The sequence below is a fragment of the Mustela putorius genome, unplaced genomic scaffold (assembly GCF_011764305.1).
Source record: "Mustela putorius furo isolate JIRA1106 unplaced genomic scaffold, ASM1176430v1.1 tig00003838_pilon_pilon_pilon, whole genome shotgun sequence".
NCBI lineage: Eukaryota > Metazoa > Chordata > Mammalia > Carnivora > Mustelidae > Mustela > Mustela putorius.
The window spans coordinates 1354617-1426705 of NW_025421991.1; the positions used below are offsets into that span (position 1 = coordinate 1354617).

A 72089-nucleotide genomic window follows, 5' to 3' on the forward strand; every position below is an offset into this window, starting at 1 on the left:
CCCATAACCAGTAAAGACATAGAAGCACTCATCAAAAATCTCCCAACAAACAAGATCCCAAGGCCAGATGACTTCGCAGGGGAATTCTACCAATTATTTAAGGAAGAATTAATTCCTACTCACCTGAAACCATTCCAAAAAATAGAAATGGAAGGAAAACTTCCAAACTCATTTTATGAGGCCAGCATAACCTTGATCTCAAGACCAGAGGAGGATCCCATCAAAAAAGAGAATTACAGACCAATATCCCTGATGAACACAGATGCGAACATTCTCTCTAAAATACTAGCCAATAGGATTCAACAGTACATTAAGGATGATTCACCATGACCAAGTGGGATTTATTCCAGGGCTGCAAGGTTGGTTCAACATCCGCAAATCAATCAATATGATACAATACATTAGTAAAAGAAAGAACAAGAACCATATGATCCTCTCAATAGATGCTGAAAAAGCATTTGCCAAAGTACAGCATCCTTTCCTGATCAAAACTCTTCAAAGTGTAGGGATAGAGGGTACAAACCTCAATATCATCAAACCATCTGTGAAAAACCCACCATAAATATCATTATCAATGGAGAAAAACGGAGAACTTTTCTGCTAAGGTCAGGAACATGGCACGGATGTCCGTTATCACCACTGCTATTTAGCTTCAGCGATAGACAACAAAAAGAAATTAAAGTCATCCAAATCGGCAAAGAAGAATTCAAACTCTCACTCTTTGCAGATGATATGATACTTTATGTGAAAAACCCAAAAGACACCACTCCAAATCTGCTAGAATTCATACAGGAATTCAGTTAAGTGTCAGGATATAAGGTCAATGCACAGAAATCAGTTGTATTTCTTTATACCAACAACAAGACAGAAGAAAGAGAAATTAAGGAGCCAATCCTATTTACAATTGGACCCCAAACCATAAGATACATAGGAATAAACCTAACCAAAGAGGCAAAGAATCTATACTCAGAAAACTATAAAGTACTCATGAAAGAAATTGAAGAAGACACAAAGAAATAGAATAATGTTCCATGCTCCTGGATTGGAAGAACAAATATTGTGAAAATGTCTATGCTACTGAAGCAATCTACACATTTAATGCAATCCCTAACAAAATCCCATCCATTTTTTTTTTCAATGAAATGGAGCAAATCTTCTTAAAATTTATATGGAACCAGAGAAGACCTTGACTAGTCAAAGGAATATTGAAAAAGAAAGCCAAAGTGGGTGGTATCACAATTCTAAACTTCAAGGTCTATTATAAAGCTGTCATCATCAAGACAGTATGGTCCTGGCAAAATCAAACAAACAAACAAACAAACAAAAACAAAAAACCAGACACTTAGATCAATGGAACAGAAAAGTAGCCCAGAAATAGACCCCCCAACTCTATGGTCAACTAATCTTTGACAAAGCAAGAACAAATGTCCAGTGGAAAAAAGACAGTCTCTTCAACAGATGGTGTTGGGAAAATTGGACAGTCACATGCATAAAAATGAAATTGGACCATTTCCTTACACCACACACAAAAACAGACTTAAAATGGATGAACAACCTCATTGTGAGAAAGGAATCCTTCAAAATCCTTGAAAATACAGGCAGCAACCTCCTCGACCTCAGCCACAGCATATTCTTCCTAGGAACATTGCCAAAGCCATGGGAAGCAAGGGCAAAAATGAACTATTGAGACTTCATCAAGATCAAAAACATTTGCACAGCAAAGGAAACAGTTAAAAAAACAAAAGTATATTACAGAATGGGAGAAGATATATGGAAATGACATATCAGATAAAGGCCTAGTATCCAAAATCTATAAAGAACTTATCAAACTCAACACCCAAAGAACAAATAATCCAATCAAGAAATGGGCAGAGGACATGAACAGACATTTCTGCAAAGAAGCCATCCAGTTGGCCAACAGACACAAGAAAAAGTGTTCCGCATCACTTGGCATCAAAGAAATACAAATCAAAACCACAATGAGACACCACCTCACACCAGTCAGTATGACTAAAATTAACAAGGCAGGAAATGACAGACACTGGCAAGGATGTGGAGAAAGGAGAACCCTCCTACACTGTTGGTGGGAATTCAAGCCGGTGCAACCACTCTGGAAAACAGCATGGATGTTCCTCAAAAAGTTGAAAATAGAGCTACCCTATGATGCTGCAATTGCACTACTGGGTATTTACGCTAAATATACAAATGTAGTGATCCGAAGGGGCATGTGCACCTGAATGTTTATAGAAGCAATGTCCACAATAGCCAAACTATGGAAAGAACCAGGATATCCATCAACAGATGAATGGATAAATAAGAAGTGATATATGTATACAATGGAATACTATGCAACCATCAAAAGAAATGAAATCTTGCCATTTGCGATGACGTGGATGCAACTGCCGGATACTGTTATGCTTAGCGAAATAAGCCAATAAGAGAAAGACAATTATCATATGATCCACTGAGATGAGGAAGTTGAGAGGCAATGTTTGGGTTTGTGGGGTAGGAAAAGAATAAATGAAACAAGATGAGATCAGGAGGGAGACAAACCATAATAGACTCTTAATCTCACAAAACAAACTGAGGGTTTGCAGAGGGAGGGGGTAGGGAGAGGGTGGTGCAGTTATGCATATTGGGGAAGGTATGTGCTATGAAGTGTGAACCTGGCAATTCACAGACCTGTACCCTTGGGGCTAATAATACATTATATGTTAAACAAACAAAAAAGAAAAACTATAAAAAATAAAATAACTTTAAAAATTTAAAAAAGAAGAAAAAGAACGATATCTTAGTTGTCAAATTCATTTTACATTTAAAAAGAAAAATGGTTAATCACAAAATCCCCTAACTCAGTGAATTTTTTATTTTCAAATATTGTGGCCAGAACAACCTGGGGTCCCTGTTAATTGTGCAAGTTCCTGGTTCTACCACAGACCTAATTTAAAATCTCTTGAGATAGAACCTGGAATCCACATTTTTGATAAATTTCCCAGATGATTCCTGTTCATACAACTATCTGGAAACCAGTATTCTAATTGATTATAGAGCTTAGAGAAAGCACTTTAAATTTCTAAGAAAGGATCAGGAATGAAAGTATAATAGACAAGAAAAGGAAGTAGTGAATAGATCACAAATGTTCACTCTCATAATCATTAGATCTGTATCTTCAAAATCTTGAACACATACTATACACACACATACGCAGAGAATATTGTTTTATTAGGGTTCTTAATAAATGCTACTAAATATTTTTTTAAATCAGAATACGAAATGAAGTATGTAATAAAATGCCTTTATATAATTTGAAAATATGTACACATCACACATACTTATACAAGGATAGATATATCCTTTGATAAGTAGTCTTTCCTTATTTTATTGATGATTAGAGCTCAGTTTTCAGCCTCTTTGTTGCTCAGTGGGTCCATATAATAGGATCGGACCAAAAGTTTGTTAATGGAATGGTATGTGAAAGTTGAAGGAGGTCTTTTTCAGGATTGGAAATGTTAGTCTATTTCCTGGTGGCAAAAATACTGATATGTTGCCTGGAATGCTAACATGATGGTGGGGCTCAAATAGGCAAATTTTAAACTTTTGAAAGTGGCTTAATAATAAGATAGAAGAAGAATTATAATAATCATTGAGTATTGTACTAGCCTGAAACCATCTATATTAGGTGAAGAAAAAAATGTCTTCAGGGTTATGTTAGTTTTTCATGTTAATCACATATAAACCAACTTTGTCTCTATATTTAGAGAGAGGGGGTAAGGAGAGTTTAAAATCCAAGAAGTAAAATATCAAAGGTTTAAGGCTTAAAGATTTAAGTAAATAGCAAACTTTAGTTCTTTGCAAAAATCAACAAAGCTGACAAACATTTAGCTAGACTAACCAAAAGAAGAGGAAAGAAGATTCAAATTGCTAAACTCAACAATAAGAAAAAGGACATCACCATCAACTCACACAGGGGAAATAGTGTAGAGGAAACAATGAACAAATGTATGACTACAAATTAGATAATCTATATGAAATGGTATTCTTTTCATAAGATTTTATTTATTTATTTGAGAGAGAGAGAGTGAGAGAGAGCACAGTAGGGTGAAGACCAGAGGGTGAGAGAGGAGCAGACACCTGCTGAGCAGGAAGCCTAATGCAGGACAGAATACTGGGACTTCAGAATCATGACCTGAGCTGAAGGTAGCTGCCTAACCAACTGAGCCACCCAGGTGCCCTGATGAAATGGTATTTTTAAAAAGATTCAAACTACCAGAAATGACTCAAGTAGAATTAAAAACCTCAATAGAACTATAAAACAAATTAATAAACTTAATTGTTAATTAAAAGAGTAGCCCAGAACCCAGCTTCACTGGTGAATTCCACCAAATGTATAAAGAATAATGAACAGAATTCCTTTACAAACACTTCCAAAAAATAAAAGTGGAGGGAATATTTCCCAATTCATTCTATGAGAACAGTATAATCCTAATACCAAAGCCAGGCAAAGACATCAGTTATTTATATATATATATATATATTTTTTTTTTTTTTTTTTTCTTGAGGAATGTTCACACTGTTCTCCAAAGAGGCTGCACCAACTTGCATTCCCACCAACAGTGGAAGAGGGTTCCCCTTTCTCCACATCCTCTCCAACACATGTTGTTTCCTGTTTTGTTAATTTTGGCCATTCTAACTGGTGTAAGGTGATATCTCAATGTGGTTTTAATTTGAATCTCCCTGAGGGCTAATGATAATGAACATTTTTTCATGTGTCTGATAGCCATTTGTATGTCTTGATTGGAGAAGTGTCTGTTCATATCTTCTGCCCATTTTTTGATATGTTTTCCTGTTTCATGTGTGTTGAGTTTGAGAAGGTGTCGTGAAAAGAAGGGCCATCTGTACCCCAATGTTTATAGCAGCAATGGCCATGGTCGCCAAACTATGGAAAGAACCAAGATGCCCTTCAACGGACGAATGGATAAGGAAGATGTGGTCCATATACACTATGGAGTATTATGCCTCCATCAGAAAGGATGAATACCCAACTTTTGTAGCAACATGGACGGGACTGGAAGAGATTATGCTGAGTGAAATAAGTCAAGCAGAGAGAGTCAATTATCATATGGTTTCACTTATTTGTGGAGCATAACAAATATCATGGAGGACAAGGGGTGTTAGAGAGGAGAAGGGAGTTGGGGGAAATTGGAAGGGGAGGTGAATCATGAGAGACTATGGACTCTGAAAAACAATCTGAAGGGTTTGAAGTGGTGGGTGTGTGGCAGGTTGTTGTACCAGGTGGTGGGTATTATAGAGGGCACGCATTGCATGGAGCACTGGGTGTGGTGAAAAAAATAACGAATACTGTTTTTCTGAAAATAAATAAATTAATTTAATTTAAAAAAGAAAAAAGTATATATATATATATATATATATATAAAATAAAGAACACTACAGATAATATCTTGCACAGAAACACTGAAATGCTCAAGAAAATAGTAGTGAACCAAATCCAGCAACACTAAAAAAAAAAAAAAAAAAAAAATACGACCAATTAGGATTTACCTATAAAGAACTCCTCAAACTTAACATACACAAAATAGATAATCACGTCAAAAAATGGGCAGAAGACATGATCAGACACTTCTCCAAAGAAGACATATAAATGACTAACAAGCACATGAAAAAATGTTCATTATCATTAGCCATCAGGGAGATTCAAATCAAAACCACATTGAGGGTGTCAGAGCTGCTGCCTCCAAGTCGGGATCCAGTCTCCCAGCACTGCTGCCAGCGCCCTCCCTCCCCACGTGCACTCCCAACTCCTTTTGGTTCTAAGTCCAAAATGGCAACTCTCAAAGATCAGCTGATTCAGAATCTTCTTAAGGAAGAACATGTCCCCCAAAATAAGATTATAGGGGTTGGGTTGGGGTTGGTGCTATTGGCATGACTTGTGCCATCAGTATCTTAATGACTTGGCAGATGAATTTGCTCTTGTTGATGTCACAGAAGACAAACTGAAGGGAGAGATGATGGATCTCCAGCACAGAAGCCTTTTCCTTAGAACACCAAAAATTGTCTCTGGCAAAGACTATAATGTGACTGCAAACTCCAAGCTGGTTATTATCACAGCTGGGGCACATCAGCAAGAGGGAGAAAGCTGTCTTAATTTGGTCCAGCATAACAGGAACATCTTTAAGTTCATCATTCTTAATGTCATCAAATACAGTCCAAATTGCAAGTTGCTTGTTGTTTCCAATCAAGTGGATATCTTGACCTATGTGGCTTGGAAGATAAGTGGCTTTCCCAAAAACCTTGTTAATTGGAAGTCGTTGCAATCTGCATTCAGCCCGGTTCCGTTACCTAATGGGGGAAAGGCTGGGCGTTCACCCGTTAAGCTGTCATGGGTGGCTCCTCGGGGAGCATGGAGACTCCAGTGTGCCTATATGGAGTGGAGTAAACATTGCTGGTGTCTCTCTGAAGAATCTGCACCTGGACTTAGGCACTGATGCAGATAAGGAACAGTGGAAAGAGGTTCATAAACAGGTGGTTGAGAGTGCCTATGAGGTGATCAAACTGAAAGGCTACACTTCCTGGGCCATTGGACTGTCTGTGGCAGATTTGGCAGAAAGTATAATGAAGAATCTTAGACGGGTGCATCCAATTTCCACCATGATTAATGGTCTGTATGGAATAAAAGATGATGTCTTCCCTAATGTTCCTTGCATCTTGGGACAGAATGAAATTTCAGATGTTGTGAAGGTGACTATAACTCCTGAGGAAGGAGTCCATTTGAAGAAGAGCGCAGATACACTCTGGGGGATCCCAAAGGACCTGCAGTTTATTTATTTATTTATTTATTTATTTTTAAAGATTTTATTTATTTATTTGATAGAGAGAAATCACAAGTAGACGGAGAGGCAGACAGAGAGAGAGAGGGGAAGCAGGCTCCCCACTGAGCAGAGAGCCCGATGCGGGACTCGACCCCAGGACCCTGAGATCATGACCCGAGCCGAAGGCAGTGGCTTAACCCACTGAGCCACCCAGGTGCCCCAGGACCTGCAGTTTAAAAGTTTTCTAATGTACCACTTCACTGTCTAGACTACGACAGGGTTGTAGTTGGAGGTTTTGTACATTGTCCTTATTATCTGAATTGTTATTTAAATAATATCAAAATAGCCTAAGGAAAAAACATCGGTTTCTTAAATTTCTAAATACGAATGGTTCAGTAAACCCTGCAGCTATACCCTAATGCCGGATGATACCTGCCTTTGTAGTCCTAAATGGGTTCATCTAAGAGGCACCACTGCCAATACTGCATATGCAGCAGGTGCTCTTCAAACCAGGTGCGTATTTCATGTGTGTTCTATGACTTCTGGTTCCTTCACCCAACACGCCTAGTCCATCTTTTCCAGTCAGTCACATCCTGGGCTCCAATGTATCAATTCATTATTGCATGTATCGTGCGTAACTGTTCCAAAGGATCTTACTTCGTGTACCATGTATGTCTGAATATAGTGTACATTGCCATATAATGTAAAAAGACCATACAACCAAGTGTTGTACCAACTAAAATACCAAATAAAATTGGAACAGTGACTTTTTTTTGAAAAAAAAAAAAAAAAACATTGAGGTACCACCTTATACCAGTTAGTATGGCCAAAATCATCAAAACAGTAAACAACAAGTGTTGGAGAGGATGTGGAGAAAGGGGGACCATCTAATTCTGTTAGTGGGAATGCAAGTTGTTGCAGCCACTTTGGAAAACAGTGTGGAGATTCCTTAGGAAATTAAAAACAGAGCTTCCCTATGACCCTACAATTGCACTGCTAGGTATTTACCCCAAGGATACAGATGTAGTGAAAAAAAGGGCCATCTGTACCACAGTGTTCATAGCAGCAATGGCCACAGTTGCCAAACTGTGGAAAGAACCAAGATGTCCTTCAACGGAAGAATGGTTAAAGAAGATATGGTCCATATACGCAATGGAGTATTATGCCTCCATCAGAAAGGATGAATATCCAACTTTTGTATCAACATGGACGGGAATAGAGGAGATTATATTGACTGAAATAAGTCAAGCAGAGGGAATCAATTGTCATATGGTTTCACTTTCTTGTGGAGAATAAGGAATAGCACAGAGTACTTTGGGAGATGGAGAGAAGTGAGTTGGGGGAAATTGGAGGTGGATACAAATCACGAGAGACTGTGGACTCTGATACACAAACTGAGGGTTTTGGAGGGGAGGAGGTTGGGGCGTTGGGTGAGGTGTTGTTGTTGGATATTAAGGAAGGCACGTATTGCATGGAGCACTGAGTGTGGAGCATAAAAAATAAATTTTGGATCACTGAAAAAATAAAATTAAATTAAATTTTAAAAAAGACATAGGATGTCAGAATGGATAAAAATAAAAGACCCATCTGTTTTCTGCCTATGGGAGACTCATTTTAGACCTAAAGACATTTTCAGCTTTGAAGTCAGGGGATATGTAAATATTTATTATGTAATTGGACATCAAAATAAGCCATAATAGCATTACGTATATAAGACAAACTAGATATTAAACCAAAGATTCTAAGAAGAGATGAAGAAGAGCACTATATCATAATAAAGGGGACTATCCAACAATAATACTTAACTATTTTAAATATTTATGCCCCCAATTTGGGAGAACCAAAATATATAAAACAATATAATACTAAACATAAAGTAATTCATTGATAATAATACAGTAATAGTAGTGGACTTTAATAATCCAGTAACGTCAGTGGACAGATCTTCTTAGCAGAAAATCAATAAGGAAACAAAGGATTTGAATGATGCACTGGACCCAATGGGCTTAAGAGATACGTTAGAACATTTTATCCTAAAGAGGAAAACACACATTCCTTTCACAAGTGCCCGGGGTATTCTCCAGAATAGATCAAATACTATATCACAAATCAGTTCTCAGCAAGTACAAAAGAGTGAGATCATACTATGTATATTTTCTGACCACATTGCTATGAAACTTGAGGTCAACAAGAAAAAATATGGAAAAACACAAATACATGGATGTTAGAGAACATGTTATTAAACAATGAATGGGGAACCAGGAAATTAAAGAATAAATTAAAAAATACATGAAAACATTGAAAATGAAAATATGGGGTTCAAAACCTCTGCAAAGAAGCCAGAGAGGTCCGAAGGGCAAAATATATTGCAATATAGCCCTACCTCAAGAAGCAAGAAATCCTCAAATAAACAACCTAAAGGAGCTAGAAAAAGAACAACAAAGCCTAAAGACAGTAGAAGGGAAATAATAAAGATTAGAATAGAAATAAATGATATAGAAATTAAAGAAAAAAGAGAACTAATCAATGAAACCAGGAGCTGCTTCATTGAAAAACTAAATAAAATTTACAGACTCCTAGACAGACTTATCAAAAATAAAGGAGAAAGGACCCAAATAAATAAAATCACAAATGAGAAAGGAGAAACAGCAATCCCTGCAGAATACAATGATAAGATAATATTATGAGAAATTATATCCCAACAAATTGGACAATCTGGAAGAAATGGATAAAATCCTTGGAGCATATAAAATACCAACACTAAAATGGGAAGGCATTGAAAACTTGAATAGACTGAAAAAAAGCAAAGAAATTGAATTAGTAATCAAAAATCTCCCAACAAACAAAAGTCCAGCTCCAGATTACTTCACAGGGGAATTCTACCAAACATTTTTTTTTCTTTTCTGCCAAACATTTAAATAAAAGTTAATGCCTATTCTTCTCAAATTATCCCAAAAAAATATATATGTAAGGAAACTTCCAAATTCATTCTATGAAGTCATCACCACCTGATATCAAAACCAGGTAAAGACTCCACTATAAAAGATAATTACAGACCATTATCCCTGATGAACATGGATGCAAAAATTCTTGACAAAATATTAGAAAATCAAATCCAACAGTACATTAAAAGAATCCTTCATCATGATCAAGTAGGACTTACTCCTGGACTGCAAAGTTGGTTCAATATTGACAAATCAAACATTATTCACCACATTAATAAAAGAATAAGAAACAGATGATCCTTTCAATAGATAAAAAAACAGTTAACAAAATTCAATGTATATTAATGATAAATACTCTCAACAAAATAGGATTAGAGGGAACATAACTCAACATAATAAAGACCATATAGGAAAAACCCACAGCTAATATCATTCTCCATGGTGAAAAACTGATAACTTTTCCTTGAGGTTGGTAACAAGACAGGGATGTTCACTCTTGCCAATGTTATTTAGCAAAGTATTGGAAGTCCTAACCTCAGCAATTAGATAACAAAAAGAAACAAAAGACATTCAAATTGGCAAGGAAGAAGAAACATTTTCACTATTTGCAGGCTACATGATACTCCGTTTAGAAAACACAATAGAATCCATCAAAAAATTGTCAGAACTGATACAAAAATTCAGTAATAGTCACAGGATACAAAATCAAGTACAGAATTCTATTGTATTTCTATACACCAATAATGAACAAATAGAAAGTGAAATCAAGGAATCAATCCCAGTTACAACCTGTATCAAAAACAGTAAAAGACTCAGGAATAAACCTAACTAAAGAGGTAAAAGATCTATACTCTGAAAACTATAGAACACTTATGAAAGAAATTGAAAAGGACACAAATAAATGGAAAAACGTCTCATGCCCACGGATTGAAAGAAGAAACAGTGTTAAAATGTCTAAACTACCCAAAGTTACATTTAATACATTTAATACAAACTCTATCAAAAATACCACCAACATTTTTCACAGAGCTAGAACAAACAACCCTAAAGTTTGTATGGAACCAAAAAAGAACCTGAAGAGCCAAAGAAATCTTAAAAAAAAAAAAAAAAAAAAAAAAAAAGATGTATGCATCAGAATTCCAGACTTCAAGCTATTTTACAAAGCGGTAGTCATCAAGCAGTGTGGTCTTAGCACAAAAATAGACCCATAAATCAATAAACAAAATAGAAAACCAGGAAATGAACCCACAACTACATGGTGAATTAATTTTAGACAAAGCAGGAAAGAATATTCAGTGGAAAAAAGACAGTCTTTTCAAGAAATGACATTGGGAAAACTGGACAAAACAATGCTAAAGAAATCCTTGGACCACATTTTTTTTTTTTTACAGCATACAGAAAAATAAATTCAAAATGAATGAAAGACCTCAATGTGAGACAGGAAGCAATCAAAATCTTAGAGGAAAACATAGACAGTAACTTCTTTGACATCAGCCTTTGCTAATTCTTTCTAGATATGCCTCATAAGGCAAGGGAAACAAAAGCAAAAATAAATTTTGGGATTTCATCAAAATAAGAAGCTTCTACAGAGTGAAGGAAGCAATCAACAAAGCTAAATTCAACCTAGAGAATGGGAGAAGATGTTTGCAAATGACCTATCTGATAAAGGGTGAGTATTCAAAATACAGAAAGAATTTATAAAACTCAATGCCCCCCCAAACCTAAATCAAACAGTTAATAAATAAGCACAAGATATGAATAGACATTTTTCTAAAGACACAGATGTTTCAGTCCTGGTAGGTGATAGGTTTCCAGGAAAGCATCTGTTTCTTCCAGGTTGATTAATTGATTGAAATATAGTTATTGACAATGATTTATCATAATTGTTTCTATTTCCTTGGTGTTGATCATGATCTCTCCCCTTTCATTCATATTTTATTAATTTGGGTCCTTTCTCTTTTCTTCTGGATAAGTTTGGTCAGTGGTTTATCAATATCATTTTTTTTTTCAAAGAACCTGCTTCTCGTTTCATTGATCTGCTCTAGTAAATTTCTGGTTTCTATTTCATTGATCATTGCTCTAATATTAATTATTTCTCTTCTTGTGCATGACTTGGGCTCTGATGTTTTTTTCTCCAGTTTTTTGAGGTATAAAGTTAGCTGGTGAATTTGGGACTTTCAATTTTTTTGAAGGAGGCTTGGATGGTTATGTTTTTCCACATTAGGACTGCCTTTGCAGTATTCCATTGGTTTTGGACCAATGTGTTTTTATTCTCATTGGTTTTTATGAATTATTTAAGTTCTTTAATGTCCTTATTGACCCAAACATTCTTCAGGAGGATGGTCTTTAGCTTCCAAGTGTTTTAATCTCTTCCAAAATTTTCCTGTGACTGAGTTTCAGTTTCAAAGCATTTTGATCTAAAAATATGCAGGGGAAAATTTCAATCTTTCGGTATCAGTTGAATTGTGACCAAGCATATGGTCTGTTTTAGAGAAAGTTCCATGTACACTTGGGAAGAATGAGTATTCTGTTGTTTTAAGGTGGAATGTTCTGTGTATATCAGTGAGGTCCATCTGGTCAAGTGTGTCATTCAAAGCTCTTGTTTCTTTGTTGATTTTCTGCTTAGATGATCTGTCTGTTGCTGAGAGTGGAGTGTTGAAGTCTCCTACTATTAATGTATTGTTATCAATATGCCTCTTTATTTTGGTTAACAGTTTGTTTATGTAGTTGGCTGCTCCCATGTAGGGGCATACATATTTACAATTCTTAGATCTTCTTGTTGGATAGACCCTTTTAGAATGATATAGAGTCCTTATGTAACTCTAACTGCAGTATTTAGCTTATAATCTAATTTGTCTGATATGAGAACTGTTACCTCAATGTTCTTTTGAGGTCTGTTGACATGAAAGATGGTTTTCCATCCCTTCACATTCAGTCTGAATGTATCTGTAAGTTGAAAATGAGTATCCTGTAGACAACATATGGATAGGTCCTGTCTTTTTATCTAATCTGCAACCCTATGCCTTTTCATGGAAGCATTTAGGCCATATATATTGAGAGTGATTATTGAAAGATATGATTTTGTTGTTATCATGTTGCCTGTGAAGTCCTTGTTTCTATACATTATCTCTGTAAATTTCTGTTCTGTATCACTCTTGGGGTCTTTCTTCTTTGACAAAACCTTCCTTAATCTTTCTTGCAGGGCTGACTTAGTAGTCACTTATTCTTCAGCTTCTGGTAGTCGTGGATGCTCTTTATTTCTCCAACCATTCTGAATGACAGCCTTGCCAGATAAAGTAGTCTTGGCTGCATGTTCTTCTCATTTAGTACCCTGAATATGGCTTTTCAACCCTTTCTGGCTTTTCGGGTATCTGTGGACAGCTTTGACATTATTCTGATGCTCCTTCCTCTGTATGTAAGTAATCTCTTCCCCCAACTGACCTTAAGATAGTTTCCATTGTTCTAAGATTTGTTCTAATATTACATGCTAGGACATTGGTCTGTTTTCCTTGAACTTGAGAGGAGTTCTTTCTGCCTCTAGGACAAGAATCCTAAAATTTGTATGGAACCAAAAAATACACCAAATCACAAAAAAAAAAAAATGCTGAAAAAGAAAAACAAATCTGAGAGCATCACATTGCCTGATTTCAAGCTATATTACAAAGCTGTGATCACCAAGACAGCATGGTACTGGCACAAAAACAGAAACATAGACCAATGGAACAGAGTAGAGAGCCCAGATCTGGATCCTTGAAGGTACAGTCATATAATCTTGGACAAATCGGGAAAAGAATATCCAATGGGAAAAAGACAGTGTTCAATAAATGGTGTTGGGAAAATTGGACAGCGATATACAGAAGAATGAAGCTCCACCACTCTCTTTCACCATACACAAAGATAACCTCAAAATGGATGAAAGACCTCATGTGAGAGAGGAATCCACAAAATCCTGGAGGAGAACATAGGCAGTAACCTCTTCAACACTGGCCACAGCAACTTCTTTCAAGACAGTCTCCAAAGGCAAGAGAAAAAAAAAATCACACACACACAAAAAAAAGCAGTGTGTTCTTAGCACAAAAATAGACCCATAAATCAATAAACAAAATAGAAAACCCAGAAATGAACCCACAACTCCATGGTGAATTAATTTTAGACAAAGCAGGAAATAATATTCAGTGGAAAAAAAACAGCCTTTTCAAGAAATGACATTGGGAAAACTTTTCACAAAGGAAGGGAAAAATGAAGGGGGGGGGGGAGTTAGAGGGGGAGATGAACCATGAATGACTATAGACTCCAGGAAACAAACTGAGGGTTTTAGAAGGGAGGGCAGTGGTGGGTATTAAGGAGGGCACATATTTCATGGAGCACTGGGTGTTATATGCGAACGATGAATCGTGGAACACTACATCAAAAAGTAATGATGTACTGCATGGTGACAAACAGGACATAATAAAATAAATAAATATATCATCATCAGGTGTTAAAAAAAAAGAAAACATACAGATGGCTAACAGACATATGAAAAGATACTCAGCATCACTCCTCATCAGGGAAATACAAATTAAAAATACACTGATCTATCACCTCACACCTGTCAGAATGGCTAAAATTAACAACCCAGGAAACAACAGATATTTGCAAGAATGTGGAGAAAAGGGAACGGTCCTACACTGTTGGTGGCAATGCAAACTATGTAGCCACTCTGGAAAACAGTATGAAGATTCCTCAAAATTTAAGAATAGAATTAACTTATGTTTTTGCCTTTGCACTAGTAGGTATTTACCCAAAGGATACAAATAGTGATTTGAAGACATACATGCACCCAATGTTTCTAGCAGCATCATTGAAAATAGCCAAATTATGGAAAGAGCCCTAGCATCCCTCAACTGATGATTGGATAAAGAAGGGATAGCATATATATATATATATATATATATATATATATATCCACAATGGAATATTCTTCAGTTGTAAAAAGAATTAAATCTTCCCATTGCAATGACGTGGACGGAACTAGAGAATATTATGTAAGAGAAAGGCAAAGACCATATGATTTTACTCATATGTGGAATTGAAGAAACAAAACAAGTGAACATAGGGGGAATAAGAGTGGCAAACCAAGAATCAGAACCTTAACTATAGAGAACAAACATGGTTATTGGAGGGGTGGTGGGTGGGGTGGGTTAAATAGGTGATGGGTATTAAGAAGTGCACTTGTGATGAGCACCACGTGTTGTATGTAAGTGATGAATCACTAAATTCTACACCCTAAACTAACATTATGCTGTATGTTAAATAACTGGAATTTAAATGAAAAAATTTTGAAGAGACCTATTTGCACACCTAAGTCATAAGGCTATTTCAACTTTAGAACAAATACAACCTTTCAACTGCCCTAACAAAGCTTAAAACATGCTTCAAAGTAAAACATGCTTAGCACACTAAGCTAATTAATTACCTAGTGAACAAAATTCAGTATGCTCAAAATTAAGAATGGAATAGCTGATAAATATCTAGAAGAGAAGATATTTATTTTAATAACCAGAGAGCTGTTCAATTTCCAATCAATGTCCTTAAACTTTATCAGTATTGAAGAAATTGTTTAATCAGGCTCAGTTTGGCCATGGAATCTTTATAATTTTAATAATTCCCCAGTGAAAATAAAATATGGTAGTCTTACTATACAGAGAACCTACGGTTATTTTTGGTTAATGACTCCTAAAACAATGGCAACTCAAAATGTAGACATGCATGCTCCTCCACTAAGAATTAATGAAACCAGAAGTTGGTGCTCAAAAAATATTTCCAAGGACATTTTGAAAATTTCAGGGCACTTTGAACCATGATAATATTCTAGATAATTTCTATCATGGCATTGCACAAAATGTGTCAAAACAATTTGTAATTCTGATGGGTTGAGACAGACCATTCTTTTTTTTTTTAAGATTTTACTTATTTATTTGACAGACAGAGATCACAAGTAGGCAGAGAGACAGTCAGAGAGAGAGAGGGGAGGAAGCAGGCTCCCTGCAGAGCAGAGACCCTGATGCAGAGCTCAATCCCAGGATCCTGGGATCATGACCTAAGCCAAAGGCAGAGGCTTTAACCCACTGAGCCACCCAGGCACCCCTGAGACAGACCATTCTTAGTAGTTTTGTTAACTTTAGAAAGCCCTATTTGAATATATGGAAAAATAGGAAGCCTACATCTTTCTACTTTGAGGAAGCTGAAACTACAAAATTATATACACAATGCTATCAGAGATTAAAAAAATATTGTAAAGTAGTTTCATAATAATAATTGTCTTTCACACAACATTTCACAGGATATGGAATAACTATCAATCACTAGCATCTACAAATCTATCTGATAATTTTTGATGCTCAGTTACAATGGAACCTTTATCCAACACTTAAAAAGAATAAGGTATCTTAGTGAGAAATCCTTTTTTTATCAACCCTGCTTCAAATATTTGAAGAAGGAAAAGAGAAATCTTCAAGTGGTAAAGGATTTACTTTCTTCATAGGGCCTACTTCATTTGTGATTTCCATATTTCCTGCAAGAGTTTAATTAAGCCTTATTGTTTTGACTTTCACCTCTTTTTAAAAAATGTATTTATTCATTTATTCATTTCTAGTAATCTCTGCACTCAACGTGGGGCTCCAACTCATAATAATAAGATCAAGAGTTTCATGCTTTGCCAACTGAGCCAGCCACACACCACCTTGATTTTTTAGTTTCAGTTAACCTTTTCCTAGTGTGAACTCACAGAACCTAGCTTCACTGGGTTTAAAAATAAAAATAAAATAAAGACTTTAATTATTTATTTTGACAGAGAGATGGAGAACATATAAGTGAGGAGATGGATAGAGGAAGAAGCAGAGAGAAATTCTTAAGCAACTCCCTGCTGAGTATGGACACCCCCTTCCAACCTGAGGCTCCATCTGATGACCCTGAGATCATGACCTGAGCTGAAATCAAGTCTGATGTTCAACTGACTGAGCCACCCAGGAGCCCTGGTTTCACAGTTTTAACAAGAAAGTTTCTACATGTCAATTTTCAAATAATTTAAATGAAAATGTTATAGGTATCAAATTACAGCTCAAAGAAATGAGCACCGAACTGACTTCCATTGGAGTAGGGAATTTAAATTTAATTTGGCTAAAATGATCCCTCTCTCTCTCTGTTATTTAGATATTTGTATGTGTTTAGTGTTTTGATTCTAGAGTGCACAAAATATGGTGCATTCAAAACTACAATGCTGCTGGTCTAAAATATCATTAGAAAGTTAATTTTATTTGTGAAAATATGGACTTATTTCAGCATGACATTTACTCATAGACTGCTGCATATCAGTAAAATAAGATATTGCATTTTCTATAAGTAGATTATTATTGGTACACATGAGCTTTCTTCTTTTTTTGGAAATGTTAGTCTTTCACCACACAGCTGTACTTCATAAGTGAGAAAAATATTGACATGGTCATTCACAAGTTGGAATCCTTCAAAGGCCATTAATTTTATATTGGGAATGTAAAATAAGGGACACCTGGGTGGCTTGGTCATTAAGCGTCTGCCTTTGGCTCAGGTCATGATCCCAGCGTCCTGGTATTGAGCCCCACATCGGACCCCTGCTTGGTGGGAAGCCTGATTCTCCCTCTCCCACTCCCGCTTCTTGTATCCCTCTCTCACTGTCTCTTTCTCTCTGTCAGATAAACAAATAAAATTTAAAAATAAGAAATGTAAAATAAATAATTTGATCACCTAACAGGATCAAATGCATATAATCACATGGGTCTGAATTCTGACATGAAATTCTGAATCTTTTTATTTTTTTTCCTTTTTACTGATGTCTTGAGATTCTATTTTTAAAATGGTATTTGACTTCATATATACCTTTCCATGCTTTAGTAACATTGTTCAAATTGATCAGAAATGTCATTTATATTGCTGAAACATTCTGTAAGCTATAAGCAAAAACCATGGTAATTAAGTCATACTTTATGTGATCAATATCTCAGAACAGTTTTAATGCAGAATAGGTATGAATAAGGTCAAGTGAAACACCTTCTCTAGGTAACCTTTTTTTTTTTTTTTTCATTTTCCCATGCCAGTATTAAAAGTGGCACAAAGTGATATTTAATTGTCTTAAAACTTTCACACTTATGCAATCTGAGATTCTAGAGAACTTTTACTTATATCTTGACCCCATTTAAGAAAGTATTCTTCTCCTTGGAGCTGTAGGGATAGATTGGCATCATCAGAATCCAAACATAATAAAAACTAAAGAATAGTCTGTCAGCAAAATTACAAGGAATCATTGTATATGGGTTATTTTTCCTCTGGTATGAATATATTGATACATACTATCTTCTATGATACCAGGATTTAACAACTTTAAGACTAATATAATAAGAAAGTAAGCCATTTATGGACAATAAATACAATTAGTAGGTACAAGTTTGAAAACTATAAGAGGATAACATATACACTTATTTTTATTTCATATTCTGAAGTGTTACAACTTTATCCTCAGCACGTCCTAAAACCCCAGGGAAAATTTACAACAGCATACTATGAATATTCAAGAATAAAAGAAATGTGTTGGCTCAAAGACATGATACCTTACATAAAGCATTTCCTCAAAATAACAAATGAAAGGACTGATTTTGTCAGTTGATACGGTGATTGGAATGCCAAACAATTTTTTTTAAATTGTGCTAGGTTAGTCGCCGTACAGTACATCATTAGTTATTGATGTAATGTTCCAAGATTCATTGTTTATGTATAACACCCAGAGCTCCATGCAATGCAAGCCTTCCTTTTCTTTTTTATTAAGATTTAATTTTTTTATTAGTCAAAGAGAGACAGAGAGAGACCACAAGTAGGGGGAGCAGCAGACACAGCGAGAAGCAGGCCCCCCCACAGAACAAGGAAGCTGATTCTGGACTTGATCCCAAGACCCTGGGATCATGACCTGAGCCAAAGGCAGACACTTAACCAATAGAGCCACCCAAGCATCCCAAGTGCCCTCGTTAATACTCATCACTGGGCCAACCCCTGACCCCACACACCTCACTTCTAAAATCCTGTTTGTTCCTCAGAGTCTGAAGTCTCTCATGGTTCATCTCCCCCTCCAATTTCTCCCTCTCATTTTCCCTTCCTTCTCTTAATGTCCTCCATGCTATTCCTTATGTTCCAAAAGTAAGTGAATCCATATGATAATTGATCTTCTCTGCTTGACTTATTTCAGTCATCAAAATCTCCTCCAGTCCCATCCATGTTAATGAAAAAGTTGGGTATCCATCCTTTCTGATGGCTGAATAATATTCCATTGTATATATGGACTACATCATTGTCCATTTGTCTGTTGAAAGGCATCTCTGCTCTTTCCACAGTTTAGCTGTTGTGGACATTGCTGTTCTGAACATTGGGGTGCATGTGCCCCTTCATTTCATTTCATCTGTACCTTTGGGGTAAATAGCAGGTAGTGCAATTGCAGGGCCATAGGGGAGCTATCTTTTTTATTTTTTTGAGAATCCTCCACACTCCTTTCCAAAGTAGATGCACCAACTTGCATTACCACCAACAGTGTAAGAGAGTTTTCCTTTCTCCACATCCTCTCCAACATTTGTTGTTTCTTGCCTTGTCAATTTTTTCCATTCTGTCTGGTGTAGGGTGGTGTCTCAGTGTGGTTTTGATTTGAATTTCCCTGATGGTTAATGATGATGAACAGTTTTTCATGTGACTGTTAGCCATGTGTATGTCTTCACTGGGGAAGTGTCTGTTCCTGTCTTTTGCCCATTTTTTTGACTTGATTATTTGTGTTTTTGGGTGTTGAGTTTGAGCAGTTCTTTATAGATCTTGGATATCAGCCCTTTGTCTGTAGTATCATTTGCAAGTAACTTCTCCCATTCCATGGGTTGCCTCTTCGTTTTGTTGATGTTTCCTGCAGAATTTTTTGATCTTGATGAAGTCCCAAAAGTTCATTTTTGCTTTTTTTTCCTCTTGCCTTTGGAGACTGTCTTGAAAGAAGTTGCTGTGGCCAGTGTTGAAGAGGTTACTGCCTATGTTCTCCTCCAGGATTTTGTGGATTCCTCTCTCACATGAGGTCTTTCATCAATTTTGAGGTTATCTTTGTGTATGGTGAATGAGAGTGGTGGAGCTTCATTCTTCTGTATATCACTGTCCAATTTTCCCAACACCATTTATTGAACACTGTCTTTTTCCCATTGGATATTCTTTTCCCGATTTGTCCAAGATTATATGACTGTACCTTCAAGGGTCCAGATCTGGGATCTCTACTCTGTTCCATTGGTCTATGTTTCTGTTTTTGTGCCAGTACCATGCTGTCTTGGTGATCACAGCTTTGTAATATAGCTTGAAATTAGGCAATGTGATGCTCTCAGATTTGTTTTTCTTTTTCAACATTTCCTTAGCAATTCGGGGTCTTTTCTTGGTCCATATAAATTTTAGGATTGTTTGTTCCAGCACTTTGAAAAATAGATTTGATTAGAATAGCACTGAAAGTATAGATTTCTCTGGGCAGCATAGACATTTTAACAATGCTTATTCTTCTGATCCATGAACATGGAATATTTTTCATTTTTGTTTCTTCTTCAGTTTCTTTCATGAGTGTTCTTTAGTTCCTAGAGTATAGATCATTTACTTCTTTGCTTAGGTTAATTCCAAGCTACCTTATCATTTTTGGTGCTACTGTAAATGGAATACATTCTTTAATTTCTCTTTCCAGAGTTTCCTTTTTGGTGTATAAGAAAGAAATGGGTTTTTCTGTGCATTGATTTAATATATTGCTACATTTCTGAAATGCTGTATGGATTCTAGTAATTTATGGGTAGAGATTTTTGGATTTTCCATGTAAAGTATCGTGTCATCTGAGAAGAGAGAGAGTTAGACTTCTTGGCCGATTTAAATATATTTCTTTTTGTTGTTGTTGTTGACTGTTGCTGGTCTTCTATTAGTATGTTGAATAATAGTGGCAAGAGTGGACATCCCTGTCACTTTCCTGATCTTAAGGGAAAGGATGTCGGGATTTCTCCATTGAGGATGATATTTGCTGTGGGTTTTTCATAGATGGATTTTATGAAATTAAGGAATATTCCCTCACTCCCTATATTCTAAGTAGTTTTAATTAGGGAAGGATGCTGTATTTTGTTAAATGCTTTTTCTGCATCAATTGAGAGGACCATATATTTCTTTTCTCATCTGTTATTAATTTGTTCTATCATTGATTGGCAAATATTGAACCACTCTCGCATCTCAAGGATAAATCCTACCTGGTCATGGTGGATAACCTTTTTTTTTTTTTTTAAGATTTTATTTATTTAACAGAGAGAGGGAGATCACAAGTAGGCAGAGAGAGAGGGGGAAGCAGGCTCCCCACAGAGCAGAAAGCCCGATGCAGGGCTCGATCCCAGAACCCTGGGATTATGACCTGAGCCAAAGGCAGAGGCTTAACACACTGAGCCATCCATGTGCCCCGTGGATAAACTTTTAAACAAACTGTTGAATCCTGTTACCAAGGATCTTCTTGAGAATCTCGGCATCTATATACATCAGGGATATTGGTCTGAAATTCTCCTTTTTGGTGAGGTCTTTGCCTGGTTTGGGGATCAAGGTAATGCTAGTCTCATAGAAAGAGACTGGAAATTTTCCCTCTATTTCTGTTTTTTGAAACAGCTCCAGTAGAATAGTATTAATTCTTCTTTGAAGGTTTGATATAATTCCCCAGGGAATCCATCAGGTCCTGGGCTCTTGTTTTTTGGGAGGTTTTTGATCACTGCTTCAATATTGTTACTAGATATTGGTCTCTTCAGGATGTCAATTTCTCCCTGTTTCAGTCTTGGAAGTTTATAGTCTCCAGGAAGGCATCCATTTCTTCTAGGTTACTTAATTTATTGGCATATAGCTGTTGATAATAATTTCTGATGATTATTTCTATTTCCCTATTGTTAGTCATGATCTCCCCTTTTCAGTCATAGTTGTATTAATTTGGGTCTTTTCTCTTTTCTTTTGAATAAGTCTGGTCAGTAGTTTATCAATCTTATTAATTCTTTGAAAGAACCAGCTTCTAGTTTCATTAATGTGTTCTGCTGTATTTCTGGTTTCTAATTCATTGATCTCTGCCCTAATCTTCCTTCCTTGTGTGTGGGTTAGGTTTAATTTGTTGTTGAATCTCCAGATCTTTAAGGTGTAAAGACAGTTTGTGAATTCAGGATTTTTTTTTTTTTTTTTCCTGAGGGAGACTTGGATGGCTATGTATTTCCCCCTTAGTACCACCTTTGCTGTATCCCATAGGTTTTGGACTGAAGTGTCTTCATTCTCATTGGTTTCCATGAATTGTTTAAGTACTTCATTGATTTCCTGATTGACCCAAACATTCTTCAGCAGGATGGTCTTTAGCTTCTAACTGTTTAAATTTCTTCTAAACTTCTTCTTTTAATTGAGTTCCAGTTCCATACCATTGTGATCTGAGAATATGCAGGGAATAATCTCAATCTTTTTGTATAGGTTGAGACCTGCTCTGTGACCCAGTATTTGGTCTATTCTAGGGAAAGTTCCATGTACACTCGAGAAGAATGTGTATTCTGTTGTTTTAGGGTGGAATGCTCTGTATATATCTATGAGGTCTGTCTGGTCCTGTGTGTCATTCAAAGCTCTTGTTTATTTGTTCATTTTCTGATTAGATGATCCTACTATTGCTGAGAGCGAAATGTTAATATCCCCTACAATTAACATATTATATCAATATGTCTTCATTTCCATTAACAGTTGTCTTATGTAGTTGGCTTCTCTTATGCTGGAGACATAGATATTTTAATTCTTAGGTATTCTTGGAAGGATAAAGGATAGACCCTTTAAGAATGGTATGGAGTCTTTCTGTATCTCTGACTACAGTCTTTAGCTTAAAATCTAGTTTGTCTGGCCCTGGGCTTTTGTTTGTTTGGAGATTTTTAATGACTGTTTCAATCTCCTTACTGGTTATGGGTCTGTTCAGGCTTTCTATTTCTTCCTGGGTCAGTTGTGGTAGTTTATATGTTTCTAGGAATGCATCCATTTCTTCCAGATTGTCAAATTTATTGGCGTAGAGTTGCTCATAGAATGTTCTTATAATAGTTTGTATTTCTTTGGTGTTAGTTGTGATCTCTCCTCTTTCATTCATGATTTTATTTATTTGGGTCCTTTCTCTTTTCTTTTTGATAAGTTGGGCCAGGGGTTTATCAATTTTATTAATTCTTTCAAAGAACCAGCTCCTAGTTTTGTTGATTTGTCCATCAACAGATGAATGGATCAAGAAGATGTGGTATATATACACAATGGAATACTATGCAACCATCAAAAGAAATGAAATCTTGCCATTTGCGACAACATGGATGGAACTAGAGGGTATCATGCTTAGCGAAATAAGTCAAGCAGAGAAAGACAACTATCATATGATCTCCCTGATATGAGGAAGTGGTGATGCAACATGGGGGCTTAAGTGGGTATGAGAAGAATCAATGAAACAAGATGGGATTGGGAGGGAGACAAACCATAAGTGACTCTTAATCTCACAAAACAAACTGAGGGTTGCTGGGGGGAGGGGGTTTGGGAGAAGGGGGTGGGATTATGGACATTGGGGAGGGTATGTGCTTTGGTGAGTGCTGTGAAGTGTGTAAACCTGGTGATTCACAGACATGTACCCCTGGGGATAAAAATATATGTTTATAAAAAATAAAAAATTAAAAAAAAATCTAGTTTGTCAGATATAAGGATTGCTAACCCAGCTTTCTTTTGTGGTCCACTGTTTAGATGTATCTTTATGTTCAATGTGAGTCTCTTGTAGATAGCATATGGACGGGTTCTGTCTTTTTATCCAGTCTGCAACCCTGTACTATTTTATGGGAACATTTAGGCTGTACATATTGAGAATGGTTATTGAAAGATATATTTTTATTGTCATCATTCTGCCTGTGAGGTCCTTGTTCCTACAGATTGTCTCTGTAAATCTATGGTTCAAATAAAATGTTCTATATCCCTCTCAGAGTCTTTATTCTTTTATAGAACCCCCCATAGTATTTCTTGTGGGACTGGCATAGTGATCACATATTCTTTCAGTTTTGGGTAGTCTTAGAAGCCCTTTATCTCTCCATCCATCCTAAATGACAGCCTTGCCACATAAAATATTCTTGACCAATGTTCCTCTCATTTAGTACCTGGAATATACCTTGTCAGCCCTTTCTGACTTGCCAGGTTTCTGTGTACAGGTCTGAAGTTATTATGATGATCCCCCTCTGTACATAATGAAGCTCTTCCCCCTCCCTGCCCTTAAGATGTTTTCCCTGGTTTTAAGATTTGCAAGTTTAGTCTGCCCTCTTTGACCTTGAGGGGTGCCCTCTCTGCCTCTAAGACATGAACTCTTGTTTCATTCCCCAGATTAGGGAAATTCTAAGTTAGGATTTGCTCAGCTATATGTTGTAGTTCCCTGTCTCTCTCTCCAACCCCTCAGGGATCCAATAATTCTAATTTTAGAACATTTCATGGCATCACTTATTTCTCTAATTCTGTTTTCTTGGATTCTAAGCTGTTTGCTCCAGGCCTCCTCCTGATCCTTCTTTTCTATTAGTTTATCTTCTATATCACTAATTCATTCTTCTGCCTCATTTACCCTAGCTATTAGAGTATCTAGATTAGATCAGAACTCATTGATAGCATTTTTAAGTTCCGCCAAATCAGTTCTCACTTCTGTCCTTAGAGAGTCTACGTTACCTTAATGGTTTTTCTTCAACCTAGCTATTGTCTGCATGACTGTTACCCTGAATTCTATTTCTGACATGCTGCTTATGTCCATATCCATTCGTTTCTTGGCAGAGGTCACAATCTCTGAATTTTTCCTGTGTTGGTGTGTCTCCCTTCTAGTCATTCTGGTGAGAGGTGGTTGAGGGAATGTACAGAGTCCAAACTATTGACCATAACCCAAAGAAAATGTACCTGTTTTATAGGGACCTTAAAGTTTTTGGTCTCTTGTTCTTTCAGTCTGTCTTCTGGAGGTGGGACCTGCCATGTTGTTACTCATGCAAACCTGCTTAGGCAGAATTGCCCTGCCCCCCCGTGGGGGGCATGGGCTTAGTGAAAACCAGTCTGGGGGGCTTTTGTTATCTGGCAGCATTCTCTGGCAGCATTCCCTGGTGGTTTTCTGTGTCTCTTCTGAGAGAGCAGAAGTGACCATACCTAATTCTCTGTCTCAGAACAGAGTAAATGCAGTCTATTCTCCAGAAAGCCCTCCAGGTCACACTGTTGTTTTTGTTTTTGTTTTGTCTGTGCTACTAAAAACCACAACATTCTGGGTTGTGGGCTCCACAGCAGCACTCCCAGCCCTCACTTTCAGGTCCAAGCTTGTCTCTGTCCTTTGTGCTTCTAAAACCACCAGCCACTCCCAATTCACATGTGCACCCCCGCAGCTTCAGGTTTCAGTCTGGGGCCTGCCCTAAAGTACTTTTTCCATGGCTACGTCTGCGAGTCTCTGGGACATTTTTTTTTACATTCCTGTGTTATTTGACCTTTCTGGTGCCAGTGCTTATGGCATATCCCCCCCTCCTTCCATATATCTTCTGATATTTGCTCGCAGAATTGTGGGTCCCTGCTTCATAATGTAAAACCAGTCACTGGAGATACTCTGTTGGTATAGATCCTGATATATCTTTTTACAACTCAGGCTGATTTCATGGGTGTCATCTACCAGTGGTCTGGTAGATATCCAATTCAATTCAGAGGACCTGTTGAAATAGAGCCCCTTATTCCTCCACCATGTTGGCTCCCTTCCCTCTACACAATTCTTTTTTTTTTTTTTAAGATTTTATTTATTTATTTGACAGACAGAGATCACAAGCAGGCAGAGAGGCAGGCAGAGAGAGAGGAAGGGAAGCAGGCTCCCCACTGAGCAGAGAGCCCAATATGGGGCTTGATCCCAGGACCCTGGGATCATGACCTGAACCAAAGACAGAGGCTTTAACCCACTGAGCCACCCAGGTGCCCCCCTCTACACAATTCTTTATAACCATTTATGTTTTGGCATTTAAGAAAGGGTGTTCAAATATTTAAAAATAAGAGTGAAACTTCCAATACATGAAATATTTTTTTTAATTTTTTTTAATTTTTCAGCGTAACAGTATTCATTATTTTTGCATCACACCCAGTTTGAGTACTGCTTCTCTTCAATAACTGAATTTAAAACTGGAAACTAAATAACAAAATGAGGAATGGCTAAGGATTGCCACTGGAATAAGATGAAGTAAATGTTGAAGAAAAGAATGAGTTATGTCAACGTACTGAGCCATGATGTCTCAGAGAGCCTATACTAAAAATCATGTAGTCAAGTTTCCAGAAGAAAAAAAAAAATCAACCTAATCTTTCTGTCTCACCCCTGTATGGTCAAAGCCATTTTGAAAATGACAAGGAAGGACTGTGGAATATGAATCACTGTCAGAGACTTGTGGCAATAATATTATGGGTCAAGCTAGACACTCAAAATGCTTCCTATCAAAATAGCACAGTGGCTATATGTTGTCCAATAAAAATTAGAATCTGGAGTTGAGGTTATGAAAGCACTGCAGATTGATAAACAATCCATCTTGTTCTTTGAATTTCCCAAAGTAAAGCAGAGTAGGTCTCAAAGAGCATAGGAAACCCTGGTATTTAGGAGCAATGGTTGGGTTGGGGGTGGGGGATGAAACAGAAGTGGTAGAATCAAAAAATAAGTCAGATACTTTATCACAATGTCAGTATGAGGATAAGTAGAAAAAAATATTTTACATTTCTAGTCTTGCCATCACCAACAACAGTAATTCTCACAGTCCCCCAAATTTGTGTTAAAGCTTTAAAGCAATATGCTAAATCATTTCACAAGTTTTCTTCAAACTCTAAGAGTGACAATAAAACAGAGCATTTCCTTACACAGTTTGGGTAAAGATATCTAGCAATCCCATATCTATTAAGAATTTATAAAGAAACCATAGTGCTAGAATATTTCTGTGAGTTTGGAGAATTCATTTAATGAATGTATATACTGTAAAATTGGGATAATAAAGTTTAGCAGGTTTTTTTTGTTGTTGTTGTTGTTGCTTTTTGCCTTGAAAATTTAGTGTCAGGTTATGAGTGAAGTGATTCTGTTTTTTTCCTACCAAATGACAAGATAGCATGTTAACTCTCTGTTAAGATTGTCTCTTCCACAAACTCTGTTAGGATTAATTTCTGTTAGATTTGGTTATGTTGCTGCTCATAATAATTATACAAATCAATAAGGAATCCTGAGTTGTTGGACTCAAGAGCAAGCAACATACCCATTTTCTACCCTAGATAGACTTACCTCATCTTTTGCTGAATCCATTCTGCACTGAGAACAGTACTAACAATGCACAAAGGAATGACATCTGATTTTTGTCCTTCAATTTGTGCACATTTTTTTATTCAAAGGTAGTGCTCAGGATTTGGTGCTCAAGATATGTCAAACTGTCTGAATTATTTTCCTCTAAGTTTTTCCTATGGAGGAGACTGCTTTGTCTAAAAAGCTCTCTTTGATGTCAACATAACAAACACTTTGTTTTAAAAGATTTTATTTATTTATTTGACAGACAGAGAGAAATCACAAGTAGGCAGAGAGGCAGGCAGAGAGAGAGGGAGAAGTAGGCTCCCCCACTGAGCAGAGAGACTGATGTGGGGCTTGATCCCAGGACCCTGAGATCATGACCTGAGCCGAAGGCAGAGGCTTAACCCACTGAGCAACCCAGGGGTCCCTCAATGTAACACTTTTAATGTATGCAGTAACTGTTTTTGCTTTCTTTGCTTTTGACCAAAAATACCATGTTTGTTATTTGTAGTTTTCACATAATTTTGTATATTCTTGGAAGATTATTCTATACACATTTCTTTGCATTTTATCTTGCTTAGATAAACTTATTAGCTCATATCGATTTCTGAATATATATTTATTTTGAAAAGACAGTATATTCTGCTAAATTAGACGAGGGTAACCAGGGGATTTTTTTTTTTCTGTGAGTCTCAAAATAAGAGATTAATGTGTTCATTCATTTAAGTTTTATTGGATTTATTCTATACACTCTACTAGAGATAAAATTATATCTAAGGTAGAGGACCAGCCTTATGAAGTTCTTGTTCTATCTACTATAGTAAGTGATAGGTGTTGTAAGTGGCTGTGAAAGATCTAAATTTACATGCGGCAGGAGTGAGGCTTCACAAGGTGGGTACATTTAAATTGAATCTTGCAAGAAGAATATCTAAAGGGTAGCAGAATATGTCACACTAAAATATGCCTCTTTGACAAAGATTATTTTGAGCTTATATTTTGAGAAATAGCAGACATAGGAGGAGCTCTGAAAACAAAGTAGAGGTTACCCTTTTGAAAGAAAAACTTAGAAGGAAATCTCCATTTGGTAAGGATTTGTCCCTTTCTGAGTCAGGAAGAGAAGGATGACTCTAAATCAAGTGAATTTGGTTCAAATTAGGCATAATGAACCTTATCCTCCTTTACTGTACTTTCACAGGTAACTTTTTATAACTGTCTCTTCCCCCTTTCTTTTGTCTTCAGTTGGAGATGGAATTTAAACAGGATGGCTTAGGCCACCTTCAGGAGTTATTTATTTTTCCCTTCACATCTCCCATATATACATGAGGAGTGCATGTTAATAAATTTCTATTTGTTTTTCTCCTTGTCATCTGGTTTTTATTATCAGGACCTAAGCTAAGAACTCAGAAGAGTAGAGAGGAAATTGTTTTTCTTCCCCCATATATCTCACAAAAAGATAAGGCAAGAGGGAACAACATAGGATGAAGAAACTTGGCCAGTTCAGCTATTAAGTACTTGAGCATAAACATACTAAGACGTTAAAACATTATACTGTAGGTCAATGAATCTCCTTGGTGTACATAAGTTAAGAAAGTTTAAAAATGCTGGTGTCTTTCTCTGCTTGACTTATTTCGCTAAGCATGATACGCTCTAGTTCCATCCATGTTGTTGCAAATGGCAAGATTTCATTTCTTTTGATGGCTGCATAGTATTCCATTGTGTATATATACCACATCTTCTTGATCCATTCATCTGTTGATGGACTACTATCATATGATCTCCCTGATATGAGGAAGTGGTGATGCAACATGGAGGCTTAAGTGGGTAGAAGAAGAATAAATGAAACAAGATGGGATTGGGAGGGAGACAAACCATAAGTGACTCTTAATCTCACAAAACAAACTGAGGGTTGCCGGGGGGAGGGGGTTTGGGAGAAGGGGGTGGGATTATGGACATTGGGGAGGGTATGTGCTTTGGTGAGTGCTGTGAAGTGTGTAAACCTGGTGATTCACAGACCTGTACCCCTGGGGATAAAAATATATGTTTATAAAAAATAAAAAATTAAAAAAAAATGCTGGTGTCCAGACATTACCTTTCCAAGATTCTAATTTATTGACTTACAGTGAATAAATAATTTGTAAAAGATCCCTGATTATTCTAATCTACAGTCAGTGGAAAATCACCGTTTTACACAGTTGGGGGGGAATTAAAGAGTTTAAGCAGGACCATGAACAATAATTTGGGGAAACAAAGGAGCCTGCTTCTCCTTCTCCCTCTGCCACACCCCCTGTTTGCGTTCTCTTGCTCTTTCTCTCAAATAAATAAATAAAATCTTTAAGAACAAAACCAAAACCAAAAACAAAACCTATGCACATTTTTAAGTTAGATTTTATTTTTTCTTAATGATTGCTAAGAGTTTTTATTATATTCTGGGCACAAAGCCTAATAAACAGATGTTCCTAATTTATGAAGCCAATTTATTATTTTAGTCTTTTATGATTTTTATTTTATGTTTATTTAATAAGAAAAAAAACATGCCATCATTACAAAAATATTTTTCTGTTTTCTCTTAGAACAAAGTTTCACAAACTTTTTCTATAAAAGGCAAGCTAGTACATCTGTATGATTTTGTGGGCCATATGCTCTCCATCATAACTACTCAGTTCTGCCTTGTAGCATGAAAGCAATCATAAATGACTGAGCTGGCTGTGTTCCAATAAAACTTTATTTATAAATAGAGGTACTTGGTCAGATTTATTTTATGAGCCATAGTTTTAATAGTTCAATTGTTTTATCATTTACATTTAGGTCTATGACCCAAGTTAATTTGATTTTTGTGCATGGTGTGATGTAGAATGAAGGTCCTTTTTTTGCATATAAATATGCAATTACTCTGACACCATTTATTAGAAAGATTATCTTCCCTCACTTAATTACAATGTGATCTTTGATGTAAGTTAAGTGGCTATTTGTGGGCCTATTTTGGAATCTGTTTTACTCCATTTTACTCCATTTACTCCATTGCCAATCATTTTAACAATATCACATTGCCTGAATCTTAACAAGCTTATCATTAGTCTTCAAATGAGAGAGTGTTAGGTCGTCCACCTTTGTTTTCTCTTCTTCGAGATTGTGTTAACTATTCAAAGACCTTTGCATTGTGACACAAATTTTATAACTGGCTTGTCAATTTACACAATATCCTGCAGGAGTTTGATTGGGATTACATTTACTTTACCTATCCATTTTGGAATTCACATCCATAACATTATCAAGCCTTCCAATCAGTCCACAAACATGGTATGCTTTTCCATTTATTTAGATCTTTTTTTGACATTTTTTCAGAATATTTTGTTATTTTAGGTATAATTGTTTATTACACATTTCATTATATTTCTTTCTAAGTATTTGATGCTTTTTTAAAAATTTTTAAATTATTATTATTTTTTTATTTGACAGACGGAGATCACAAGCAGACAGAGAGGCAGGCATAGAGAGAGGCGGAAGCAGGTTCCCGGCTGAGCAGAGAGCCCGATGTGGGGCTCGATCCCAGGACCCTGGGATCATGACCTGAGCCGAAGGCAGAGGCTTTAACCCACTGAGCCACCCAGGTGCCCCGATGCTTTTTCTTAATAAGTGACATTTTGAATTTTATTTGCCAAAAATTTTTGTTACTTTACCGAAATACAAATAATTTTTGCATCTTGAATTTTTTCAAGAAGCTTTGATAAATTCACTAATTAAATCCAATTGTGTTTTTGAAACTTTTCTTGTCCCCGAAACCCAAAAGTTAAAAAAAAAAAAAAAAAGACTAAAGAAACTAATGAACTATTATAGAGAATGGGTAATACCAGCACTAACTAAAATGATGGGTATGAAAAGAGATTTTAAAACATGTAAAAGAATTCATGGAAATTGAAAGTTTTATGATAATGTAAACTGAAGATTAGAAGGAGTCTATCAGATCTCTGTCTTGGGTGGATGAATAGTTAATGCTACCATTTACTAAGAATGGAAATACAGGAAAAAGAAAACTCTTTGGAAAAAATAATGAGATCAGTTTTTGTTTGTTTGTTTGTTTGTTTGTTTGTTTGTTTTAAAGATTGTATTTATGTATTTGACAGAGATCACATGTAGGCAGAAAGGCAGGCAGAGTGTGGGTGGAGGGAAACAGGCTCCCTGCTGAGCAGAGAGCCCAATGTGGGGTTGAATCCCAGGAACCTGGGATCATGACCTGAGCTGAAGGCAGAGGCTTTAACCCACTGAGCAACCCAGGTGCCCCATGAGATCAGTTTTTAATAAATTCTTTTGAGTTGTATGTAAGATATCTAAGGAAAATTTTCTAAAAAATTGAATATAGAAATCTGGACTTCAGCTATCTAGTTTTCAGGACTTTAAGTGTTAGTTGACGCCATGGATACATAGATTAAAGCATATAAACAATGTCTAAAGTGAAAAGGGAGCTAAAAATTTTAGTGCATTTAGGAAAATGCCAATATTAAAGAAGCAGTGAAATGAGAAAAGGCAACAAAGGAGAAGAAAAGAAAATGTTCAAGAGAAGAGAAACAAGAAAGGATAATCACAAAAGCTAATGAAAGTAAGATTTTCAAGAGGTAGAGCATGTGCTGCAATGTTAACTGCAATGAACTGGTCAAGTGATAAAGATACTGAAACTGAAATTACCAATTTAGAAGTCATTAATTATTTTTCCCATAAACACTTAAGCAACATGATGAGGAAGGAAAGCAAAATGAAGTAAATTGAATTGGAGTAGAGGAAATCAAAGACAACTGAGAAAAGTAGTGTTTGTAAAATCTCTCATGTGAAGAGGAGGAGATAAGGCTCTGGACAAAGGGTGATACACATTCAAAGGAGTATATTTTTGAAGGAGAATATTTGATAATATTTATATCTCTATTTTACCCAAAGAGTTTGAGGCTATAGATGCAAGAAGAGATAATTAATGGAAAAGATCTTACAGTACATAGGAGAGTGGATTTGATGTATAAATACCACCCAAATTAAATTAAACTTATTTTTATTATTTATTTTTTATTTATTTAATTAATTTAGTTAGTTTAGAGAGAGAGAAATCATATGAGCAGAGGAAGAGGGAGAGAGAGAATCTTAAGCATGCTCCATACTCAGCATGGAGACCAATGTGGGGCTCAATCTCATGACCCTGAGATCATGTCCTGAGCTGCAGTCAAGAGTTGGACACTTGGGGCGCCTGGGTGGCTCAGTGGGTTAAGCCGCTGCCTTCGGCTCAGGTTATGATCCCAGAGTCCTGGGATCGAGTCCCACATCGGGCTCTCTGCTCAGCAGGGAGCCTGCTTCCTCCTCTCTCTGCCTGTCTCTCTGCCTACATGTAATCTCTCTCTGTCAAATAAATAAATAAAATCTTTAAAAAAAAAAAAAAAGAGTTGGACACTTAACTGACTGGGCCAACCAGATGCCCCTAAACTAGACTTTTCTGTAATAGGATAAAGAGAAACATAAATACTTATGTTTTGTACATTTGGGGCACAAATATTGGATATAAGTTAACACATGCTAGTTTTAGCTTCTCTCCCATCTAGTCTTTCACACTCGAATATCTAACCTGACATCTTTGAATTACTTCTAAGTTGTCATCAAATGAATGGAAAAAATCTCACCTTACTCTACTTTCTTTAAATATAAGGCAGTCTTTCTGATCTTAACCTAGTTTTGCTAATAGATCTTTGGGCTGGCTAAGAGTTGTTTGATCTAGACTGGTTTGTGCTGCTCTAATATCTTCTACCCTTCTCCAGGGAGCATCAGGGTAGCAAAAAATATGTATTTCTTTATACCATGCCATGCTTACCTTGCAATCCTTTAGATATCCTATGGTAGCATACCTTTAATTATGCCTGTAAAAATCAAGCTACAGATTTAAGTAATATGTGATGGTCTTCGTGAAGATAGGAACATATAAAGAAAAGACACTCATTCTATCTTTGCTACATAAGCTACCATCCACCCCCATCTCCTCCAAATACAAAATCCCAAATAGAATTAAGTGAATAGTAAAGCAATGTATGTTCTGAAGATTTGTGTTATAAGCAAATAATCATAAGGTGCATAAAGACTTTTTAAAGAAAGCAGTGTCAATTTAATACACTGCATTTAATACATGGAACAGCAACAAAGAAATAAATTTTATTGGAATATGACTAGTTTTTAGTATTAGTGAAGAAGTAGAGACATCTGGTAAATGGAGGTTTGTGATTACATTAATTAAAGGAAACTTTGAAGGCAGTAAATTGAAATTAACAGGTTTAAATAACTGTAACAGAAAATGAGTGGTCAAGATCATTTTTAAGAGACTTCCTTAAAACATATTTAATATTAAAGTAGCATTATAAAATCAGATTCTATCTCTATAATAACAAATAAATATTTTTAAATGCTTCCCTTTACATTTACCACGACATGCAAAATACATAAGGTGATGAGTGAGAAGTTAAAAAGATGAGACTGAGTTCCTAAATTAATTCATTCGTCTAGTATTTGTAGAGTATATTTTCCTTTTAATGAACACACGTAATTCATATTAGCATTACTGGGAGGAAGTTACACTTGTATGGGAAGAATACATCAATCAACATGTCAAAATCTGAGAACACTTTGTGAAGGATTTGTTATTTCAGTTTATTGCACAAGTGCTGTCTGCATGACATGAAACAGAAACATTCAATCATGCAAATGCTTGCTAATATCTGCATGTTTTAAATTGGAGGTAAAATGTATAAAGTGTTTACTTCATTTTATATGTAAAAAGAAAAAGCAACTAACATTTGCCGAACCCCAAGCATGTGGCAAGCACTGTGCTAAGTCCCTAATGGGTATATTGCCACAAAAATGTTATAAAATCATTCCAAGAATCATGGCTTAAAATAATCATTTACTTTCATGAGTCTGTGGGTCAATTAAGCACTGGTTGATAGAGATCTTAAGCTAGTGTTGCTCATGGATATAGAGGTTTTCTAGTTGTCTGATCTAGTCTGGGCCCGGTAAGGTAGTTTTTTATGCTCTAATGTCTCTTACCTTTCTCAAGGGGGCATCAGTGTAATCTATTCTTATGTGGTGTTAAAGCAACAAGAGAGCTTTATAAGCTGAGTGGCACAGAAGCTTTACATATTCTGATCATGTTATGTCCTATAACATGCCATCTATTAAAGAAACAGAATCTGAAATATACATTATTTTGTTTAACATATCCCCACAAGATAGTATTATTAGCTCCATATTACAAGTAGGAAACTGGAAGAGAGTTTAAGTGACTTGCCCAACTCATAGAAGTTATATGTTGCAGAACTAATGCCTAAATTCTTGATTTTTGTTTTTCTAATAATTTCCTATGCATATGGGTTTAAAATTTGCAACTGAAATGATCTGCCAATCCATATATAAATGATACTAGCAGATCAACAATGAACCTAAATATGTGTGTATGTATATATATATATATATATATATATATATATATATATACATAGTCATTGATTAATAAAAACAACCACTACTTGAATCAATGGAGTGACATTTAAATCATGCTTTAGGTTCTCTATTTTTTTAAATTGAAGTTTAGCTGACATACAATGTCACCTTAGTTTTGGGTGTACAACTTCATGATTCAACAACCCTATACATTATGTTACACTCACCACAAGTCTAGCTACCATCTGTCACTGTATGCTATTTTAACACAATGGACTATATATTCTCTATGCTAAACCTTTCACCCCTGTGATATTCATTTCATAACTAGTAGTCTGTATCTCCCACTCTCCTACCATTTTGCCCAACCCTCTTCCCCCAGCCTCTTGTAACCACCAATTAGTTTCCTGTATTTATGGGTCTCTTCCTGCTTTGTTTGTTTATCCATTTGTTTTATTTTTAGATTCTATGTATAAGTGAAACCATATAGTATTTGTCTTCCTCAGTCTGACTTATTTCACTTAGCATAATATCCTCTGGGTCCATTCATGTTGTCATAAGTGAGACAATCTAATTCTTTTTTGTGGTGATATATATATATATATATATATATATATATAGTCTTCTTTATTCACTCATCTATTGGTAAACATTAATTTGCATCCATATTGGCTATTGTAAATTATGCTGCAATATATTGGAGTGCATAAATCTTTTTAAATGGTGTTTTTCTTTCCTTTGGGTAAACACCTGGTAGTAAAATTACTGGATTCTACAGTATTTATGTTTTTAACTTTTTGAGGAATCCCCATACCATCTTCCACAGTGACTGCACCAATTTACATTCCCACCAACATCGCATGATAGTTCTTTATCCTCTATCTCCTCACTAACACTTGTTATTTCTTCTTTTTTGATGGCATTCTGGCTGCTGTGAAGTTATAACTTATTGTGATTTTGACTTGCATTTTCCTGATGATTAGAGATGCTGAACATATTTTCATGTGTCTGTTGGCCCTTGGTATGTCTTAGGAAAAATGTCTCTTCAGGTCTCCTACCCATTTTTTTCTAATATTTTACTTATTTATTTGACACACAGAGAGATAAAGAAACTATCTGTGGAGGGAGCTGTAGGCTGAGGGAGAGGGAGAAGCAGGCTCCCTGACAAGCAGGACTCCATCAGAAAACCCTGGGATCGTGACCTGAGCTGAAGGTAGTCACGTAACCAACTGAGCCACCCAGGTGATCCTCCTCTGTCCATTTTTTTTTTTAATTTTTAATTTTTTATAAACATATATTTTTATCCCCAGGGGTACAGGTCTGTGAATCACCAGGTTTACACACTTCACAGCACTCACCAAAGCACATACCCTCCCCAATGTCCATAATCCCACCCCCTTCTCCTAAACCCCCTCCCCCCAGGAACCCTCAGTTTGTTTTGTGAGATTAAGAGTCACTTATGGTTTGTCTCCCTCCCAATCCCATCTTGTTTCATTGATTCTTCTCGTACCCACTTAAGCCCCCATGTTGCATCACCACTTCCTCATATCAGGGAGATCATATGATAGTTGTCTTTCTCTGCTTGACTTATTTCGCTAAGCATGATACCCTCTAGTTCCATCCATGTTGTCGCAAATGGCAAGATTTCATTTCTTTTGATGGCTGCATAGTATACCATTGTGTATATATACCACTTCTTCTTGATCCATTCATCTGTTGATGGACATCTAGGTTCTTTCCATAGTTTAGCTATTGTGGACATTGCTGCTATAAACATTCGGGTGCACGAGACCCTTTGGATCACTACGTTTGTATCTTTAGGGTAAATACCCAATAGTGCAATTGCTGGGTCATAGGGCAGTTCTATTTTCAACATTTTGAGGAACCTCCATGCTGTTTTCCAGAGTGGCTGCACCAGCTTGCATTCCCACCAACAGTGTAGGAGGGTTCCCCTTTCTCCGCATCCTCGCCAGCATATGTCATTTCCTGACTTGTTAATTTTAGCCATTCTGACTGGTGTGAGGTGATATCTCATTGTGGTTTTGATTTGTATTTCCCTGATGCCGAGTGATATAGAGCACTTTTTCATGTGTCTGTTGGCCAACTGGATGGCTTCTTTGCAGAAATGTCTGTTCATGTCCTCTGCCCATTTCTTGATTGGATTATTTGTTCTTTGGGTGTTGAGTTTGCTAAGTTCTTTATAGATTCTGGACACTAGTCCTTTATCTGATATGTCGTTTGCGAATATCTTTTCCCATTATGTCAGTTGTCTTTTGATTTTGTTAACTATTTCCTTTGCTGTGCAAAAGCTTTTGATCTTGATGAAATCCCAATAGTTCATTTTTGCCCTTGCTTCCCTTGCCTTTGGCGTTGTTCCTAGGAAGATGTTGCTGCAGCTGAGGTCGAAGAGGTTGCTGCCTCTGTTCTCCTCAAGGATTTTGATGGATTCCTTTCGCACATTGAGGTCCTTCATCCATTTTGAGTCTATTTTTGTGTGTGGTGTAAGGAAATGGTCCAATTTCATTTTTCTGCATGTGGCTGTCCAATTTTCCCAGCACCATTTATTGAAGAGGCTGTCTTTTTTCCATTGGACATTCTTTCCTGCTTTGTCGAAGATTAGTTGACCATAGAGTTGAGGGTCTATTTCTGGGCTCTCTATTCTGTTCCATTGATCTATGTGTCTGTTTTTGTGCCAGTACCATTCTGTCTTGATGATGACAGCTTTGTAATAGAGCTTGAAGTCCGGAATTGTAATGCCACCAACGTTGGCTTTCTTTTTCAGTATTCCTTTGGCTATTCGAGGTCTTTTCTGGTTTCATATAAATTTTAGAATTATTTGTTCCATTTCTTTGAAAAAGATGGATGGTACTTTGATAGGAATTGCATTAAATGTGTAAATTGCTTTAGGTAGCATAGACATTTTCACAATATTTATTCTTCCAATCCAGGAGCATGGAACATTTTTCCATTTCTTTGTGTCTTCCTCAATTTCTTTCATAAGTACTTTATAGTTTTCTGAGTATAGATTCTGTGTCTCTTTGGTTAGGTTTATTCCTAGGTATCTTATAGTTTTGGGTGCAATTGTAAATGGGATTGACTCCTTAATTTCTCTTTTTTCTGTCTTGCTGTTGGTGTATAGAAATGCAACTGATTTCTGTGCATTGATTTTATATCCTGACACTTTACTGAATTCCTGTATAAGTTCTAGCAGTTTTGGAGTGGAGTCTTTTGGGTTTTCCACATATAGTATCATATCATCTGCGAAGAGTGATAATTTGACTTCTTCTTTGCCTATTTGGATGCCTTTAATTTCCTTTTGTTGTCTGATTGCTGAGGCTAGGACCTCTAGTACTATGTTGAATAGCAGTGGTGATAATGGACATACCTGCCGTGTTCCTCACCTTAGCGGAAAAGCTTTCCGTTTTTCTCCATTGAGAATGATATTTGCGGAGGGTTTTTCATAGATGGCTTTGATGATATTGAGGTATGTGCCCTCTATCCCTACACTTTGAAGAGTTTTGATCAGGAAGGGATGCTGTACTTTATCAAATGCTTTTTCAGCATCTATTGAGATTATCATATGGTTCTTGTTCTTTCTTTTATTGATGTGTTGTATCACATTGACTGATTTGCGGATGTTGAACCAACCTTGCAGCCCTGGAATAAATCCCACTTGGTCATGGTGAATAATTTTTTTAATGTACTGTTGAATCCTATTGCCTAGTATTTTGTTGAGTATTTTCGCATCTGTGTTCATCAAGGATATTGGCCTATAGCTCTCTTTTTTGGTGGGATCCTTGTCTGGTTTTGGAATCAAGGTGATGCTGGCCTCATAAAATGAGTTTGGAAGTTTTCCTTCCATTTCTATTTTTTGGAACAGTTTCAGGAGAATAGGAATTAGTTCTTCTTTAAATGTTTGGTAGAATTCCCCCGGGAAGCCGTCTGGCCCTGGGCTTTTGTTTGTTTGGAGATTTTTAATGACTGTTTCAATCTCCTTACTGGTTATGGGTCTGTTCAGGCTTTCTATTTCTTCCTGGTTCAGTTGTGGTAGTTTATATGTTTCTAGGAATGCATCCATTTCTTCCAGAGTGTCAAATTTATTGCCGTAGAGTTGCTCATAGTATGTTCTTATAATAGTTTGTATTTCTTTGGTGTTAGTTGTGATCTCTCCTCTTTCGTTCATGATTTTATTTATTTGGGTCCTTTCTCTTTTCTTTTTGATAAGTCGGGCCAGGGGTTTATCAATTTTATTAATTCTTTCAAAGAACCAGCTCCTAGTTTCGTTGATTTGTTCTATTGTTTTTTTGGTTTCTATTTCATTGATTTCTGCTCTGATCTTTATGATTTCTCTTCTCCTACTGGGCTTAGGGTTTCTTTCTTGTTCTTTTTCCAGCTCCTTTAGGTGTAGGGTTAGGTTGTGTACCTGAGACCTTTCTTGCTTCTTGAGAAAGGCTTGTACCGCTATATCTTTTCCTCTCAGGACTGCCTTTGTTGTGTCCCACAGATTTTGAACCGTTGTATTTTCATTATCATTTGTTTCCATGATTTTTTTCAATTCTTCTTTAATTTCCCGGTTGACCCATTCATTCTTTAGAAGGATGCTGTTTAGTCTCCATGTATTTGGGTTCTTTTCAAACTTCCTTTTGTGGTCGAGTTCTAGCTTTAGAGCATTGTGGTCTGAAAATATGCAGGGAATGATCCCAATCTTTTGATACCGGTTGAGTCCTGATTTAGGACCGAGGATGTGATCTATTCTGGAGAATGTTCCATGAGCACTAGAGAAGAATGTGTATTCTGTTGCTTTGGGATGAAATATTCTGAATATATCTGTGATGTCCATCTGGTCCAGTGCGTCGTTTAAGGCCTTTATTTCCTTGCTAATCTTTTGCTTGGATGACCTGTCCATTTCAGTGAGGGGAGTGTTAAAGTTCCCTACTATTATTGTGTTATTGTTGATGTGTTTCTTTGATTTTGTTATTAATTGGTTTATATAGTAGGCTGCTCCCATGTTGGGGGCATAGATATTTAAAATTGTTAGATCTTCTTGTTGGACAGACCCTTTGAGTATGATATAGTGTCCTTCCTCATCTCTTATTATAGTCTTTGGCTTAAAATCTATTTGATCTGATATAAGGATTGCCACTCCTGCTTTCTTCTGATGTCCATTAGCATGGTAAATTCTTTGCCACCCCCTCACTTTAAATCTGGAGGTGTCTTCGGGCTTAAAATGAGTTTCTTGGAGGCAACATATAGATGGGTTTTGTTTTTTTATCCATTCTGATACCCTGTGTCTTTTGACAGGGGCATTTAGCCCATTCACATTCAGGGTAACTATTGAGAGATATGAATTTAGTGCCATTGTATTGCCTGTAAGGTGACTGTTACTGTATATGGTCTCTGTTCCTTTCTGATCTACCACTTGTAGGCTCTCTCTTTGCTTAGAGGACCCCTTTCAATATTTCCTGTAGAGCTGGTTTGGTGTTTGCAAATTCTTTCAGTTTTTGTTTGCCCTGGAAGCTTTTAATCTCTCCTTCTATTTTCAATGATAGCCTAGCTGGATATAGTATTCTTGGCTGCATGTCCTTCTCGTTTAGTGCTCTGAAAATATCATGCCAGCTCTTTCTGGCCTGCCAGGTTTCTGTGGATAAGTCAGCTGCCAATCTAATATTTTTACCATTGTATGTTACAGACTTCTTTTCCCGGGCTGCTTTCAGGATTTTCTCTTTGTCACTGAGACTTCTAAATTTTACTATTATGTGACGGGGTGTGGGCCTATTCTTATTGATTTTGAGGGGCGTTCTCTGAACCTCCTGAATTTTGATGATCGTTCCCTTTGCCATATTGGGGAAATTCTCCCCAATAATTCTCTCCAGTATACCTTCTGCTCCCCTCTCTCTTTCTTCTTCTTCTGGAATCCCAATTATTCTAATGTTGTTTTGTCTTATGGTGTCACTTATCTCTCAAATTCTCCCCTCGTGGTCCAGTAGCTGTTTGTCCCTCTTTTGCTCAGCTTCTTTATTCTCTGTCATTTGGTCTTCTATATCACTAATTCTTTCTTCTGCCTCATTTATCCTAGCAGTGAGAGCTTCCATTTTTGATTGCACCTCATTAATAGCTTTTTTGATTTCAACTTGGTTAGATTTTAGTTCTTTTATTTCTCCAGAAAGGGCTTTTATATCTCTCGAGAGGGTTTCTCTCATATCTTCCATGCCTTTTTCGAGCCTGGCTAGAACCTTGAGAATTGTCATTCTGAACTCTAGATCTGACATATTACCAATGTCTGTATTGATTAGGTCCCTAGCCTTTGGTACTGCCTCTTGTTCTTTTTTTTTTTGTGTTGAATTTTTCCGTCTTGTCATTTTGTCCAGATCTGAGTATATGAAGGGGCAAGTAAAATACTAAAAGGGTGGCAACAACCCTAGGAAAATATGCTTTAACCAAATTAGAAGAGATCCAAAATCGTGAGGGGGGAGAAAGGGGATAAAAAAAGGTTCAAAAAGGAAGAAAGAAAGAAAAAAAAAAAAAGAAAAAAAAATTAAAAAAAAGAAAACACCTTTTAGAAAGTGGTTGTTTTTCTGTTTCCAGAATTGCTGTTCTTCTTCTCTTTGATCTGCCGATGGATTTTCAGGTGTTTGAAATCTTTAGATAAGCTATCTAGCTGATCTCTCGCTAGCTGAAGTAGTCTCAGCCTGCTACTTCTCCACCATCTTGACTCCTCCCCTCCTCTGTCTAACCTTGGTTGCTAATCTCCATATGAGGTTTCATTAATTAAGTTGTAGGTAAGAACAGTAATTTTCCTGTTCTGCTTGATTCTAGCTGGGTTTGTTTCAAAAGATAAAAGTGTAAACTTAAATTACTATGAATGACAATATCAAGACCTCAAATTGTGGGTTTTATGCATAGCAATTTGTCATTATTAATTCATACTGTTCACTATGTGACAGGAACCAAACAAAATAGAATCCAGGATTGGGCTCTAGGCTTATTCCATATCCTAGGAGGTCAGCTAAAGGAGTTCTCATGAGGATATATTGAAGATCATTTTACATTACAAAAATCAAAACCCAGAAGCATGGTGAATGTAGGAATGAATTCAAAATAAACTAGTGTTGGGGCACCTGGGTGGCTCAGTGGGTTAAAGCCTCTACCTTCAGCTTGGGTCGTGATCCCAGGGTCCTGAGATCGAGCCCCACATCTGGCTCTCTGCTCCGTGGAGAGCCTGCTTCCTCCTCTCTCTCTGCCTGCCTCTCTGCCTACTTGCGATCTCTGTCTGTTAGATAAATAAATAAAATCTTTTAAAAAATAAAATAAATATAAACTAGTGTCTTATTTTATGAACAAGGAATAATCAGACATGGTCAGCTTTCTGAAAAATTTGGATATGTAAATAATTTTATAAAATAACTATGAATATGAATTTGAATTCTAAATCCTCACACACAAAATTTCTTTAAAATAATCTCTTTAGGGGTGGCTGGGTGGCTCAATTGGTTAAGTGTCTGCCTTCAGCTCAGGTCATGATCCAGGGGCCTTGTGATTAAGCTCCACATCAGGCTCCCTGCTTCTCCCTCTACCTCTGTTCCTCCCCCTGATCAAGTGTGCTCTCTCTCTCTTTCTCTCTCTCAAAGATAAATAAATAAATAATAAATAATAAAATAAAATGAAAATTTCTTTAAACCATTGTCCCCTTGAACACTCTGTCCATTCACAATATATAGTCATTGATCTTTTCTCATTAGCGCTTCCAAGAGCTTGAGGAACTGTTTGTGTAGCAATTACAACTCTGTTCAAAACAGTTATATTATCTACATCTATTGTTTATAGATTGACAGTAAAGAATCCATGGGGATCCAAAGTACTATAAATCTCTAAACATTCTTGGGGCTATAGGGAAGTTTAAAAAACACTGATAAGAAGCAGGTTGTAGATATTAACTAGATATGGTGTTGAAGACAGTCACACATGTATCAAACTCTGAGGTATATATTGATCCAAGATAAGACCAGTATTTACCTTAAGAAACACAGCATAACAATGGCCATGGTCGCCAAACTGTGGAAAGAACCAAGATGCCCTTCAATGGATGAATGGATAGGGAAGATGTGGTCCATATACACTATGGAGTATTATGCCTCCATCAGAAAGGATGAATACCCAACTTTTGTAGCAACATGGATGGGACTGGAAGAGATTATGCTGAGTGAAATAAGTCAAGCAGAGAGAGTCAATTATCATATGGTTTCACTTATTTGTGGAGTATAACAAATAACATGGACATAGGGAAATAGAGAGGAGAAGGGAGTTGAGGGAAATTGGAAGGGGAGGTGAACCATGAGAGACTATGGACTCTGAAAAACAATCTGAGGGTTTTGAAGGGGCAGGGCTGGGAGGTTGGGGTACCAGGTGGTGGGTATTATAGAGGGCACGGATTGCATGGAGCACTGGGTGTGGTGCAAAAACAATGAATTCTGTTACACTGTGAAGAAATTAAAAAAAAAGAAAGAAAGAAAGAAAGACCGCATAATGGTGTTAAACAAACACCCCTGTGGATACTTGTATTTTTATATACATTCTATGACTAAAATTAATTTTGATAAAAATTTTGATCTACTTTTATTTTGACATCTAAGGAATATTTGCAGCAATGCAATAAATTAGATAATGCTTTCTATTATATTGCTGTAGTCCATTTATTCAGCTATAGGAAAAAGCAGTATGTAACTTAACTTTTTTCTAATCAGCTTTGTGCTTTCTTCCTAGAAAATTTTGCAGTTTACAACAACTAGGAGTATGGACTAAAAAAATAAAAGACTTTAGAAAGAGAAAATTCAGCTTAAAATTCTGTTTCTACCACTTCATTTATTAAATATTCAGCCCTGGGAAAGTTTTTAACCATTCTGAGGCTCAACTATACAATGGAGAAGTATATCAATGTCTGACTCAGGCATTGCAGGCAACCCAGGGGTTGCAATAAAAATTAAATGAGATGGAGCTTTTTCTTTTTAGATCCCCTTTTTAAAATTTTTAAATTTTATTTTGTCATATTCTTTGCAATTTAAATTTATTCTATTCTTTTTTATTTTATTTTACTTTATTAAGATTTTATTTATTTATTTGACAGAGAGACACAGTGAGAGAGGTAATACAGGCAGGGGAGTGAGAGTGAGAAGGAGGCTTCCCACTGAGCAGGGAGCCCTATGCAGAGCTCAATCCCAGGACCCTGGGACATTGACCTGAGCTGAGGCAGATGCTTAATGGTGGAACCACCAAGGTGCAACTATTTATTTTATTCTTGAGAAAATTAAATTAAATGATAATTATGTTGTTATGAATACCAAAATCTGGTAATAGAGAAGTACACTTAATCTAAGACTTTTATTATACAATAATGTGATTGAAGCAATATTTCTTTTAATATATATAAAAATTCACTGGTATGTTTATTTACTTGTTTTCCATTCTTTTTTTTCTACTTTAAGATTACTTTTCCCAGTTACTCTTAAGTAAATTCACATATTTTGTAACATTATTAATATGAATAAAACTAAAGGTTGAGCAATTTTACCAACTTTTAAGATTACTAAGATTGACATTCAAATTAGACAATTTTTTCCTACACTAAATGAACACAAATTTTGTGTTATATTATTAGTAATCTAAAAATTTTGCTTTTAAAAATTATAATTGATAACTACAATGTAATTCAATATGCCTTTCTTTTTTGATTAAATTATGTCACAGTAATTTGTTTTTTTGTTTGTTCTTTTGTTTATTCAGTTTTTAAATTTTAATTCCAGTATAATTAACATATGGTGTTACATTTGTTTCAAATGTACAATATAGTGATTCAAAAATTCAATACATCATTACTCAATGCTCCTTATGATAAGTGTACACTTAATCCCATTCAATTATTTCATTCATCTCCCAACCCAGCTCCTCTCTGATATTCTTTATTTTATTTTCAATTTTTTAATTTAAATTCTAGTTAGTAAACATACAGTGTAATTTGTTTCAGGAGTAGAATTTAGTGATTCATCATAACAGGGGTCTCCTTAACACCTATCACCCATTTACTCCATCCTCCATCTACCTCCCTCCATCAAACTTCACTTGGTTTGTTCTCTATAGTTATGAGTCTCTTATGGTTTGCTTCCCTCTCTCTCATTTGTTTTTTCTTCCTGTATGTATACCTGTTTTCTTCTTAAATTCCACATAAGAGTGAAATCATATGGCATCCATCTTCCTCTCACTGAATTATTTTGCTTACCATAATAATGTAGTGACACATATACCATTACAAATAGCAAGCTTTCATTCTTTATTTTATAATGTCACATATCATTATCTATTTTCTATTGATTTTCCTTTAATGAATTAGCATACAATGTGATTTTTTTCCGTTTTATTTTATTTCTTTTCAGTGTTCCAAAATTCATTGTTTATGCACCACACTCAGTTCACCATGCAATAAGTGCCCTCCATACAACCTACCACCAGCCTCACCCAACCCCCCAACCCTCAATCCTCCAAAACCCTCAGTTTGTTTCTCAGAGTCCACAGTCTTTCATGGTTTGTCTCCCCATCCAATTTCCCCCATCTCACTTCTCCTATCTCCCAATGTCCTCCGTGTTATTCCTTATGCTCCACAAGTAAGTGAAACCATATGATATTTGACTCTCTCCGCTTGACTTATTTCACTCAGCATAATCTCTTCCAGTCCCATCCACGTTGATATAAAAGTTGTGTATTCATCATAATACTCCAAATGCATAATACTCCATTGTATATATGACCACATCTTCCTTATCCATTTGACTGGTGAAAGGCATCTTGGCTCTTTCCACAGTTTGGCGATTGTGGCTATTGCTGCTATGAACATTGGGGTACAGGTGGCCCTTCTTTTCACTACATTTGTATCTTTGGGGCAAATACCCAGTAATGCAATTGCAGGGTCCTGGGGAAGCTGTATTTTTAATTACTTAAGGAATCTCCATACTATTTTCCAAAGTGGCTGTACCAACTTGCATTCCCACCAACAGTGCAAGATGGTTCCCCTTTTCTCCACATCCTCTCCAACACTTGTTCACTTGTTGTTTACTGTGTTGTTAATTTGGCCATTCTAACTGGTGTCAGGTGATATCTCAATATGGTTTTGATTTGAATCTCCCTGATGTCTAATGATGATGAACATTTTTCCATGTATGTGTCAGCCATTTGTATTTCTTCTTTGGAGAAGTATCTGTTCATGTCTTCTGTCCATTTTTTGACGTGATTATCTGTTTTGGGTGTGTTGAGTTTGAGGACTTCTTTATAGATCTTGGATATCAGCCTTTCGTCTGTAGTGTCATTTGTGAATATCTCCTCCCATTCTATGGGTTGTCTCTTTGTTTTGTTGCCTGTTCCCTTTGCTGTGCAGAAGATTTTGATGTTGATGAAGTCCCAAAAGTTCATTATTGCTTTTGTTTCCTTTGCCTTTGGAGACATATCTTGAAAGAAGTTGCATATTCTCAGACCACAATGCTTTGAAACTGGAACTCAACCACAAAAAGAAGTTTGGAAGAAATTCAAACACTTGAAGCTAAAGACCACCTTGCTTAAGAATGTTTGGATCAGCTTTTTTTTCACAACAGGTTTGCCGCCAGAACAGAGGCTTCATGAAAACCACTGCTCAACCTAAGCCAGAATGGGGAAGGAAAAGTCTTATATCAACATTGTTGTCATTGGACACGTAGATTCGGGCAAGTCTACCACTACTGGTCATCTTATCTACAAATGTGGTGGGATTGACAAAAGAACTATCGAAAAATTTGAGAAGGAGGCTGCTGAGATGGGAAAAGGCTCCTTCAAGTATGCCTGGGTCTTGGATAAATTGAAAGCTGAACGTGAAAGTGGTATCACCATTGATATCTCCCTGTGGAAATTTGAGACCAGCAAGTATTATGTGACCATCACTGATGCTCCAGGACACAGATACTTTATCAAACACATGATTACAGGCACATCCTAGGCTGGCTGTGCCATCCTGATTGTTGCTGCTGGCATTGGTGAATTTGAAGAAGGTATCTCCAAGAATGGGCAGACCCGTGAGCATGCCCTTCTGGCTTACACATTGGGTGTAAAACAACTAATTGTTGGTGTTAACAAAATGGATTCCACTGAGCCACCCTACAGCCAGAAGAGATATGAGGAAATCATTAAGGAAGTCAGCACCTACATTAAGAAAATTGGCTACAACCCCAGCACAGTAGAATTTGTGCCAATTTCTGGTTAGAATGGTGACAACATGCTGGAGCCAAGTGCTAACATGCCTTGGCTAAGGGATGGAAAGTCACCCATAAATATGGGAATGCCAGTGGAATCACACTGCTTGAAGCTCTGGATTGCATTCTGCCACCAACTCGTCCAACTGACAAGCCCTTGAGTCTGCCTCTCCGGGACATCTACAAAATTGGTGGTATCGGTACTGTCCCTGTGGGCCTAGTGGAGACTGGTGATCTTAAACCTGGCATGGTGGTCACCTTTGCTCCAGTCAATGTTACAACTGAAGTCAAGTCTTTTGAAATGCACTAGGAAGCTTTGAGTGAGGCTCTTCCTGGGGACAATGTGGGCTTTAATGTCAAGAATGTATCTGTCAAAGATGTTCATCATGGCAATGTGGCTGTTGACAGCAAAAATGACCCACCAATGGAAGCAGCTGGCTTCACAGCTCAGGTGATTATCCTGAACCATCCAGGCCAAATTAGTGCTGTATATGCACCTGTGCTGGATTGTCACACAGCTCACATTGCTTGCAAGTTTGCTGAGCTGAAGGAGAAGATAGATCATCATTCTGGAAAAAAGCTGGAATATGGTTCCAAGTTCTTTAAATCTGTGACGCTGCATTATTGATATGGTTCCTGGCAAGCCTATGTGTGTTGAAGCTTCTCTGACTATCCTCCTCTGGGCTGTTTTGCTGTTCATGACATGAGACAGACAGTTGCTGTAGGTGTCATCAAAGCAGTGGACAAGAAGGCAGCTAGAGCTGGCAAGGTCACCAAGTCTGCCCAGAAAGGTCAGAAGGCTAAATGAATATTATCCCCAATACCTGCCACCCCAGTCTTAATCAGTGGTGGAAGAACAGTCTCAGAACTGTTTGTGTCAATTGGCCATTTAAGTTTAATAGTAAACGACTGGTTAATGATAACAATGCATCGTAAAACCTTCAGAAGGAAAGGAGAACGTTTTGTGGACCATTTGTGTGTGTGTGTGTGTGTGTGTGTAGCAGTTTTAAGTTATTAGTTTTTAAAATCAGTACTTTTTAATGGAAATAACTTGACCAAAAATCTGTCACAGAATTTTGAGACCCATTAAAACAAAAGTTTAATGAGAAAAAAAGAAAGAAAGAAAGAAAGAATGTTTGAATCAACCAGGAAATCAAAGAATAAATTGAACACTTCATGGAACCACTGAGAATGGAGACGCTTCAGTCCAAAACCTATGCAATATAGCAAAGACGGTCCTAAGCGGAAAGTACATAGCCATCCAAGCCTCCCTCAAAACAAAACAAAACAAAACAAACAAACAAAAAACCTGCAAAAACAAAATACACAAGCTGTCTTTATACCTTAAAGAACTGGGGAATCAACAACAAATTAAGCCAACCCCACACACAAAAAGGGAAATAATCACGATTAGAGCAGAGAAAAATGAGATAGAAACTAGAGATACAGTAGAACACATCAATGAAACTTGAAGCTGGATTTTTTTCAAGATTTTATTTATTTATTTGACAGATAGAGATCACAAGTAGGCAGAGAGACAGGCAGAGAGAGAGGGGGGAGGAAGCAGGCTCCCTGCTGAGCAGAGAGCCTGATGCAGGGCTCCATCCCAGGACCCTGGGGTCATGACCTGAGCTGGAGGCAGAGGCTTTAAGCCACTGAGCCAACAGGCGCCCCTGGATTTTTGAAAGAATCAATAAGATCGATAAACCACTGGCCAAACTCATCCAAAAGAAAAGTGAGAGGACCCAAATTAATAAAATTATGAATGAAAAGGGAGATTTTTTTTTTAAGTCGAATTGATGCTCTGTGTGGAGCTCCATGTGGAGCTTTAACTCACAACCCTGAGATAAATATGTGAGCTGTGATCAAGACTCAAACACTGAACTGATTGAACTACCAGGCACCCTTCATTATTTTTGTTGCCTGAATAACAATCTATTGTCTATGTATGCATCATACATATATCACATCTTCTTTATACATTCATCAGTCCATGAATATCATTCAGGTTCTTTCTGTAATTTCACTGTTGTTGATAATAATGTTATAAACACAAGGGTGCATGTACTCCCCAAAATCAGTATTTTTGTATCATTTGGGTAAATACCTACTAATGTAATTGCTAATTTCTGGCATAGTTCTAATTTTAAATTTTTGAGGGACCTCCATACTGTTTTCCAGAGTGGCTGCGGCAATTTCCATTCCTTCCAAAGTGTGAGCGAGTTCCCCCTTCTCTGAATCCTCACCAATATCTGTTGTTTCCTGTGTTGTTAATGTTAGCCATTCAGACAAGTATGAGATAATATCCCATCATAGTTTAGATTTGTAGTTTGTCAAATAGATTTGTCAGTGAGTAAAATTAAGCCTCTTTTCATGTACCTGTTAGCCATTTGGATGTCTTCTTGGAAAAAAAAAATGTCTACTCATGTGTTCTTCCCCTTTCTTAACTGGATTATTTAGGGTTTTTTTTGGGGGGGGGGTGATAAGTTCTGTAAGTTTTTTTTTTTTTTTTACAGATTCTAGATAGTAAACCTTTATCAGATATGTCATTTGCAAATATCTTCTATTCTAGGCTGCCTTTTAGATTTGTTGATTGTTTCCTTCACTATGCAGAAAGTCTTTATCTTGATGAAGTCCCAATAGTTCATTTTTCTGTTTGTTTGTTTGTTTTTGTTTTCCTTGCTTCTGGAGACATGTCTAGTAAGAAATTGCTGCAGCCTACATCAAAAATGCTATTGCCTGTGTTTTCATCTAGGACTTTGACAGGTTCAGATCTCACATTTAGGTCTTTAATACATTTTACATTTACTTTTGTGTATGGTGTAAAAAAGTGGTCCAGTGTCATTCTTTTGTATGTTGCTGTCCAGTTTTCCCAACACCATTTCCTGAAGAGACTGTCTTTTTTACATTGGATATTCTTTCCTGCCTATTGAAGATTAGTTGCCCATAGTTTTTGGTCAACTTCTGGGTATTCTATTCTGTTCCATTGACCTATGTGTCTTTTTTGTGCCAATAAAATAATTTCCTGATGACTACAGCTTTGTGTTTAGCTTTAAATCTGAAATCATGGTGCCTCCAGCTTTAGTTTGCCTTTTTGGGATTGCATTGACTATTTGAAGTCTTTGTAGTTCCATACAAATTTTAGGGTTGTTTATTCTAGCTCTGGAAAAATACAGCTAGTATTCTGATAGGGGTTGCCTTAAATGTGTAGATTGTTTTGGGTACTATTGACATTTTTTTTTTTTTTTAAAAGATTTTATTTATTAATTTGACAGAGAGAAATCACAAGTAGACAGAGAGGCAGCCAGAGAGAGAGAGAGAGGGAAGCAGGCTCTCTGCCGAGCAGAGAGCCCGATGCGGGACTCGATCCCAGGACTCTGAGATCATGACCTGAGCCGAAGGCAGCGGCCCAACCCACTGAGCCACCCAGGCGCCCCGGTACTATTGACATTTTAATGATTTTTTTCCTTCCATTCCATGAGCATGGAATGTTTTTCCATTTCTTTGTAATATCTTCAATTTTTTTTATAAGTGTTTAATAGTTTTCAGAGTACAGATATTTTACCTCCTTCATTAGGTTTACTGCTAAGTATTTTATTGTTTTTTAGTTCAATTATAACTGGGATTGATTCCATGATTAATCTGTCTGTTACTTCATAATTGGTGTATAGAAATGCAACAGATTTCTATGCAATGGTTTGATATCCAGCGACTTTCCTGAATTCATGTATTAATTCCAGAAATTTTTTGGTGGATTCCTTTGGATTTTCTACATAGAGTATCACACTGACTGCAAATAGGGAAAGTTTGACATATTCCCTGACAATTTTAATGTGATTGTTCCTTTTTATTGTCTGCTTGCTGAGGCTAAAACTTCCAGTACTATGTTAAATAACCATGGTGAGAGGAGACATCTCTGTCTTGTTCCTGAACATAGAGGAAAAGCCCTCATTTTTTTCCCCATTAATGATGATATTAGCCATGGGTCTTTTGTTTATGGTCTTTATGGTGTTGAGGTGTGTTCCATCTATTCATACATGTTGAGGATTTTTACCAAGAATGGATACAATATTTTGTCAAATGCTTTTCCTACTTCTATATGGTTCTTACCATTTCTTCTATTAATATTATGTATCACATAAGCATTTTGCAAATATTGAACCAACACTGCAGCCCAGGAATAAATCCCATATAATCATGGTGAATAATTATTTTCTTTAATGTTATATTTACCAACATATAGTACATCTTGGTTTTTGATGTAGTGTTCAATGATTCACTAGTTGTATGTAACACCCAGTGTTCATCACCACACTTGGCCTCCTTAATATCCATTCCTGTTACCCATTGTCCACCCCCTCCCTCATATAACCCTCAGTTTTATTACAAGAGTCCAAAGTCTCTCTCTTATGGTTTGTCTCCCTCTCCGATTTCTTCCCATTCACTTTTCCCTCCCTCCCCCGTGGTCTTCCATGCTATTCCTTATATTCCACATATGAGTGAAACTATATAATTATCTTTCTCGGCTTGACTTATTTCAAGTACCATAATCACCTCCAGTTCCATCCATGCCAGTGCAAATGGTGGGTCTTCATCTTTTCTGATGCAGTGAAATAGTCCCTTGTATATGTGAACCACATCCTCTTTACCCATTCATCTACTGAAGGAGCTCTCATCTCCTTCAACAGTTTGGCTATTCTGGACATTGATACTATGAATATTGGGGTTCATGTGGCCCTTGTTTTCACTACATCTGTATCTTTGCAGTAAATACCTAGTAGTGCAATTGCTAGGTTGTACAGCAGCTCTATTTTTAATGTCTTGAGGAATCTCCCTAATGTTTTCCAGAGTGGCTGTACCATCTTGTGTTCCCACCAACAGTGAAAGAGGGTTACCCTTTCTCAACATCCTCATCAACACTTGTTGTTTCTTGTCTTATTAATTTTTGCCATTCTAACTTGTGTAAGGTGGTATCTCAGTGTTGTTTTGATTTGTATTTCCCTGATGGCTAGTGATACTGGACATTTTTCTATATGTCTGTTAGCCATATGTAGGTATTTTTAGGAGAAATGGCTGTTCATGTCTTCTGCCCATTTTGTGACTGAGGTATTTGTTTTTTGGGCATGGAGATTAAGACGTTCTTTATAAATCTTTATCTGGAATGTCATTAGCAAATATTCACATTCCGTGGGTTGCTTTTTAGTTTTGTTCACTGTTTCCTTTGTTGTGAAGAAGCTTTTTATCTTGATGAAGTCCCAAAAGCTCACTTTTGCTTTTTCCCTTCCTTTAAAGACATATCTTGAAAGAAGTCACTGTGGCCAATGTCAAAGAGTTTATTGCCTATGTTCTCCTTTAGGATTTTGATGGATTCCTGACTCACACTGAGGTCTTTCATCCATTTTGACTTTATCTTCATGTACGGTGTAAAAGAATGATCCAGCTTCATTCTTCTGCATGTAGAATTTTCCCAGCACCATTACTGGTTGTCTTTTTTCCATTGGATATTCTTTCCTGCTTAGTTGAAAATTAGTCGTCCATAGAGTTGAGGGTCTGTGTCAAGGCTCTCTATTCTGTTCCATTGATCTATATGTCTGTTTTTGTGCCAATACCATGCTGTCTTGAAGATCACAGCTTTGTAATATATCTTGAAGTAAGGCATCATGATGCCCCTAGCTTTGATTTTCTTTTTCAACCATCCCCTGGCCATTCATGGTCTTTTCAGGTTCCATACAAACTTTAGGATTATTTGCTCCAGCTCTGTGAAAAATGTCGATTCTATTTTGGTAGGGATTGCATTCAAAGTGAAATTGCTCCTTGTAATTGCTTTGGGCAGCATATACATTTTAACTATGTTTATTCTTGCTATCCATGATAGAGTATAGATCCTTAACCTCTTTGGTTAGGTTTACTCCAAGGTATCTTATGGTTTTTGGTGCTATTGTAAATGGGATTGATTACATAATTTCTCTTTCTTCAGTCACACTGTTAGTGTATAAAAATGCAACTGATTTCTGTGCATTGATTTTGTATCCTGCCAAATTACTGAATTGCTGTATGAGATCCAGTAATTTGCAGGTGGACTCTTTTTGGTTTTCCACATAAAGTATCATGTCATCTGTGAAGAGAGAGAATTTGACTTCTTCTTTGCCAATTTGAATGCATTTTATTTCTTTTTGCTGTCTGATTGCCGAGGCTACAAACTCTAGTACTAAGTTAAACAACAATGGTGAAAGTGGGCATCCCTGTCATGTTCCTGATCTTAAGGGAAAAGCTATCATTTTTTCCCCATTGAGAGTGATATTTGCTGTGCATTTTTCATAGATGGCTTTTATGATATTGAGGTATGTTTCCTCTATCCCTATATTGTGAAGAGTTTTAATCATGAAAGGATATTGTATTTTATCAATTTTTCTGCATCAATTGAGAGGACCATATGGTTCCTGTCTCTTTTGTTAATGTGATCTACTTCATTGATTTGCAAATTTTGAGCCAACTTTCATCCCAGGAATAAATCCAACCTGGTCATGGTAAATAATCTTTTCTTTTTTCTTTTTTTTTTTTTTTAGATTTTATTTATTTATTTGACAGACAGAAATCACAAGTAGGCAGAGAGGCCGGCAGAGAGAGAGGGGGAAGCAGATTCCCTGCCCGATGTGGGGCTCAATCCCAGAACCCAGAGATCATAACCTGCACTGAAGTGCTTAAACCATTGAGCCACCCACGCACCCCGTGAATAATCCTTTTAATGTACTGTTGGATCCTATTGGCTAGGATATTATTGAGTATTTTGGCATCCATTTTCATCAGGATTATTGGTTTGTAATTCTCCTTTTTGATGGGGTCTGGCTTTAGGATTAGGGTAATGCTGGAGTTATTGAAGGAGTCTAAGTTTTCCTTACAGTTTTATATTTTGGAACAGCTTCAGTGGAATACGTATGATTTCTTCTTTAAATGTTTAGTAGAATTTCCCTGGGCAGCCTTGTGTCCCTGGACTTGTTTTTTGGAGGTTTTGGATTATTGTTTCAATTATCATGCTGGTTATTTGCCTTTTCAGATTGTCTATTTCTTCCTATTTCAATTTTGGTAGTTTATAAGTATCAAGGAATGCATCCATTTCTTCTTGATTGCCTAGTTTTTTTGGCATATAGCTGCTGGTAATAAGTTCTAATAATTGTCTCTATTTTTTTTCTTTTTTTTGGTATTGGAACTGATTTCTACCCTTTCATTCATGATTTTATTAATTGGGTCTTTTCTCTTTTCTTTTGGATAAATCTTAATGTTATGAATCCTTTAAAAAAACAAGTTTCTATGTTCATTGATCTGTTCTACTGTTCTTCTAGTTTCTATTTCACTGATTTCATCTCTAATAGTTATTATTTCTCTTCTCCTGCTTTGTTTAGGCTTTATTTGCTGCTCTTTCTCCAGATGCTTCAGGTGTAAGGTTAGCCTGTGCATTTGGGATTTTTCTAATTTTTTGAGAGAGGCTTGGATGGCTATGCACTCCCCTCTAAGGTCTGCCTTTGCAGTATTCTCTATGTTCTGAACCAATGTGCTTTCCTTTTCATTGATTTGCATGAACTGTATAAGTTCCTCTTTAATTTCCTTGTTGAACGATTCATTCTTTAACAGCATGTCTTTTAATGTTCAAGTGTTTTCATTCCTTCCATTTTTTCCCCTTCTGGTTGAGTTCCAGGTTCAAATCACTGTGGTGTGAAATATACAGGGAATAATCTTAATCTTTTTGTATGGGTTGAGACCTGATTTGTGACCCAGTATGTGATCTACTCTGGAGATAGTTTCATGTGCACTTGAGAAAAATGGGCATTCTGTTTAGTATGGAATGTTCTATATATATTTACAAAGGGCGTCTGGTCCAATGCGTCCTTCAATGTTCCTATTTCTTTGTTGATTTTCTGCTTTGATGATCTGGCCATTGCTATGAGTGAAGTGTTGAAGTTTCCTATATTAATCTATTATTTTCAATTTGATTCTTATTTTGGTTTATGTAGTCTGCTCCCATATTGGGGGCATAGATATTTACAATTGCTAAATTTTCTTGTTGTTATACCCTTTAAGTATGATATAGTGTTCCTCTTCATCTCTTACTATAGTCCTTGGTTTAATATCTAATTTGTGTAATATACAAATTGCTATCCCAGCTTTCTTTCAAGATTGATTTTCACAGTATATAGTTCTCCATCCCTTCACTTCAATCTGGAGCTGTCTTTATGTTCAAAATGAGTCTCTTGTAGATAGCATATGCATCTGTCTTGCTTTTTTAATCCAATGTGAAGCCCTATATCTTTTTTTTTTTTTTTTTTTTTTTTACAGACAGAGATCACAAGTAGGCAGAGAGGCAGGCAGATAGAGAGGAAGGGGAGCAGACTCTTTGCCAAGCAGACAGCCTGATGTGGAGCTTGATCCCAGAACCCTGGGACCATGACCCAAGCTGAAGGCAGAGGCTTTAACCCACTGAGCCACCCAGGTGCCCCAAAACCCTGTGTCTTTGGATGGGACCATTTAGCCTATTCATGGTGAGAGTAACTATTGAAGGATATAAATTTAGTGTCATCATATTACCTTTAAAGTCCCTGTTTCTATAGAATGCTTCTATTAATTTCTGGTCTATATTACTCTTGGGGTTTTTCTTCTTTTATAGAATCCCACTTAATATTTCTTTCAGGGCTGGCTTGGTGGCCACATATTCTTTCAGTTTCTACTGGTCCTTGAAGCTCCTTATCTCTCTGTACATTGGGAATGACAGCCTTGCTGGATAAATTATTCTTGGCTGCATGTTTTTCTCATTTAGTACCCTGAATACATCTTGCCAGCTCTTTCTAGTTTGCCAGGTCTCTTTGGTTAGTTCTTATATTATTCTGATGTTCCTCCCACCATAGAAAAGTAATCTCTTTCCCCTAGCTGCTTTAAGGATGACTTCTTTGGCTCTAAGATTTGCAAGTTCACTATTATTTTGTTGGTTTGCTGATCTATTTTAATTGATTTTGGGAGGTGTCTTCTCTGCCTTGTGGACACGAACACTTATTTCCTTCCCCATATTAGGGAAGTTCTCAGCTAATATTTGCTCAACTATATCTTCTAGTCCTTTCTCTCTCTCCACCACCTCAGGGATACCAATAACTCTGATGTTGGAACTTTTTGTGGCATCATTGACCTATTTTCATGGGTTACTAGATGCCTATCCCTATCTTTGTCACCTTCCTTCCTTTTATTAGATTATCTTCTAGATCACTGATTCATTCTTCTGCTCATTTACCCTGGCTGTTAGAGTATCCAGTTACACAGCAACTCATTCATAGCATTTTTAAGTTCAGCCTGATTAGATCGCATTTGTGCCCTTAGAGATTAATATTGTCACTAATGCTTTTGTCAAGTCTAACTACTGACTTCATGATTGCTATTCTGAAGTTTATCCCTGACATCTTGCTTTTATCCATATCCATTAGTTCTGTAGCAGGACAATGTCTCTGGCTCTGTCTTTGTTGTGAGTTCCTCCTATTCATTCTGTTGAGGGATGGTTGAAGGAATATACAGAGTCCAAAATATCAACCACGACCCAAGCAAACTATACCTTAGAAAAAATACGAAGTGGTTGAAAGATACTACAGATAAGCCATGAAAGCCATAATGACCCAAAACAATAAAAAGAAAGAAAAAAAGAGGGGAGGAGAAAGATTATATTCTCATAATGGATAAAGTGGAGTGATCTGCCTGATTCTGCTAGATTTTTGGTCTGTGTGTTAGAAGACACTATAACTCAAAATTGCAAATAAAGCAAAATGAATCTCAAGATAAAGTTGAGTGGTGTGAAAGCAGGCTATTATGGGACATAAATGTATAAAACATATATGTAAAAAAATAAAAGTTAATAAACAACTTTAAAATATCATTTGGGGGATGCCTGGGTGGCTCAGTTGGTTAAGCAGCTGCCTTCGGCCCGGGTCATGATCCCAGCGTCCTAGGATCGAGTCCCACATTGGTCTCCTTGCTCTGCAGGGAGCCTGCTTCTCCCTCTGACTCTGCCTTCCACTCTGTCTTCCTGTGCTCGCTTTTTCTCACTCTCTCTCTGACAAATAAATTATATATATATATATATATATATATATATATATATATATATATCATTTGAGAAATAATCCATTTGAAACAAGAACAGGGTCAAAAAAAGGGAAGGAATAAGAAAATAAACTGAAAAATTAGTATAAAATTTTAGCCTGAAATGTAAATGTAAATGAGTCATGAGGTAACACCTGGAGCTCCCTATATTATTTACCCCGGGTGCTAGAGTTCTACAGTCCTGTGGGAAATAGACTTCTCATTCACCTGTTCTTCCAGTATGTCTTCTGCTTGGCTTCTTGGCATCTTTGCCTGAGTGGAGTTACCCCACCCCTTGTCACGGGGATGGGCTTAATGTGAGGTGGTTGGCTGTATGACTTTTCTTCCCTAACATCTTTCTACTTCTCTTTACAGGATCAAAGCAAATATGGCCTTGCAGGAATCTCCAGCCCAGAACCTCAATGTCTTGGTCTCCCTTCTTCATCAGATCCACCAGGTCAAACTGTCTCCAACTCTGTACATACCAAACCCCACAGACTCACTCAATTCATGACCCCTACACCTCTCCCAGGGTAGTCATTGGGAACTGCAAGTGTCTCTCTGCTTTGTGACTTTTCATTTATTAACTTCTGTGGGCTCACACAGGCACCCTCTTTCATAGCTCACAGGTCATGATAGGTGCCGGACAAGTGTCCCTTTGGGGGTCACAATGTCCTGAAAGCTGTTTCCCAGTCATGGGGATGGGATGTTTTATGCAAAATCACTGAATCCTGTGGCTCCAATGGGCTGCACTTCTTCAAGGAGAGTTATGGGGACCTGTGAGTGTCTCACTTTGTGATTCTGCAACTGCCAGTGACTGTGGGCTCAGCCATTCATCCTTTTCCACAGCTCCCCAGCATTCTTTTGTGAGCCTCACAGCCCTGATAGCTGTCCCTGTCATGGACACAATCTGTTTTATATCTCCCCTAGATTTTATTTTATTTCTATTTATTTATTTATTTATTTTTTAAAGATCTTATTTATTTATTTGAGAGAGAGAGACAGTGAGAGAGAGCATGAGCGAGGAGAAGGTCAGAGGGAGAAGCAGACTCCCCATGGAGCTGGGAGCCTGATGTGGGATTTGATCCTGCGATTCCGGGATCATGACCTGAGCCAAAGGCAGTCGTCCAACCAACTGAGCCACCCAGGCATCCCTCCCCTAGATTTTAAACAGCCTGTACTCTCTAGTTCTTTACAGGGCAGTCAGGCAAAGGGTGGTCTCCCTACTGACTTAGTTCACAGTTTATGGTGACCAGAGCTGAGAGTCTCTTCTGGGCTCACTGATTATAACCAGTTTTCCTACTCCACTCCTTGGGCATTCTATCAGTTCAGTTTTCCCCATTATTTCTGAGTCTCCTGGAATCTAGAGAATCTAGTCTCCTGGAATCTATTTCTGAGTCTCCTTAGACCACTATAATTATGCCCTGTTCTTCTTCTGTGCCCTTTTCAGAAGGGGTGCCTCTCAGTAGAGCAGATTTCCAAGGGTCTTTATTTTTTACTCTGGTGTTATGTATCACTTTCTGGAGGTCTTCTTATGGAGACTTCCTCCCCTCTCTGTTTATCTTCAGATTTTTCTCCTGAAGATTCAAGATTCTGCACATCTTACCTAGCAAAAAGTAGTCATTTTTCTGCTTGTGGAGATCCAGATAAAACTTCTTCTCACATTTCAGGTTGAATTCACATGTGTTCAGAATGGTCTAATAGATATCCAGTTAAATTCAAGGGATCAGATGAAGTGAGGTCCCCTGCTATGCTGCCATCTTGTCCCCTTCCCCTGAATAATTCTTTAAATGTACTTTTTGGTTCTATTTGTTCGTATCTTGTTGAGAATGTTTGCATCCATGATCATTGGGTATATTAGAATGTAATTCTCCTTTTTAGTGGGGTTTTCTCTGGTTTGGGGATCAAGGTAATACTGGCCCTTTAGCATGAGTTTGGAAGTTTTCCTTCCATTTCTATGTTTGGGGACAGTTTCAGAAGAGTAGGCATTCATTCTTCTTTAAATATCTGGCAACAGGAGCTCCTCAGTGGCTCAGTGGGTTAAAGCTTCTGCCTTCAGCGAGGTCATGGTCTCAGGGTCCTGGGATCGAGCCCTGCATCAGGATCTCTGCTCAGCAGGGAGCCTGCTCCCCCTCCACCCTCTGCCTCTCTGACTGCTTGTTATCTCTGTCAAATAAATATAATAATTTTTTAAAAATCTTAAAATATCTGGCAACATTACCTTGGGAACCCATCAGTCCCTGGACTTTCATTTCTTGGGAAATTTTTGATTACTGATTTAATTTCTTTGCTGGTGATGAGGCTGTTCAAATTTCCTATTTGTCTCTCTCTCAATTTGGTAGTTTATATGTTTTTAGTTATTTACCCATTTCTTCCATTTCTAGTTAGTTATCCATTTCTGCAAACTTCCCCAGTTTGCCCAGCTTATTGCCATATAACTTGTCATAATATTCTCATAATTGTTTGTATTTCTGTGGTGTTGACTGTGATCTCTCCTCTTTTATTTATGATTTTATGTATTTGGGTCCTTTTTTTTCCTTTTATTGATAAATCTACCTAGTGGCTTATCAACTTTACTAGTTATTTCAAAGAATCAACACTTCTATTGACCTGTTCTACTGGTTTTGTGTGTGTGTGTGTGTGTGTGTTTCTAAATCATTTATTTCTGCTCTAATCTTATTAATTCCCTTCTGCTAGCTTTTGGTTTTATTTGTTAGTCCTTTTCTACCTCCTTGAGGTGTAAGGTTGAGTTGTATTTGAGACTTTTCTTGTTTCATGAAGTAGGCCTATATTGTAATTTACTTCTCCCTTAGAACTGTCTTTGATGCATCCCAAAGGTTTTGGATTGTCATGTTTTCATTTTCATTTGCTTCCATGTATTTTTTAAAATTATTCTTTAATTCCTGGTTAACCCATTCATTCATTAGCATAATGTCTTTTACCCTCCAAAATGGTCATTCCAAACTTTTTTTAATTTTTTTCAGTTTTCCAAAATTCATTGTTTATGCACACGCACAGTGCTCCAATGCAACACGTGTCCTCCATAATACCTACCACCAATTGACTTCAAGTTTCATAGTGTTGTGGTCTGAAAATATTCATGGTATAATGTCAGTCTTTTTTAACTTGTCGAGGCCTGATTTATGACCTAATATGTGATCTATTCTGGAGAATGTTTCATGTGCACTGGAAAAGAATATGTACTGTGCTACTTAGGGATGAAATAATCTAAATATATTTGCTAAGGCCATCTGGTCCAGTGTGTCATTTAAAACAATTGTTTCTTTGTTAATCTGCTTATATCACATGTCCATTGCTGTAAGTGGAATGTTAAGGTCCCCTTTTATTATTTTATTTTTATCAATGTTTGTTATTAATTGTTTGTTATTAATTGATTTATATATTTTGTTGCTACCAAGTTGGGCACATAAATATTTATAATTGTTAGATTTTCAGTGTTCCAAGATTCATTGTATATGTACCACACCAGTGCTTCATGCAATACACGCCATCCTTAATACCCACCACCAGGCTCACCCAACACCCCACCCCTCCAAAACCTTCCATTTTTTTCTTAGAGTCCACAGTCTTTCATGGTTCATCTCCCCCTCTGATTCCCCCCAACTCACTTCTACTTTCCAACTCCCAATGTTCTCCATGTTATTCCTTATGCTCTACAAGTAAGTGAAACCATATAATTGACTCACTCTGCTTGACTTATTTCACTCAGCATAATCTCCTACAATTCCATCCATGTTGATACAAAAGTTGGGTGTTCATACTTTTTGAAGGAGGCATAATATATGGATAGACACTTTAATTATAATGTAGTGCCCTTTCCACCTCTTGTTACAATCTGATTTAAAATCTAGTTTGTCTGATATAAGTATGGCTACTACAGCTTCCTTTGATGTTCATTAGCATGATAGATGTCCTCTAGATGGTTCTCTAGCCCCTCATTTTCAATCTGCATGTGTCTTTATGTCTAAAATGAGTCTCTTGTAGACAGCATATTGATGGGTCTTGATTTTTTGTCCATTCTGATCCCCTCTTTCTTTTGATTGGAACATTTGTACATTTAAACTCAGAGTAATTATTGACAGATATGAATTTAGTACCATTTAATTACTTGTGAAGTTGGTATTTCTGGTGATGTTCTCTGTTCTTTTTTAGTCTTTATTGGTTTTGATCTCTTTTTTCCACTCGAAGGTCCTTTTTAATATTTCTTGCAGTGCTTGTTTAGTGGTCAAAAACTCCTTTAGTTTTTGTTTGTCTTGGAAAGTCTCTATCTCTCCTGGTCTGAATATACCCTTGCTGGACAAAGTATTCTTGGCTGCATAATTTTTCCATTCAGCACATTGAATACTTCATGCTACTTTCTTATTGTATTCTATGTTTCTGTGGACAGAATTTCTGTGAACCTAATCTGTCTCCCCTTGTAAGTTAAGGACTTTTTGTTCCTTAATGTTTTCAGGATTCTTTTCTTCTCTGTGTATTTTGTGAATTTGACTATGATATGTCTTAGTGTTGGCTGGCTTTTGTTGAATTTGATGAGAATTCTCTGTAATTCTTCGATTTTGATGTCTGTTTTCCTTCCCTAGATTAGGGACGTTTTCAGTTATAATTTGCCTAGTAAACCTTCTGCTCTTTTCCCCTGTGTTTTTCTTCTGGGACTATTATGATAGAAATGTTACTATAAAAATAAAAGAAATATTACTATGCTTTATGGAGTCACTGAGTTCCCTATGTCTTCATTCATGATCCAATACCTTTTTTTTCATCTTCTTTTTAGATTCATTATTTTCCATAATTTTATTTTCTACATCACTGATTCATTTCTCTGCTTTGTCCATCCTTATATCCATCATTTTTTGCATCTCATTTATAGTATTATTATATTTTTTTGGACTGACTAGTTTTAGATCTTTTATCTGCAGTAAGGTACTCTATAGGGTCTTCTCTCCTTCTCTCAAGCCCAGCTAGTATGTTTATGATTTTGTTTTAAAATGTGTTTCAGGCATCTTACTTATATCTGTTTTGATTAAATCCCTGGCCATGACTTCTTTCTGTTCTTTCTTTTGGGGTGAATTCATCTGTCTTGTCATTTTGCCTAGGTCACTGTGCTGTGTGTGTGTGTTAGGAAAGTGTGTTGCGTTCCTGTTCCTGAGAGTAATAGCTATGTTAAGAAGGGGTCCTTATACTGCCTGGTGCTCCTGGAAGTGTTTCAGCATGTAAACTCTGCTGTTTTATTTTGAAAGCTCCTTGCCTCAGATCAGTCCTCTGCACAGGTTCTCCTTGCCTCAGTAGGGAGTGTTTGTACCTTGTCTACTGTGTGGCAAGTTTTAATTAAGTGTGTTTTGGTCTTCTTTTTAAAAGAACTAGGTCCTATTTCCCCAAGACCTGAACATTTGCAGTACCCTTTAATAAGAAGACATTGCATGTAAAAGGTTTGTGTTATCTTCTGAGAGAGGGGCCTGCTGCACTAGTTTTCAGGCACATTTGCCCAATAAAGATCAACCTGCTCAAGTGCAAGGGGTGGGGTTTGGAGAAAAAGGCTCCAGCCTCCACTTGGGATGCTTCATTGCTAGCTGAGGTTGTACTTTTACCATCAATGCTGATGGGTGGGGGACAGAGGTGTTTCAAAATTCCAAATTTTAGGGACCCTGTGTGTTGCAGACCTGCAATAATCCCCTGGGGGGGGGAGGGTCTTGCTGCGCTATTGCTGGTGCTGGCTAGTCCCAGAAAAACAGTCATATGATTGCACAGCATTTCAGAGTTTATGGTAAGGCAGAGAAAAAAGCTGGCACCAAGTTTTTCTTCCCTCAGCAAGTGACTATGTTTCTATTCTAATGTACAGGGAAGAACATTAGTACCTACGAGCTCTTTTGCCCCCAGTAAGGCAAGGCCACTTCTCCCAAATGCACTCTAAGAAGGGGAATGCTTTTTCCCCAGGTGACACAGGGGAATCTTTGAGTCATGTTGTCAGCTCCTGGGCCTCTGCCCTCTTTCCCCACAGAAGTACTGCTAAGCCCACCAGATACTATCTCAGTGATGGCACAGACTTCTAAAACTCCAGACTTTGAGCTCCACTGTTTATAAAGACATGGTAGCCAGGCCCTTTCCTTTGCCAGTCAATAACTGGGGGAATTTTTTTTTTTCTTTTGCAATCCCTGACATGCTGCTGTCACTCTCTCTGTATCTCTTTCCCTCTCACTCCTCTTTCCATGATCAGGGCTCCCCTCTGCAACACCTGTAAATATTTTCTCTCCCACAATCAATTATCCACAGCTCCTACTTTCTATAATGTAGCTGTTTTTCTCCCTCTAGTTGTGCAGTTTGTTCTCTCAGTCTTCAGATTAATTTGAGTATTTCTTGATATTTACCTGATTGTGTTCAAGGGACAAGGCAAACATATTGTCTCCCTCCTAGGCTGCCACCTTAAGTCCTCCTCTGATATGTTTTATTTTATATGAGTACCCTCAGTTAAATGCTACTGTTTTCAACAGGAACATTTTTTTTTTACTTGAAGCAAACTTCAGAATACATGGCTTTAAAGGTATATATAAAACATTACATCCAAGAACCATGAAAGACTGTGGACTCTGAGAAACAAACTGAGGGTTTTGGAAGGAAAGGTGTTGGGGGGTTGGGTGAGCCTGATGGTGGGTACTAAGGAGGGCATGTATTGCATGGAGCACTGGGTGTTGTGCATAAACAATGAATCTTGGGACACTGAAAAAATAAAATTAAATTTAAAAAAATTCTATCCAAGAAAAACAGTATATGCATTGTCTTCAGTACACACAGAAGAATCCCCTGGTTAAATCACAAAAAAGGGAAATAACAAAAATTTTAAATTTAAGGAGAACTAAAATGATACCAAGTATATTTTGTAATCACAATGATACAAAAATAAAGATGAACAATAAAACAATGACTGGAAAATCTACAAGGTAAATATTTAACATGCAAATATTAAACAACACATTACCACACAAGGAATGTACCAATTAAGAAATCAAATTGCAAATAAAATATGTCTCTGGACACCTGGGTGTTTCAGTCATTAAGCATCTGCCTTCAGCTCAGTTATGATTCCAGGACCCTGGGAACACTCACTGGGCTCCCTGCTCAGCGGAAAGCCTGCTTTTCCCTCTTCCACTCCGTCTGCTTGTGTTTCCTCTCTTGCTGTCTCTCTCTCTCTCTCTCTGTGTCAAATAAAAAATAATTATTTAAAAAGTATATGTCTCAAAACAAAAGCATATATTCTAAAGCCTATGGGAGGCAGCAAAAGCAGATAGTAGAGTGAAATTTATACAATAAGTGCTTGTATTAAAAAAAAAGAAAAGTTTCAAATAAACAACTTAACATCACATCACAAAGAACAAGAAAAGGAAGAGACTTAGATGAAATTTAGTAGAGGAAGCAAATAACAAACAAAAAGCAGAAAAAATAAAATTGAGCTCAGAATAAATAATAATATAACATTGAAAATAATGACAAGATTTCAAAAAAAAAAAAAAAAGACAATGTTTTAACTTCATTAACTAAGAAAAAAAGAGGAAACTCAAACACCAAAATGAGAAACGGAAGAGAAACAAAACAAGCTATAACTACTGAAATACATACTGTGATAACAAGTAACCATTGAAAAACTATGCTAATAAGTCAGATAACTTAGAAGAAAAGATAATTGCTAAAAAGAAAAAAATCACAAGTCATCATGAATCTTGAATCCAATAAATTAGAAGTCTTCTTAAACCAATAAAAGAATTAAAGCTGAATTAATCCTCAAAAATTTCTGAGCATAGAAAAGCCTGAGACCACATTGTCTCATTTCTGAATTCTACCAAACATTACAGAAAGAATTAATAACAATCTTTATCAAAATCTCACAAATAATGGGATAGAGGGAATATATCCAAAATCATTCCATGAGGTCAGTACTACCATAACACCAAAAGAGGATGAAAACAATTTAAGAACAAGAAGTCCAGTTTGTCTGACATAAGTATTGTTACTCTGACTTTATTTTGACATCCATTTGCATGATAAATGAGTCTCTACCACCTACTTGTTTCTTAAAAAGATTTTTGTTTAGTTTTTATCTCTTTGAGTGAGAGAGCATGCACATGTGAGAGAGAGAGAAATAGAGAGAGAGAGAGAGAGACCATGAGTCAGAGGAAGGGCAGAGGGAGAAGCAGACTCCCTGCAGAGTAGGGAACCTGACCTGGGGCCTGATTCCAGGACCCCAGGATCATGACCTGAGCCAAAAGCAGAGGCCTAACCAACTGAGCCACCCGGATGCACGCCATACCCCACTTTTAAGAGTCTCATGCTCTACCGACTGAGATAGCCGGGCACTCCCCACTTTTAATCTGCAGGTGTTCTTAGGTCTAAAATGACTCTCTTGTAGGCATCATATAGATTAATCTTCTTTTTTATCCCATCTGTCACCCTATATTTTCAGACTGAAATATTTAATCAATTTACATTCAGAATAATTATTGATAGATATGCATTTGGCGCCATTTTAATACTTGTTTTGTCATTGTGTCCAGAGATTTTCTTTGTTCCATTCTGGTCTTTGTAACTTTTTGTCTCTTTTTGGACTCAAAAATTCCCCTTTAATATTTCTTGCATGGCTGGTTTAGTGGTCACAAACTTCTTTAGTTTTTGTTTATCTGGGAAACTCTATCTCTCCTATTCTGAATACACCCTAACTAAATAGAGTATTTTTGGCTACAGATTGTTCCCATTCAGTACTTTAAATATATCATGCCACTCTTTTGCCATGTTTCTGTTGAGAAAAAGCTAACCTAATAGGTTTTCCCTTGTAAGTTAAGGACTTCTTTTGTTTTGATGACTATCTTAAAGATTTATTTATTTATTTTAGAAAGCACATGAGTGGGAGGGGTAGAAGGAAGATAGAGAGTTTCAAGTAGACTCCACGCTGAGTGTGGATCCTGACATGGGTCTCAATCTCTTGACTCTGAGATCATGACCTGAGTCAAAACCAAGAGCTGCAGAAAGAGTCAATTATCATATGGTTTCACTTATTTGTGGAGCATAACAAATAGCATGGAGGACATGGGGAGTTAGAGAGGAGAAGGGAGTTGGGGGAAATTAGAAGGGGAGGTGAACCATGAGAGACTATGGACTCTGAAAAACAATCTGAAGGGTTTGAAGTGGCGGGGAGGGGGGTGGGAGGTTGGGGGAACCAGGTGGTGGGTATTAGAGAGGGCACAGGTTGCATGGAGCACTGGGTGTAGTGCAAAAATAATGAATACTGTTATGCTGAAAATAAATAAAAAATAAATTAAAAAAAAAAGAATATGTGTGAGGAAATTCTAAAAAAAAAAAAAAAAAAAAAAAAAAAAAAACAAGAGTTGAACACGTAACAGATTGCACCAATCAGTAGCCCCTGTCTTGCTGCTTTTAAGAGTTTTTCTTTATCATTGCAGTTTGCAAATTTAATTACAATATGTCTTGGTATTGGCCTGTTTATTTATTTATTTTTCTTTATATGCATGAGAGTTCTCTGTGCCTCCTGGATGTGAATAACTCTTCCCTTCCCCAGATTAGAGAAGTTTTTTGTTATTATTTCTTGAAATAAATTGTCTGCCCCCTTGTCTCTCTAATTATTCTGCCAGCCCTATAATATTATTGCTATTACATTTGATGGAGTCACTGAGTTCCCTAAGTCTATTCTCATGTTGCATAATTCTCCTTTCCCTCTTTTGTTCAGCTTCATTGTTTTTCATTATTTTGTCTTCTAAGTCACTAGTTCATTCTGCATTTTCTAGCCTGCTGTTCTTTGCATCAAGCCAGTTTTCAGTCTCATTTATTACTTTATTCATTTTTTATTGATTCCTTTTTAATTCTTTTATATCTGTTGTAAGGGTCTCACTGATGTTTTCCATTCTTTTTCTCAAGCTCAGTGAGTTTCCATATGATTGTTGCTTTAAATTCTCCATCAGACATGTTGAATATATCTGTTTTGTTTGGATCTTTGGTCATGACCATATCTTGTTCTTTCATTTGGGATGAATTCATCCATCATGGCATTTTGTCTCAAGTCTCTGCCTTCTTCTCTGTGTTAGAAAAGTCAATAATGTTCCCTGCTCCTGAAAGTTATGGTTTTAGGAATAAGAGGTAGTGTACTGGTCAGGACCTAGCACGTCAGGAAGCATCTCTGGTGTGTGCTGCCTGAGCTTTGCTGCTGTGCTTTACCTTGCTCCATCCTCTAGGCCAGTCATATGCAGAGGTTCTCCTTGCCTATTATGGGAAGTGTTTGGTCCCTAGACTGAATGTGACAAGATTTAACCAGGTGTGCTTTGATATGCTTGTGAAATGAGATCTGACACCAACTCCACCAGAGCTGAGGCCCTGCAGAACTCTGGTTGGGAGATGTGATTTGGGTAGCAGTTTGTGCTATTGTTTGCAGGAGGGACCTGTTGCAATGGGACTTACACAAGCTTGACTGTGAAGGGTGGTCCTGACAGGGCACAAGGGTGTGGGGCTTGATGTAAGCAAGTTAAGCAGGCAGTGTCCACACTGAAGTGCTTCCTTCATGTGGCTCTGTATTGATGCTGAGGGGCAGGGGAAGAAAATGGTACCAGCCATCTCCTTTGTTCCCAGGAAGGTATCTCTGTGAATGTTGCCTCTCAGAAAATCACTCCTGAGGAGCGAATATCTTCCCCCTGTGTGCTCTAGATGTTTATCAGATCACGGGTTCCATGCGGTCTGCCCCCAGGTTGTTTGCCTGCCCTCTCCATGACCAGGGAAGTGCCCTCAGGTCTCCATCACAGCTAAAACCTCTAACCTTTAAAACACCAGGATTTAAGACCCACTGGTTGCAAGAAATCATGAAATTTATCCTCTCTTATTTTTCAAGCCAATGGTTTGGGGAAATATTCTCCTGGTACATTCCCTTGTGTGCTCCCCCTCTTTATCCCTTCTCCACAATTTTGGCTCTCTTCCCTCCAAAGCAGTCACAATCTGTTTCTCCTGTAAACCACATTTATGCACTCCCTACTTTCTTTGCTGTGGCTTCTTCTCTCCCTCTAGTTGTGGGAGGTATTTCGAATGATTTGATAGTTATCCAGTTGTGTTCATTAGACAAGATGAGCCTACGGTTCTCATATTCTGCTACCATCTTAGGTCCCCTATTCTGAGATAAAGTTCTAATCTAGATATTATTCATCCCATGTCACCACTTTATATTCAAATGTCGTAAAGAGTTACCTAAGTTTACATTTCTCTCATTGTTATCCTCCCACTCACTTGTCAACACAAAATAATTTGTCTTCCATACCTACCACCAAACTAAACCTGCTTTGATTACTTCAATAGCATTTTTCACTCTTGTCCACCTTCTAATTTCAAAATCTGTATACCTTGGCTTCAATGTCTCTGTGTTCTCCTGGAATTCCATTTATTTTCTATGGCTTTTCTTTCCCAGTATCCTTCAAGAGTTTATCTTCCCCTACCCAGCTGTTTTCCATTGTTTTGTGTTAAAACCTCTTCTCTTGTCATAGTTCATTCTGCCTGTGTGATCTCACTTAGCTCTGTGGTTGACAATTATCATCTATGAGCTGCTGACTCCAAAATCTATAACTCTTTTATTTATTTAAAAACCAAGCAGAAAGTATTGACAGCCAAGATCTCTTATCTTATTGTCAGACATGTGCATCTGACTTTTCACAGTGAAATTAATTCTCCTATCTTCAAACCAGAGCTATATTCTTCATATTGCCATGTACCCATTTGCCCAAACCCAAAATGTGTATTTATCCCCATTTTTGCCACTTACTGAATTCCCACACTCAACCATTTTATTCCTTTTGATTTTTACATCTAATGAAGTAAGAGAAGAAGCTATCTAAATAAGTAAGAGAAGAACACCCCAGGCAGAGAAGATAGGAAAGTTATTTTGAAGGAATAACAAGGTGGTCAGTGTATCTAAAACAGTGTGTCTGCAATGTTATAAGGGAAAAGTGGTAGGAAATTTAATCAGAGATGTAGTAGAGTACCTCTCACTTAATGTCTTTGTTCAAATGTCATCCTATCAGAGAGGCCTTCCCTGACAACCCTCTATAAATTAAGAATCTCTGCATTTACACTCTGAATTTCCCCCACATATTACTTTATATTATCTATAAATGTATCTTTTTAAAATTATCATTGCCTGTTTACTTTTCATCTCCCTTATATATTGCTGAAAAAATATGAAAAAATGCCTGGAGCATAGTAGAAGTTCAATAAATTATAGCACTATTATAATCATTATTGATGAATGGTTAAAATACTTTTAAAAAACGCCATTAAACGACAAACTAGGAAATCACAAGTATAAGATGTGTAATTAATTTATTAGAGGTAAATCTGTAAGAGAAAACACATAGTAACCAACAGAACTCAAGCACATTCCACATATATATCTTCGATGTGTATCTCTCACAAGCATAGGGCAACAAGTTGTTGCTGGAAGCTGGGGGAATCCAGTAATATTAAAAATATTCTTTGGGGACATCTGGGTGGTGAAGATGGTTAAGTGTCTGCCTTCAGCTCAGGTCATGATCTCTGGGTCCTGGGATTGAGCTTCATATTGGGGTCCCTGATCAGTGAGGAGTTTGTTTTTCCTTCTCCCTCTGCCTGCTGCTCCCCCTGCTAGTGTTCTTCCTGTATCTCTCTCAAATAAAATAAAAAATATTCTTTGGCTCTTTGTGAAGATGTCTGTGGAACAGTCTCCTCAAATAAAGGCAACCGTAGTGATACAATTAATAACAACTGAAAGAAAAAGACCTCAGTGCAACCTCATTTTCTAGTTTGCTAGATCTTACTAGTGACAGTCTAGTCCCAAGCTTATTAGTAGCCCTTGGTCCAGTTCCTCTCCTCATGCCTACCCCTGAGGCTGTGAGATCTCTTAACGGAGGCTTAGCACATTAACCACTTCAGAGAAAACCTTTATTACATTGTAGGGAAGGACAAAAAAATAAATTAATTTCAAAGAAAGCTAATTGCTTTGGAAAACTGAGCAACATACTGCAACAAAGACATTTATATTAAATTTAAAAATACATACTATAAGAAAAACAGTTTATCTTGATAAACACTAAGAAGACACTATAGTTGACACTTCACCTAAGGAAAAAACCATGGGTTACTATAAATAACTAGGTCAAGTTAGCTATGTGGATCCCTAAAGCCTTAAAATTATTGGGGCGCTAATAAGGGGAAAGAAAATGCTATTACTAGAAGCAATAGATCACTTTTACACTTGAGATCCAACACATACCTTTGACTAGTGGACTGTATATGAAGTTGAGGAGAGGTCAGAATTAAAAAATCTTAATAGTGGTGTTTAGTTGTCATGTATATACTAAAATTGGCAATAAAATTAGAGCAGTATGTATTTTTTGAAATTATTTAAGCCCATGGGAAGGTAACTAGAAGAGACAGTTTTGTCTTTTAAGTGAAACTTAAAAATTAGAATCTGGAGATACATTTTATTTTTACTTTCTTATTTAAGTTTTTTATTTAAATTCCAGTTCATTTACATACAGTGCAATCTTATTTCAGGTGTGCAAGATAGTTATTCAACACTTCCATATAACATCCTGTGTACTTCCATATAACATCATAAGTGTACTCCTTAATTCCCATTCCCCATTTAATGTATCTCCCACCCCCATCCCTTCCAACAACCCTTGATTTGTTTCCTGTAAAGATTCTCCTATTTTGCCTGTATTGCTTTTTTCATCATATTTTATTTTTCCTTCTCTTCCCTTTGTTTACCTGTTTTGTTTCTTACATTAAGTGAAATCATATGGTATTGTCTTTCTCTGACGGACTTATTCCATGTATCATAATACTCTCTAGCTCTACCCAAGTCATTGCAAATGGCAAGATTGTGCTCTTTTTTATGGCTGATTTATGTTCCATTGCATATATATACCACATATCCATCCATTCATCAGTTGATGGACACTTAGGCTGGTTCCATAGTTTAGATATTGTAGATAATGCTGCTATAAACATTGGGCTACATGTATCCCTTTGAATTATTACTTTGTATTCTTTAGGTAAATACCTAGTAGCACAATTAGTGAATCATAGGGTAGTTCCATTTTTAACTTGTCAAGGAACCTCCATACCGTTTTCCACAGTGGATGCGCTGGTTTACATGCTCACTAACAGTGCAAGAGGGTTCCCCTTTCTCCACATTCTTACCAAATCCTATTGTTTCTTGTGTTGATTTCAGCCATTCTGACAGGAGTGAGGTGATATCTCATAGTAGTTTTTTTTTAAGATTTTATTTATTTGTTTGGCAGACAGGCAGAGAGACAGAGAGGAGGAAGCAGGCTCCCCGCTGAGAAGGGAGCCCAATGCGGGGCTCAATCCCAGGACCCTGAGACCATGACCTGAGCTGAAGGCAGAGGCTTTAACACACTGAGCCACCCAGGTGCCCCTCATTGTAGTTTTAATTTGTATTCTTTGATGAGTAGGGATGTGGACCATCTTTTAATGTGTCTGTTGGTCACCCCACCTCTATGTCTTTTTTGGGAAAATGTCTATTATGTATTCTGCCCATTTTTAATTGGATTATTTGGTTTTAAGGTGTTGCATTTTATAAATTCTATATATTTTTGGATATTAACCCTTTACGAGATATGTCATTTGAAAATATCCTCTGCCATTCCATTGGTTGACATTTGGTTGTGTTTATTTCTTCTCTGTGCAGGTGCTTTTTAGCTTGATGAAGTTCCAATAGTTTCTTCTGCTTTGTTTCCCTTGTCTCAGGGACATACATAGAAACAAGTTGTTACAGCTGATGTCAAAGAGGTTACTACCTGTGTTCTCTTCCAGGGTTTCGATGTATTCTTGTCTCTTAAGTCTTTCATCCATTTTGCATTTATTTTTGTTGATGGTATAAGAAAGTGGTCCGGTTTTACTCTTTTTTTTTTCATGTTTACTTTTTATTTATGTTAATTTCTCAACTTATGTACCATATACTGTATTATTGGTTTCCAGGGCAGAAAATAGTGGTTCATCAGTGGCATATAACATCCAGTGTTGATTACAAGTGACCTCCTTAATGCCCATCACCCAATTA

The 72089-nt window shown here is 36.9% G+C and overlaps 2 pseudogenes; both read left to right on the plus strand.

Annotated features, from left to right (window-relative positions):
- Positions 1 to 5824: 5824 nt before the first annotated feature.
- Positions 5825 to 6834, plus strand: LOC101683772 (annotated as a pseudogene).
- A 39447-nt stretch (positions 6835 to 46281) lies between these two features.
- LOC101682290 lies at positions 46282 to 47838 on the plus strand (annotated as a pseudogene).
- Positions 47839 to 72089: the final 24251 nt, after the last annotated feature.